Source organism: Centroberyx affinis, unplaced genomic scaffold (assembly GCF_046629955.1).
Source record: "Centroberyx affinis isolate AG114_WGS23_722 - 3 ecotype Tasmania unplaced genomic scaffold, CSIRO-AGI_Caff_v1 ptg000686l_1, whole genome shotgun sequence".
NCBI lineage: Eukaryota > Metazoa > Chordata > Actinopteri > Beryciformes > Berycidae > Centroberyx > Centroberyx affinis.
The window spans coordinates 20,911-82,261 of NW_027279307.1; the positions used below are offsets into that span (position 1 = coordinate 20,911).

Here is a 61,351-nt window from a genome sequence, read left to right on the forward strand (position 1 = left end):
AATGGCTGTACAGTATGTACTCAGTGACGGAAGGCAATCCTTTGAAACATTGCAATTCGATTTCACTGACCTTTGGAAAGGCTCAAGACAGCAGACAGAATGAAACAGAAGTGTTAAAACACCTTGAGCAGATAGCTTCACTAAAACATTCAAAATTATTATCAGGTTATAGCTGACCCTTGCTTTTATGTCTCAATGTATAATTATTTTGATTCCTGAAATGAGAAGAAACATAAACTTACTGTCATGTATAGGCTACAAATTGTTTTTATGTTATAGTGTTTTGACTTTGACCAATGTGACAACTTGCCCTGCTCTCCCCTACTCAATCTGCCAGATGGCGCAGCTCAGAGGGGGGTGGGTGAGGGTGGCAGCGTTTAATGGTTAATAAACTTTCAAACTTAAAATAAGCCAAGTTATCGGTTGCAATTTGAAGGGGGAAAGATTTATATCCAATCACAGTAAAAAAAGAAATAAATCAGACAGTGCACCGGCAGGTAGTGATGTTACTGCACTTGTGGTCTCGACTGGTCTTGAAATAAAATTCCGAGTCCTCTTTGTCCGAGACCGAGTCAAGACCGAGTAAAAATGCAGTCGAGTCCGAGACGAGACCGAGACCATCACAATGTGGTCTTAAGGCCGGTCTCGAGACCAAGACCGATCTCGAGTACTACAACACTACTGAATGATGTCCCACAAGGTTAAGATAAAGTGGGCTCTACTAGGTTCTGTATTAAGTGCTTTAGGGATTTTATTTGTTTTTCTCATAACTATTTGACATGGTTGAAGCCGACGTGTTGAAACATCGGCTTATTTGGCCTGAAGCAGGGAACGCTATGAACGTGTTTACATGTGGCAATGGGACTAGTAATGAGTGAGTGAATGCAGATTACAAGGAGCCGTGACTGTTGCTGGTGCCACTGGTGTGCGGACATTTGCTCCTCGGTCATCGCTTCCCCTTTACCCTCTCCTCTTGTCTCCCCCTCTCCCTCTTATCCCTCTCATTCTCTCCGTATATTCACCTCTAAATCCTTCCGCTTCATCTCTGCGTAGAAGAAGTCATTCTCCCTCTTCCCGCAACGCTCCATCCACTTCGTCTTGCCTCGTCTTTCATCTCACCCTACACAGTATCCCTACAGTATCCCTCCCTCCATCCCTCCTTGTCTGCAATGTAAGGAGCTGAGGTTTAGGAGGAGGGAAGGAGGGGAGGGAGAGGAGAGCCGTCTGGAATCCATTAGTCAGTTGAGGCATCAGCGTTTCACTGTGGGAACCTTATTGATTGCCCTCTATAATTATTCCACCTCCACTCCCTCCTTCTGGCTCTTGCTCCAATCGCTTTCTCTTGCTCTCTCTCCCTCTTTGCCTCCTTCCCTTGCTTTAGCCATCCTCATCCCTCTATTTCTATTGAACAAGTTTTTTTTTCTTTTTTTTTTCTTTTTCTTTTTCATACTCTGTTTGCCTAAAACCCTAACGAACTGAATTGACACGCTATCCGAGTGTTTATTTGATGCCATGTTAGTCATAATTCGGCACCAGCACGCAAAGCGGCTGCATCCTACACCAAGAGAAAGTCTCTCTCTCTCTCACTCACACACACACACACACACACACACACACACACACACACACACACATTTGCTAATTCTCTCACTTTTCCACACACACCCCTCCCTACAGCCACCTCCACGTGCCGCGTTCATGTACCTCCAGCGCTGCCTTGTGCCAGCTATGGGCTGTAAGCCGAGTGTTACTGTAGCGCCTTAATAGACGGATGTGATGAAAGGGAACCTGCAGGGAGACGGAGGAAAGAGGCAGCACTCGGGCCATTGATTTTTCTATTCTAGACCTCCCCTCTCTTTACTTTTCACTCTCTCTCCTCTCTCTGTCTCTCTCTCTCTTTTGCTCCCTCAGCGGCTCAGGCTCAGAAAGCTAACATTGTCTACAGGGGCTTTTATGAACGAGTATAGAGGGCATTTGTCGGCACTAGTTCAGCTTATTTGTGCATTGATAAAACAGATAAGTGAAATGATTTAAAAAACAGTGATAAAATACAAAGACAAAAAAAAAAAAGATAAATAATATCAGATTTTAAAAGTAAAAAAGAGATGAGATTAATGCTATTTTTCATGCTATGCTAGCCTGGTTCCAGACTCCTGAATCGCGTCCCGCCCACTTTTCAGATTTTCAGACAGTCTGGTGTTGCTCTAGTCAATGGCTTGTTCTTGTCAGAGAAACAGTCGAGCCAATCCTTTGTGGGTGGGACTAAAGTTTGAAACATTCCTGCAACGGTTTTTCATTGGCGTTTCAGCGGAATAGATTTGTTGGAATCAAACCCTTAACTAACATATTGTCTTATACTCACAATCAACCAACATTCTTGGTATAGTTGGCGGCCAGATATGTTAGTCATTAATGATTGGTATGGGGAAAATCACTCACCACCCCACCACTCCTATTTTATAAACTTGTGAGGCACATTTTTCATCTGTTTATTTCCTACTCTGCTGAGTATGCAGTGTTTGTATCTGTAAGCCATAAAGAGGATCCTTGAATAGTACAGGCGCTAAACTACTGCTTGTTATCACCTTGCACAAGTCAGTGCTATAACACTGACTTGTGCTTCCTTTACTGTGGTGTTGCTAAGAGGTTACTGTTTATTCTTGTATATGTGGTGTTGACTATAGCTTCATTGCTAAATGCGCAATGTATGTCATAAAGTTTTCAGCTGTGACTCAAGCATGGTTGATTGATTGGTCATGCTCTGCTAGCACTCTGCATTTTCCACGAAACCGGCGGTCCGGTTTAAGAGCAGACTTCATTTAATGGATGAAGGTATATGATGATCTCCCAGAGTGGATTTTAGTATGACTAATGGTAGGCTGAACTTCAGTTTAAGGATGAGAGGCTAAAAAGAGGTGTGGGCAATATGGGTACGAGATCTGGGGTACAATTTTCATAGATTTCATAGAAGTGAAATTGACCACCATGCATGCATCATCCTCCCAGTTTTGGGCTCATGACATGATGATGACATAGTGTTTTAATTTTTAAGGGGTTAAAAGAGCCCCCACAGTGACGGGTTTCAGAGCATTTCCCCTCCCTGTAGCTTTGCAAATAATCCAACAGTCAAGTAGGTTGACTCACAGAGAGCTCACAGCTTTCTCAGCTCCACATCGCAATTTGTGTCATTGCATCAGTGTCAATGGTTTTGACGATACCAGTCCTTGAATATAGACAATAAAAAATAATTTCATGTACCCTCAGAAAAAAATCGATCATTTAGGGTTAATCTCTCATAGACACCACTGGATTGGGATATAAATGTATAATCAGTGATGCCAGTAATGCCCTCTGCTTTCATTTAGCATTTTCATACATTTTCATTTCGTATATTTTTGTGTAGGCCTACATCATTGTAAATTTATATCAGAAGTTAAATTTGGCAGTCTCCTTATTAGGTAAGAGCAACACTCCCCATTGTTTATCTCTCCAGCACTATGATTTGTCAGTATGGCTGCAGAAATTGCTGCAGCACCTCATATCTCTCTTACAATGCAGACGTACTTACCCTGCTAAATCCCAGTGGTATCTAGTATTGAGAATACTGCATATCGTGAAATCTGCCTTTAGCTATTATGCACCATTGAACTGGAGAAAAAAGACATCAGGAAATTATCAAGTCAGATATGCTCGTTCTATTTTTACAATTCTGATCAGCAATAACACAAGTGAAGCAAGAAGATCTGTGTATTTGTTACACTCTTGATCGGTTTTCTATACTTTTTTATTAAGATGCTTTTGCTATTGTATAGTATTTGTTTTACAAATGTACCACCACTACACTCTTTGCAGAGCACAACTATAATTTATTAGATATGGGAAGGTATAGGTTATAAAGATGTCCTAGATAAATATGTATGTATAGCTATTCCCCTGACTGCTCTGTTGATAAATTGCTATAATCCTTCACCTTACTGTTGGTTTCTTGTGGTGTTGGCAATCTAGGAATTTTAGGTTCTTCTTCTGTTGCCCTGGATAACTGTGTAAATGAAATGCCTAAAATATTACTTATTATTCCTAAACAACCAAACAAGACCGTTACTGTTGATGCAGGACCTGTTTGTGACCTGCCAAAGGTGGGATTTAGGTTGAAATAAAATTCAATGTCTGTACACCTGCTTTAACCTGCCTGCTGCTGCTGTGATAACGCACAGATACACCTACACGTCCTGTCACTTGCCTCTTGTGTTAGCACATTACCACCACATGCTGTCAAGGCCACAGTGACAGGAGTGTGTGTGTGTGTATGTGTATGTGTGTGTGTGTGTGTGTGTGTGATGTTTACTCTGTGTTTTTGTGGTTGATAACCAGCCCACTCATGTTTTCTTTTTGCTTTTGTGTCTTTGCAGGAAGTTCGGGGAGCGCCCTCAGCCACAGCGCCTAACAAGGTGAGTATGCACACACACACAGACACACACGTGCACACAACATATCCTCCCCATAACACCTTTTTTATGTCTTGCCACCATGATACATGGTATACAGGGCATTATGTCGTCATGCTGGCATCTTTGTGTCAGCCTGCCTGCCTGTCTGTCAGCCTGTCTGTCTGTCTGTCTGTCTGTCTGTCTGTCTGTCTGTCTGTCTGTCTGTCTGTGTGTCTGTCTGTGTGTAGATACATCCTTGTAAAGACAATCACTCAAGAACAATACATAATAGAAGCTTCATACTTAGACATCTGGTACCCCCTGTAGAGATGATCTGATTAGATTTTGGAGTACCTTGCTGCATAAATTTGCATATTGATAAAGAAAAAATGATTTTCTTGAAACTACTATAACTTCTTAATGCTTCAAGATACAGAGTTCATATTAATACCACCCATGTGCCATGTGAAGACAAGTGTGTTTACTTAGAAATATTTGATAATTAATGTATTAATTAGGTGATTTGGAAGTGGGAAGCAAGTGCATTTAACTGTGGTGCGAAGAGCAGACAGGCCTTGTATCTGAGCACATCCTTTTGTTGCTTGTAGCGCTAAACAGATGCTTGTGGGTAGTGCCTGTCATGGCTCCTCTTACTGTGGGACCATTGACAACCTCTTTGAAGCACAGCAGTCTTCTGTTGAAATATTTTTAACTGCTAGGCCTCTGTACTCTGCGATTAAAAATAAGATCTCAGTGGTGCTGGAAACCTGCAACAGCATGCCCTTTTCCATTGTAAACCTGAAAGTAGCCAGTGCCCTAAAGAGAGGTTCCCAGTGGACAGGCAGACGTAAGCCGGTGTCTTAGAGCAAACGCCCTCTGTATTGTTACTGTGCTTTAAAAACGTACTGAATCTGCACAAAACGACTTGCTGTTCCTCTTTAGAGCAGAGAAACGATCCAAATAAGCAGGGATGCGATTTTTCAGCTCCTTCCAGGATTTCTGTTTTAAAGGTTTTTCTGTTGATGATCACATCCTTGATGGAGATAACTGACTTGTCTTGGTGTATAATGAAACTATGCTCTCCATGCACTCTATTATGCACTGTATTCTGCATAGTGTGGGCTAGTGGCATTGCAATCTTTTTGATGTTTTTTTTCCATTCCTCTTATGCATGTTCCAAGTCATTCGGAACAACATTTGGGTGAACATAGAAAGTTGATGGGCGTTGTGGCTTGCTTGTGGAGGTTTGTGCGTGTGCCTGTGTGTGTGTGTGTGTGTGTGAGATAGAGAGAGAGCGAGTGTGTGTGGGTGGTGGTGTGCGTGTGGTTGGAGTGGGGGGTATCTGTGTGTGTATGTGCGTACGCACTTGTTTGTGTGTTGGTCTTCCTCTTTGTCACAGGGCCTCAGTCCCCCCTCTCCGTGTGTGTGCATGACCACGGCTTTGCCTGTTGTGTTTGTGCGCGCACACGCGTTCGTCTTCGCGCGTGGCACTCAGCGGGGAAAATGAGGGGTTGCATATTGCCTGGAACAGCCAAGCATGGTTTTGGAAAAAGGGGCCCCAGCACCTTTTGATGTGTCCCCTTCTTCATTCATGTGCTGCCAGTCCGCTGGCTTGCACTGGCCCCTCCATTTGTCTGATGGTTTCGATGGCCAGAAATATGACAGGCGCAAAACACTTTTCACCCAGCAGCCGAAAGGCACAGAACAAAACTCCTTCAGTTTGTGTGTGTGTGTCTGTACGCCTGTGTGTCACGTTGTTCTTTGTGCTTGTCTCTGTGTATCTGCCTCGTTGTCTTCATGTCTGCATGTTCACTCACACCCACTTGCCCCCCCCACCTCCCACAGCAACGGCCCTATGGTTTTCTCTCTGGCAGCAGCAGAGGCAGCTAAAATCTGCAAGGTCCTGCAGGGGCTTTTAGGGCAGCTAAAGCTCCGGGTCCTGCAGGGCCGCCCTGTCAGGAAGGCTACTCGACTGGAAATACAATACATGACACACATACACAGGCAAATGAGCACACACGTACATGCACACAAATATACACACACGACAGATACACTTGCAAGCAGATACACATCTACATGCACACACACAGACAGACGGACGGACGCACATGCACACACAGGCTGGATAAGCTGCCTCCTCTGTTGCTTGGGAGAATAAGCCCTTGAAGAGGCGGCTCCCTCAACAGAGGAAGGGCCGGCTCTGCAGAATCCATCGGCTGAGATGGAGAGGCTCCATAGAAACTGCCTTTTAGTTATCTACTTCTTTGTAGAAAACTCTAAATGTCAGACTAAAATAAAACCTTGATGACTATTATTTTGGTCTGGAACATTTGCCTGTGTGCTGCCAATATGCAATTTGTTATGTTTTTTTTTTTTTACGTGAAAATACTGCATTGTGTGGAAAGTAGTTTGTGCTGAATTTATGACATGGTGACAAGAAATTCACATAGACAGAGACAATTTGCCATTAGTTTTCACTGTTGACAGTTGATCTTTTTAAGTAGTAAAATATAAACTAGATTTAATTTGATTGACAAATTTGTATTTGATTGATGAATGTGATTACTTCATGCCAACACCAAAACAAGAGAGACAACATCGCATTCTTTTAGACCACTTCCTCTTTCACAGGCTCACAAGGGCCTTCAGGAGGTTAGACACTGAGCAGGCACTTGTGTGTCGGCCTCCCCTCCCTAGAGCCGCAGATGGAGAGTTCATTTAAAAAGAGGTTGAGCAGCTAAAGTGGCTGATTGTTAATGTCTTAACCCAAGCCCTGCACCGCGGATGTGTGTAATCTACCTATTGTGATGCATAGGGGCGCAAACTAATTGCGGTCTGATCGTCGTAATTGAGCTATTTCACTCTGCACGTGTGTGTATTAGTGTGTCCCTTCCCTGTGTGTGTGTGTGTGTGTGTGTGTGTGTGTGTTCACAGGGGGTCTTGTGGTGGACTGCTCTGCTGTAGACGCTGTGACAGATGTACAGGACAGATGCCTGTCTGCTCTGCTGCATCTGTAGCCTGGCTTAACCTAGCCCCTCTACCCACACACACACACACACACACACACACACACACACACACACACACACACACACACACACACACACACACACACACACACACACACACACACACGACTGACCCCATGCTGCCTGTTGTTGAATGTCTGTCTTTTTAGAAATCTGTCTGGCGCTTTTTTATCTTTTTAAGCATTTCCTCCCTTGCTGTCTCTTTCATCTTTACCTCTATCTGTCTGTCTGTCTGTCTCTCTCTCTCTTTATCTTTGTCTCTCTCTCTCTCTCTCTCTCTCTCTCTCTCTCTCTCTCTCTCTCTCTGTCACTTTGTCTCTCTCTCTTTCTCTCACTCTCACTGTGCTTCCTCCCAAGAGTACCAAGAGAAAACAAGTTCTTTGCATTGTCCCATCTCTTAACAGGAGTTGACAAAAACTGACACATCACAGTTGTGTGTGTGATTAGCGCCAACAGTGTTTAGCTTAGCACTGGCTGAATTCTCCTGTCGGCAATGCCGTTACCAGAGAACCATGTATGCCGGTTTCACCTGGTGCTTCTGTCAGGCCAAATAACCACTTGAGTGACACCTAACGATCACATAAAAGCAAAAAAATACCCTTTAGCGGGATTTCTCTGTCTAAATACCACTAGGATGGTAGATCAAGTTTGTTTTCTGCCCTGGTTGCATAGCTGTATTGTCATTGCCAGTCTCTGGCCGCGTGTTGTGTGCTAGTTTTCATATTGCATGTGGATGTGGCTTTGTGCATGTGTCATCTTGTCTGCTTCAATGAAGGGTACATGCCCATATCTGTCACTTCCTGCCTCAAATCAGATGATTCAGGGCATTGATTCCCCATTTTTCACTATCTGTAATTTCCCACTACGTCTATTTTTAGTGTGTGTTTAAGTTATCTGTTTTTGTTAATATACAGGAGGCAGTGCCAGAGGTGTATGTGTGTGTATATGCACGCATTTTTTGTCATGTTTGTGTCATATTTGCATGCCGCTCTCACATAGGAAGCTCTGCAATGTCTCTCTCACTTCTCCTTAAAGCCTTCAGTTTTCAGGAAAAGGCCTAATCTCTATCTAGTGTGTGTGTGTGTGTGTCTGTGTGTCGGTATGTTTAAGAGATGAGTAACTACCCAGATGTCCTTGTTGTCCCCTAACCATTACCGATCCTTGGTAATGTCATGGAGTTTTATTCTATATGCTTTCTCCCTCTTTAGAGAGTTTCCTTTGGTTGCTGATGTGTTAACATTGTGTCGCAGCCTCATCTTCAAGGATATTCTATTGAGACCCAAGTCATACACAAGGGAACTTTTTTTGGGAGCGGTGCCCTTACCCTTGCCTCACCCATTGCTTAATCCCATAAGATCTTGTTGCCAAAAAACATTTGAATAGATTTTGGTCTTTGTGGCTCACTTTTTTGCTTACTCCTGGGAGCATTTTCTGTCTACATTGGCCAAAAACTTTCTGAGTTGCATCATGCACTTAATGACCTATTTATCCCCAGTCAGTAGCTACTCAAGCATCTGGCTATTAAAGCATACATGTTGTATGCTTGGCTGTAGAGCAACAAGACATTTTGGTTCTATGATGAATGGGCTGTTTATACTTCTATAAAATATGTTATATAGCTTTATTTTGACTGCATTTTATTTGCCTAAATTGTACTTATCAGCACCTAATACATTTGGCATGTCATTGCTATCAAATTCTGATTGAATCATTTTTCCTTTTATGGATAATGCTGTTAACATTTTTCCCTCCCGCTTCACTCATTTACTGTCAAAACAAGTCATCTGGGTAACCCCTTTATCAGCTACCCACTCGTCACCGCTGCAGATCCTTTTTCTTTTCACCTGTGCCACTTATCTTGTTGTGGTTACCACAAAAGATGACAAATCTGCTTGTTGGAAGATGTGACTGCTCCACATATGCTAGATTTTAAATTTGCCTCAGAAGTAGTTATTAATAATTAGTGCCTAACTAACTAGAGAGCCAAGTTGCACAAAATAAATCGCAAAATAAATTCAGTTTTCTGCCAACATAGCCATTTTACGTCGCTATGCTAATTCGTAACTGGAGAAAGAGAGGAGCCTGGGGCATCATGACAAATCCGAATTTCCCCGAATTAAAAATTTGCGTATGCTTGTCTGTTGCTATTGAAATTGAATAGAAAAATACTGTAATTTTCAAGAGTTCGTCATATGGAGGTTTCCCAAGCTGGAACACCGGCATCAACTACTGGCACAGAAATTGACTGCTAGGATTTCATTTGATTGCTGCCAACTTGTAGGCTGTGTTGGTTGTCTCTGGAGTTATTTTAGGCAGCTGTGAAAAGAGTATCAGGTCCTTAGAGGGTGAGGAAAAAGACAATACACAAAGAACCACCAGAGTGAGAGCTTCATCCCAAGGTGAAGCATTTCTCTCTTGATGGGAATGGCCTCTTCCCAACGCTAACCCATCCGCAATGGTTTCATGGTTTGATGAAAACAGTGTTGACTATAGACTAGGGCAGTCTCAGATAACCTATTTTATTGACCCTTTGATCCCTTTATTGATCCTAATGAATATTTCTTTGTTTAAAAGGAGTGTGTCTTGTCCTCTTTACGTCTCGCAGATTCTGGAGTGGTGGCAAATTAGGGAATTTCTCTAAAAAACAAAACAAAATAATGCTGCCACCACAAAACTTGAGATGGAATTCCATTCAAGTTTTTATGCAAGTCTCATTTCCTCCAGTGGTATCGGATACTTACACAATGCATACCAAGGCTCCCCGAAGCTGCTCTCACAGTTAATGGTGGCCCAATGTAATGTTCAGACATGGATCATTATTGATAATATAAAAAAACCCCCATATTTTTGGAGTACATCCAGCCTTTCCCTTCATCCAGTCTCCCCATTAGGTCTATAGGGAATGTTATTTGGGAGTGTCTTGCTTGAAATACCTTGGAAGGGACAGGAGTTAATGACGGAGATTAAAGGACTGAGCTTCTTGAAGGAGGGCGTACTTGACGGACAGTATGCAGGCAATATTTGGAGTTTGCAGGGCTGCATGGAAATGACAATATTATCAGAGTAGTGGTTTTCACTATGCATACAAACGGCTTAATCAGATTTCCTGCATCCTTGGAGTAAGGGCAGTAAAATTGTATGTGTGTAAATGGGATTGTGGCGATATCAGATTCATGTGAATATACAGATACAATAGACTTAGCTTATGTTTAAGGCCTAGCAGTCCAAGAAATGGGTGCAATGTATAAGACCTGTGTGTGTGTGTGTGCGTGCATGCTCTGTGTTGCCCTATCTGTGATGTCACCCTTCCTGCAAGGCTGGCGGGTCACAGGCGATGTCAGAGGTGTCCAGTGACATGCGCCCTGCAGGCATGACATCACCACGTTTGAACTGTGTGTTCCCCATGTAATTAGTCAGAGCTGCGGGCTCTAGGGTGTTCCTGGGGTCTGTGTGTGTGTGTGTGTGTGTGTGTGTGTGTGTGTTTGTGTGATACTGTGTGTAGCCTACACTTGAGCATCAGAGGAAGATTGTCATTCATTAGAAAGACACCATAGCTGCAATGACCATACAGCCCATTTCATTAAAACAAAGGAAAACAAATTATTTAAACACAATTTTGCAATAATTCAAACATTTTTCGAATCAAAGAGCAGCTTTGGAGCTCCCTCTTTCTGGGCCGATTTGTGTGTAGAATCTAATTTTCATCTAAATGGTATTCAAAGAATTGCGTAGCTTCAAACTCTTGGGTTCCTAGAATGGTATCTCCACTGTTTTTACCCTGCAGTTTATGGGCGATTGAATAATTTTGAAAATGTAGAATATACTGTAGAGTGTGTTTTAATTCTGTGGAGAGAATCAAATGGCAGGTTTTACTTAGAAAATCATTTTCTCCATCACACAGTGAAATGGGAAATGAAACGTTTGCCAGACGGATAAACCATAACCCTCCTTGGCCTTCCTCCTCCTCCTCTCAGACCCCCCTCTCCCTCAAACCCCCCCCCCCCCCCAATCTATCCCTCTCGTGTCTCGGGGGCCCCTTGCTTTCCATAACAAAGGCCAGTCTAACCCGAGCGTGCGGCCCACTATTGCGTGGCAAAGTGGAAAGCTCTCTGTGTGTGTGTGTGTGTGAGTGGGGAGCCCTCTGAGCACCCCGGCGTGTCAGGTGTCGCTGACATCTGTGCAAGTGGTGTGTGTGTGTGTGTGTGGGTGGGGTGGGGTGGGGTGTGTGGACGGGACAGGGTGTGCTATGTCCATACGTGTGATGCGTCTTTATTATGCATCCAGCCTGATCATTGACCCCCGCTGGTCTGCCCATCATAAGCCCTACTGGTCCCAAAAACATTTAAATTATTTTAGGTGTGTGTGTAAGGGAGTGAGGTGTGGGATGGCGGGAGGTTTTGGCTTAGTTGACAAAAGTAATTGGAGCACGGACCTTGCAACATTTTGACACGAGATGAAGATTCTTTGGTGGTGAGCTCAGCGCTTTTGGTGTTTTCTTTTTCCTTTCCTCTCTTTTATTCTCTCTCTCGCTCTCTCTCTCGCTCCCCCCTTCCCCCCATGTTCCTTCCCCTTGCTCCTCACTGTCCCTCTGAGCCGTTCATTAACGGTTCAACCCCCTCCCCCCCTTACCCCCCCTCCTCAAATGGACCCAGCTGGAGAGAACATAGCTTTTTGGCCAGCAGACCGTGCAGGCTCTGGGGCGTTCCAGGGGTCACTGCGAGTGTATGTACGTACTTGTGTGTGTGTGTGTGTGTGTGTGTGTGTGTGTGTGTGTGTGTGTGTGTGTGTGTGTATGTGTCTGTGTGCGTGCGTATTTCTGTATGTTCTCGGTCCATACTTCACACTTATGCCTGTGTATTTTCGCTCCATTGCCTTTTTAAAACCTGCTTGATGATCCTCAGTGATTCCCCGCCGACCCCAGAGTTTCCCCTCGCTCCAGCTTTAAGCCCCGACACACCCAATATCTCTTCACCTCATCTGCCGGCTCACGTAACGACCCGTTGTTAATGAACTTCTCTCCCTCTCTCTCCTCTCTGTCCTCCCCTGTCCCGCCGCTCTTTCTATCTCCCCTCTTTTCTTCTCCTTGTTCCCGCCGCAGAGAAGCGATGAGGAATTACCTGAAGGAGCGAGGCGACCAAACTGTCCTGATCCTGCATGCAAAAGTTGCACAGAAATCCTACGGCAATGAGAAAAGGTGGGTGAATTATAAACATCGTCTTCCTGGTACAGTTCCACTATCAGGGTTCCCCCTTGATAATCCTTGAAAGTTTGTGGATTTGAGAAAAATAAAATAAGGCCTGCATTTATATAGCAACAGTTTTAAAATAAACAATTTCACCATGATTTCTTGACTTGAAAATGAGGCCTCTATGATGACTAATTCTGACCAACGTCATGTCTTTCCCGAAAACATGCATCCTGAGACCATGAATTTCACCAAACCCCTTGAAAGCCCTTGAAACTCATTCAATGTCCTGAATTTGATGTCCAGTGAGTGTGGGAACCTTGCATTATATACGTTTGATAAACAGTTATGCGCACTGGCCCATCATTTAGTGATTTTAAACAGCTGTGTCCTGGTGCGAGCTAACATGGATGTCAAGCAAAAACAAAAATAACTTGGCCCTGTCCTTTTAGCCTTCTCCAACAGCTCCTTGTCTTCGCTCGTCCTTTGGTATGACAACACCAGGCTGCCTCTGTGATATTTCCAAGCAGTCGATACTTGAGTGTTCGAGACTTCAAGCTAACTATTTGCACATCTTTCAATACATCTTTCAATGCAACTCTTGAAGTTGTTAGCCGGTGGTCAGACTGATCTGTTGTGTCTGTCCCTCTCCGTTCATTTCATTTAATTTTCAATGAAAGCTGTCTGTTGTCCAGACAAGGCTGATGACTCGTCTGATGGTCAGAAAGTTCAAACCAGTTGAACTTTTTCTGGACGGACTGATTCCTCATCATCCATTTAGCCAATCAGAGATTTTCCTATGTTTGTTTTGGAAAAAATAGGGGCGAATACAGATACAACGGTACAACCAAAGCAAAGATAAACAGGAGGAAGCCTGCTGTAACATTGGGGTGACTGTAGGTGTTTTCCAAGTCAGTTTCTGCCTCTCCCACCATGTTGATGTTCCAATATAAACCAACGGACAGAAATCTATCCGTCAATAATTCTGTCTGTTTTCTGATGGATCAGTGTGGCTCCTGCCCCCGGAGCCACATGTACCCACGCTGACCCAGAATCAAATCATGCCAAACCTCTCCCCCTGTGCTGAGTCCTGAATCTGTGTCCCTCTCAGCATTCCCACTGTCTCGGTAAGCAGAGTGGACCGCCCACTCTTCTCTATCGAACGTATTTATAAACAGGTATGTCAGTCAAAGGGGATCAGGCCGAGGAGTAGAAAGAAGTAGGAGGGAATGAAAAACACACGCACACATTCCAGCGTGCCTCCATGCGGTGTGGGTATTTTGACCCTCCTGGCCTTCCATATCCACAGAGGTCAGAGGAGGAAATGAGCGGCGGCCTTCTCCACAGGGGCCACATTCAGGTGAAGGCCGCCGAGGGCCAGAAGGGCCAGAAGCAAAGGGAGCAGGGAGTTAAGAGCAATGGGAACGGGGGGGACTAAAGGTTTCGAGGGGTGGGGGGGGGTATGTCCGGGTGAAGGCCGTAGAGGATTCAGGTGTTGGGGGTTCAGGCGCAAGAGAGCAAAGGTACGGGTCTTTTTAAGGGCCTCCGAGGTTCACAGGACAACTTCAAGGACAGGCCAAACAAACACATGGGTTAACCTGTAGGGAGCGTGGGTAGTTGCTGGTTTACTGCTGCAAGTCTTAGGCAATGCATGCAGCAGATTCTCTACAATTCAAAGATGGGATGGTGGACCGTCTCTTCTCTTGCTCTCTTTCTATCTCTCTCTCTCTAACTCACTCAGTAAGTCACTCACTGACTCCCAACTTTCTCTTTCTATCTCTGTCTCCAACATTTTCCCTCCCTCTGTAGTGCTCTCTCCTGCTCTCTTGAACTCTACTCTTTCTTTCTCTGTCAAACTCTTTCTATAACTCTCTCCTCTAACTTTGTCTCTTTCTCTCTCTCAGGCTTTGTCCCTCCCTCTCTCACTCTCTCTCTTTAACACTCTCCTTCCCTCCGTCCTCCCCCCAGTTTTCTTGGCCGAGCTGCAGCCCCGCTTGCGATCTCATCAGGCCTATCTCCTGGTAAATCAGGCCAAGTCCGAGACACCTCAGAGAGAGAGGAGGGGAGGATGGAGGGAGAGAGAGGTTGAGATTGAGCTGAATTCCTCAGCTGATGTCGGCCGTCTCGTCCAGTTAAAGTGACACCAGTGAGGTCAAGGGCAGTGAGGGGAGCCAGCCAAATACTCTTGGGCTACGTGCACACAAACACATCCACACACACACACAAACCCTAGGATAACACACAACTACACTATGTTTTTTTTTCCTACTCCCAGTCACAGTCAAATAAAACAGAGCTTTACTTCTAAGGCCCATTTCCCCAAAACTATTATCTGCTCTCAAGTTCCCGGCTTTAGTGCTTCAGTCCTGTGTATGACACAATTGGACTGCAGTTCATCTGCTTCATCTCTTTTTATTCCCTGCGCTTAACATTTGGGTGAGATTCCAGGAAGCGGATGGATGTACCTCATGTGTAGTTGGATGCTTACAGTCACATCGCCATACACTGAATTCTTCCCAGTCAAGTCGGAGGAAATATAAAGTTCATAGCTACAGGTTCAGCTACAGAACAATGCACCTGCAGCTGGTAGGGAAGCAGTGTCTCGCTAAAGGACACTTAAAGCTCTATGTGATGACTTTTTTGTGGTAAAACATTCACTTTTAAGCACTATTAGTGCGGGAGGTCGCCTTTCCAAGCTCCAACGAAACCATCAGCGTAACATGAAGAGCGGATGCTTGCAGATACAGGGCTTGAACCCGAGCAGTCAGGTTGAAGGACGGTCTCTGTAACCAATATGCCAGCCTGCCGCATCACAGATGACAAGTGTTTGGGTGCGACTGCTTGTCAAGTCCCCGCGGGAATTCTCCTGTATCGCAGGCGGAATCGCTATCGTTTTCATTCACATTGTGCAGAGGGACTGAGCAAGACACGCAGTAGACGTTAGACTGCAGAAATCACTCCGCATGTATAAGGATTCTACCGCTATGTGCATGTCAGCAGTTTAACATCCTTTGGACAGACAAAACCATGTGGTGTGTGTCTGTGTGCACTCTGCCACCTGCGATTGCTTCTGTGTTTGTATTGTGATTAACTTTGTAGCGAGGGAGCATAATAAAAGAAGTGGGTGTGTAGACAGTTTCAATGTGCGCTCTCTCTCTCTCTCTCTCTCTCTCTCTCTCTCTCTCTCTCTCTCTCTCTCTCTCTCTCTCTCTCTCTCCCTCTTTCTAGCTGTCTCTATCTGTTCCCTTTTTATAGGAGGTGAAAGTAGACAAACACCCACAGAGACAGAGACTGGTGTTGCGAAATGGGTCACTTTCCCGTTCCACACTGACACACACAAAAGTTATTTGAAGTGTGCTAGTTCAGTAATGAGTTGATTTCACATCAACTTGCCCCCCCCCAACACGCACACACTCACACACACAAGTATACACTTGCGTTTTTGAAATGTGGGGGATTTCTTTCAAATTTGAATTTGATGGGTTGGGTTTTTTTCTTTTTCTTTCGCTTTTCGCTCGCTTGACAAGACACATTTTCCTGGCTGAGATGTGAGATGCAAGTGTCATATTTTTTCTTGGTTTATCAGGAATTCCTGCTATTTGTACAAGATCTAGAAAGTTGAAGTCTGAAAGTGAAACATAATTTCCACGTCTTGAAAAGTTTAGAAATTGCGCAATGAGATCTGTAAAAACAACTAAAAAATATGACCGTTCATTCTCTCTATATATATGACTACATGTTTGATCTAGTTGTGTCATTCCACGAGAAATTACAAGAATCAAGGATTGGAAAAGTATGGCATTTTGAATTGGAAAATATGAAGAAACCCTGTTTGTACCTTTTTATTTGTGATGCTGGTTTATATTTCTCCTGTTATGCACAAATTTTCCATGCTGAACCGATCACAGTAGCATCTGGTAAATTAAGCTTGACAGATTGGGAAACTGTTTAGTTAAATTGTAGACTGTTGATAGTTTGACTCTCTGCTTGTAGCTTGGTGCAGTTCTGCCCTCTAGTGGTGCAAACTAAAAGATGCACCCTGACCAGTATATGACCACCATCAGTATGGGGTATTACGGTTTTTTTGTTAGTGGTTTATGTCTGGACTGAATTGCATTGCAATCATATCCATCAGTTCTGTCCTTTAACATATACACTTTTCGGGAATATTTTTTCTCTGTCAATGTGTTTTTGTGTTTTTTCAAGTCAAATCAAACCTAAGTTCAACCTTGGGTCACCAAACATTCTCGTCACGTTTGCCAATCATGCAGCTTTTACTTTAACCTTAATTTAACAAGGCAAGTTGATTAAAAACATATTCATATTTACAGTAACAGGCTGAGATATTTGTTACAGAAGAAATGAGGGTTATACACACAAGAGTGTTTCATGTGGAAGCTGCCCAGTACAACCACAGTCTTGTACTGTTGGCCACTGTTTCTCCACTTTAGCAACTGGGAATTAAGTGCCTTGCTCGGTTGCACTTCACTGATAACTATTTAAGGAGGGGCTCATCCTTCAAGCCTGTGTCTCTTAACGAGTCATGTATGTTCACGTGTCCAGGTTCTTCTGCCCCCCTCCCTGTGTGTACCTGATGGGCAGCGGCTGGAAGAAAAAGAAGGAACAGATGGAGCGAGACGGCTGCTCAGAGCAGGAGTCGCAGCCCTGCGCCTTCATCGGCATCGGCAACAGCGACCAAGAGATGCAGCAGCTTAACTTAGAGGGAAAGGTACAACACACACACACACACACACACACACACACACACACACACACACACTTATCTCCACTCAAAGATATGCAGATACTCACTGGAAGTTACCATAGATACGAGCAATGCTAGAAGTCTCTCTTTATCCCTTTTACCATTGCAGAATTATTATTCCTACAATTTTTCTGTTCACAGCAGCAACAGACAAATATTTAAAAGTCAATGTCATTAACATCATGATAGGCTGACAAAGATACACGTTAGATGTTTAGATTTGATAAAAAGCCATTATTTGGATGGAAATCTGAGCTAGGTATGTGTGTGTATCCCACTAGTGTATTTTTTCCTGACTTGTATTCACTGTCTCTCTGTGTATCCATATCTTCAGTAAGATAATTTGTTCATTAACTGTCGTTCATTTGCATCAGAAAAATCCTATCCTAATGTTTCCCATCTCTTTCTCTGCTCTGCTCCACCTCTCACCTCCACCCCTCCACCACCAGAATTATTGCACAGCCAAAACCTTGTACATATCCGACTCCGACAAGAGAAAGCACTTCATGCTGTCTGTCAAGATGTTCTACGGCAACAGCGCTGACATCGGTGTCTTCCTCAGCAAGAGGATCAAAGTTATCTCCAAGCCCTCCAAAAAGAAGCAGTCCCTCAAGAATGCTGACTGTGAGTTGTACATGTTTGTGTGTGTGTGTGTGTGTGTGTGTGTGTGTGTGTACACTTTTGGTGGAGTCACCTGTGCCTAGGAGTCTGATATTGTGAGTTCTGCTGGTCTGTAAAAATAGTATGCAGCATGCAGATTGGTACTAAAGTCTCTAGTATTTCTCTATCAATAACTGTGAGGGTTATGAAAAATAAGTTTATTAGAACTAAAGTCAAAACACATGTTCTGTTTTAGTCCAATGATTGCAATCATTACATCAGTGTTGGCAACACATACTGCCTCAAAATACATTTAAAATGTATGTGTAACTGCCACATACTGTCAGTCGTTGTATCAAAAGCTCAGACATTAGATTTCAGCTCAGACAAAAATAGCTCAGACATAAAAATCACTATGTAGGCATAAACAAAGCCAGCAGTGGGGTAATGTTCTGTCAACAGTGAGCAACATGCTGAAGGTCACGAATTTGGCCTTTTAAAAAGTATACTAGTCATCCAACTACAGTTTGACAAGTGTTGTTAGTGCCAACAACTGCCACTAGAGGGCGATGTAGTCTGCTCAGTAGCTAGTAACCAGCTGGTGACTGTCATTTGAGCATGCTGAACACCTGTAGTGTACACAACACCTCGTCTGGTAAGATTTGTTTCATGGCTATTTTCTCACCCCTTATCACATTGTCAGCACAGTTGACCTTTAAACGGCATGTCATTTTTGGGTCACTGTGTAACTTGTCTGTGTGTGTGTGTGTCTGTATTCGTGTTTGTGTTCGTCTACAGTGTGTATTGCATCAGGGACCAAGGTGGCACTGTTCAACCGGTTGCGCTCCCAAACGGTCAGCACGCGCTACCTGCATGTGGAGGGGGGCAACTTCCACGCCAGCTCCCAGCAGTGGGGCGCCTTCTACATCCACCTGTGTAAGTCTCTACCCACTACAGCAGTTCTATATCTATACAAACACGTTTTAAATGGTTTACTTGGATCCACTAAATTACATTAGAAATTTATATTAGATTCAAAGTCAAATCAGAACAAACCAAGAGTCCAGTATCAATTTAATATCTTAAAGAAAACTTCAAATCTAGGACTCTTCAATGCAATATGGTTTTAATAGAAAATCAATCATTCCATACAAATTCAGAAAACAGAATTTAAATTCAGTTGTCTGGTGGAACAAATCTCATAAATTTCAATCTAAGTCATTTACATATATACAAGATCTTCGGTCAAGAATTTAGAAACGTTTTCAACTCATCAAAGTACAAGTCAAAGTCAAGTCCCTAGTCACCAGAACCCAAGTCAAGTCAAGTCTCAAGTCTTCTCTTCAGGCATCAAGTCTCAAGCAATTAAAATTGTGACTCGAGTCCAAGTCATGTGACTCAAGTACCCACCCTTCCTTAATGACATGTCGTTTGACTTGCAGAGCCTGAACTGAACCTGAACACACACTCACTCAGTCATTTAGACTGTACTTACACTCCCGTCTTCTCTCTCTGTTCATTGTTAAGTGTAATCAGCCAGTAGAGCAGTTGATTGATTATAGACAAAGGAAGTGATAGACTGATCGTGTGTCTAAGTCCAGTAACATATGAGGGTTTGAGTATCTGGAAAATGCAGAGCCTATGGGAGTTTGACAGTCGCTCTCTTTTTTCTGTGTGTCTCCAGTGGATGACGAGGAGTCGGAAGGAGAGGAGTTCACTGTGAGAGACGGTTACATCCACTACGGCCAGACGGTCAAGCTGGTGTGCTCCGTCACCGGCATGGCCCTGCCGAGACTGGTAACAGACGCAATGAAACTAGACTGGATTAGATTACATGAAACTTTAATGATGATGTGGGGCAATTGGGTTATCACAGCAGCAGGTAATAGAGTAAAACAAAGGAAAATAACATATAAATAAGCGTTATATAATGGGTGGTATTGAGCGTAACACAAGCAGCAGTTATCTTATTATCCTTGGTGCTTTGCTTTGTTGCTGGCTGTTTGTTTTGTTGGAACTTTATTTATCCAAGGAAGGATTTCCTGAGAGTGTTGCTCTTTATCAGCAACACCTTCCTAAATTCATACAGTTATGTGTATTCACACCTGGGAGCTGCCAAACTACTGAGCTTCATGCCCCCTTCCTCCCTCTCTCCTTCCGCCCTCATCCTCGTTTCCTTCCTTCCTTTCTTCTTCCCACCTTCCTTCCTTTCTAACTTTCTTCCGAATCACATGTGACTTCCCTGTTTTTCTGTCCTTCCTTCTCTTCGTCCTTACTTTGTTCTCTCTCCTTTTTCTTCCTTTCTTCTTCCCTTTTTTCTTTCCTTTTCCTTCTGTCCTCCCTTCTTTCAGCTTCCTCTCTTCCTCTTCTCTCCATTGCTCCATCCACCTTCCAGTCAGCTAATAATAGCTCTCTCTGTCTCTCTCTCTCTCTCTCTTTCTCAGATCATCCGTAAAGTGGACAAGCAGACAGCGCTGCTGGACGCAGACGACCCGGTCTCCCAGCTCCACAAGTGTGCCTTCTACCTGAAGGACACAGAACGCATGTACCTGTGCCTTTCCCAAGAAAGGATCATCCAGTTTCAAGTCAGTGCCTCAACTACAATCCTCAGCGTCTGCTCAATGTCCACTTGTAGTCTAACTGCAGGGACGCCAGGGTTGAGGTCAATTCACTCTCAGTTAAAGTTTATCCTATCCATTCTAGTAACAGATGGTTGAGAAGGATTACTTTAGCATATAAACAGGGATTTCTGTTTGCAGCTTGAGTGGACTGAATCAAAAGTGGATTTGAGTTCAACTGCACAGCACTGACATCTCGTTGGGTCACATTTATCGGGTGTCATACAATTGGAGTGCTGATGAGATTTGTTTTAACCTTGAGGTTAGTGGTGGGCAGCTGGCAACCCACAGGCTGCATTCAACCTGTGCAGCACTGAAAGGGATACTCCACCCACGGAAAAATACTTTGTTTTCCCTTATGAAATAAGAGTGGGTAGTCCACTCACCTTCAATATTTTTGTTTACTTAGACTGTTTCAAAGCAAAATGAGAGACAGAGTAGGTATGTGGTTTGATCCTAAGGCATCCGACTACACACATCATACACTAACATACACATTTTCCTTTGCAACGTCATAAACTTACTACAGTCTTGATTTGGCATAATTATTGGTGCTTATCTCTGCCCTCGATGTGTAACACTGCGTGCATTCCCTTCTTCCCCCTCCTTGCTAGGCCACTCCATGCCCAAAGGAACCAAACAAGGAGATGATCAACGACGGCGCCTCCTGGACAATCATCAGCACAGACAAGGCCGAATACACTTTCTACGAGGGCATGGGCCCTGTCCACGCGCCTGTCACCCCCGTGCCTGTGGTAGAGAGCTTACAGGTACGCACCGAAGAGACAAGCACGCAAGAATGGGATTTTTCACATTATTTCAGGCTTTTTTGGACACACAACCCCCCCCCATTCATTTCCAAAGGGAGATTTCAGTTTCTCTATTCCTTCCTGATCTAAATCCCTCGCTCATCAGCCCTCATTGTCTTTTGTTAAATTCCAGAAATTTTCTTTGCCACTACTAAGAAAAGGCCGCAATTATCAAGTGTCATAGCATAGGTTTTACCATTGTATATCAGTGAGGTAACTAGATTGTCTTTTTTGCGTGCAGCTAAATGGTGGTGGGGACGTGGCCATGCTGGAGCTGACAGGACAGAACTTCACTCCAAATCTGCGGGTCTGGTTCGGAGACGTCGAGGCTGAAACCATGTACAGGTGCGCCTTTGCTCCTTTTGCATTTTTCTTAGCGGCCATCTGTATAGGCTTTTACCTAAAAATATGACATATTGATACTGTGAAGTGTGATACAGCTGTTGGCATTACCAGTCTACCTGAAGGGATTTTTCCATTTTCTTGGGTAACACTGAAACACTGAGATCAAAGTCAGAACCAAATCACTGGGGCTGGTGTTTGTCCCTTTTTTCCTATTGACATTAAAAAGTATCATTACAACTAATTTTACAGATATATTAGTGATATAATCCTACGTTTTGCCTATCAAAAGTCATACAAAAGGATATGTTTTAAATTTAATGGATGTAGTGGAAGTATGAATAACTTGGTATTGTAATTCTAAGCTAAAGCTAAAATCATCCTGGCCTTAAAAATGCTCAAATAAGAATTATCTGTGAATGATTATCTGCTCATACTGTGAATGAATCACACATAAAATATACACCAATCTCCTCAGAGCTTTGGCAACAACCCCCCACCCAGATTCTGTCTGGGCCTTTTATCCACTGCTAAAAGCACTTGAGTCAATAAAAAAAATAAATAAATGGCCCCATCAGGTTGTGTAATAGTTGTCCACATCAAAACTGTGCAGTGGTTAATTAGATTTGAGTGAGCCACAAACTAATTTAATAGCTCAGGTACCGCGATGTTCAAAAGACTCATGAAAACAACCGCTGGTTTAAGTATTTCATGTTCCGTTTTATAGACAGATTAGGTTTCCTGTGTTTATCAGTACCGCCCAACTAGGATTAAGTCATAGACATGGTGAAAGACATGAAAGACCCCGATGACCACTGTCAGATAAACAGTGGGACCTCCCAGATGACACGCTGTACACAGTGTGGGACACCGCAAGGTTTTCAAATCCCACCAAGACAAACTGTGACTGAAATGTTTTGGCACGTGTCACCTGCAGATTTGTCCACATGTATGTGGTCTCCCATTGTCCTGAACTGACTGATAGACTGTGTCGGGACAACGCAGGTCTATCCGAGCTTTACATTACAAAAGCGTGCAATGGCATGTTTTCATTAGAGTTTTGCTCAAGTATAAAAATACACTTTTTTATGATAGATTCATGTTCTTGTTTGTGATCAGAGAAGTGTCCACAAATTAGTATTGGATTTATTTACATGATATATGTTTGCCCAAGTTGGATCCCTTTTAACTCCCCTGTTTGAGGTGGCAATAAAGAAAGATTTGTAGAAGTGTAGAGTTCACTTCTGAAAACGCATTAATTTTTGGAAAGAAATGTCAACTCTATCATTATCATTTATAAAATATAACAGATCTAGTTTTTAAAAGTGTTTCAATCAAACCTTTTCAATCAAGGACATCAAGTACCTGTTGAAAGTACTTTAACAACATCAAGGGGCTCTTCTCAAAGTACCATAATTTTTCATTTCATTTTGTGCCACTGTGTAAAATTAGGTGTCACTTTTTCAAATGGTGGATATATCATTATTAACAAAACTCTTTAAGTTGAGGACAAAAGTGACAAGTGTTTGTGCAACATTTCATATCAATGACCCTAAATTGTTTCACTGACAAAAGCAGAATATATAACTCAAACAGCTGTCCTTATATATGGTGTTTCTTTCCCCTCCACACCCTCCCCAAACACACACACACACACACACACACACGCTCACTCTGCAGGTGTGGGGAGAGCATGCTGTGCGTGGTGCCCGACATCTCGGCCTTCCGCGAGGGCTGGCGCTGGGTGCGGCAGCCCGTCCAGGTGCCCGTCACGCTGGTGAGGAACGACGGCATCATCTACTCCACCACACTGACCTTCACCTACACGCCGGAGCCCGGGCCGCGGCCGCACTGCAACGCCGCCGGGGCCATCCTGCGGGCCGGCAACGCCAGCCTGCTCAGCAGCAACAACAACAGCCAGGAGGCCGGCCCCGGCGTCTACGGCCCCAACAGCACCTCCAACGCCGGAGTCACGTCCTCCTCCACCGCCGCGGCTGTGGTCTCCTAACGCACGCAGTCGCCACACAATACAATACGCCTTGAGAGCAAAATATACCAGAAGGTATATAAAGACTATGGGAAAAAAAACAAAACAAAACAAAAACTGACTCTCTCTAAAGTGCTGCATATTAATTTTGGATTCAAAGAAGCTGAAATGGAAAAAAAAATGAAAATTGGTGGGACAGAGGAGCAAATGCAGGGGGAAATTTGAAGGAGGAGTGACATCACACGTTGTCAGCCGACGGGAATAAGAGAAAGTGCTCCTTGACACACGCACGCCCTCTGCTGTGGTTTCTTAAGGGACCTGCCTGTCCAGTTCTGGTGTTGGGAGTGAATGAGTTCCTGCCGGTTCAGAGCACCAGCACCTTTTTCACGGCTGCGAGAACGGAAACCACGACAACAATACATCCACCGTGTACAAAAATTGTGTTTAAAGAAAAAGTATATTTTTTGCGCCACCCTGCTTCCCCCCCACCCCACCCTCCCACCACTTGGTTTATTATTCCTTTTTGTTTTATTTTTTATTTTTTATTTTGCATTAGTTGTGGTATCTGAAAGGGGGCTGGATGTATTGTTGTTGGAGGGAGCGCGAGGATGCAGAGGGACACACATAAAACGTGACGATGATAACATAGTTTTTATGGACCAAGGATCTTGTATAAGCTTTAGTAAAGGTACATTTTCTCCATACCTTTTTTGTATTAAACATATAGTACACTTTTGTTACCAAATAGTTTCTATTCTTCCTCTGAGCTTGGACTTTTTTTCCCCTTGAGGTCCAGAATCCCAACCTGTATATTATTGCGACCTTACTACAAATGCCTGCTTTTTTCAGTCTTTGGATGGAACACTTCATTTCTTTTTCTTTTTTTTCTTTTTGTTTCTTTTGGATACTGTTGCTTCTTCTGTTGGGGAAAAAATCTGAAGTCTGGGTTGTTTTTATTTACATAACCGAAGGTTGTTGTTTTTTTTAATTGGGGAATAACCTCAGAGGGCCTATTTTTTATCATTGGTTTTTATGAAGTCTTTAAAAAGAAAAGCTTTAAGCAACGCCTCTGCCTTGCCTGCAATACTCTATGTGCGCTATGTCTCCTTTGGAAAGTATACACGTCAGTACATCTCACATGGAGCCATAGGAACGTTTGCAGAATACATCAAAAACTAGACTTCCACGGTTACGAAAATAGTCAGTTTGTCATGTTCACAACTATGTAATAAGCGTAGTCATTGACTTAAGAGGATAGCCTTAGTACTGTATATTATTACTGTGTACACAGTCAAAAGAATCACATATCTAATATCACATATCTGTTCTCAAAATCATGTTGCTCTATTGGTCACTTACCGTATCAAATGATGTAGTGAAACCTGTCATTATTCTCTCTAAACTGCGCCTAGCAAGGTGTCTTCCAGTGTGTGCTGTAGTTCTGGTGGCATTCAACTTCAACGGTGTTCCAAAAGCGCATCCGTGCGTTCAAGACAGACACTTCCAATTTGATGTGGCCTTACCGATAACTTTAGTTTCAAAAGTAGTTCACTTACTTACTTTTTTTGCAAAATATCTCCTGTTTACTCACTTTGGAAGAACCTGTGTGTGGCACAAAAAACAAAAAAACAAAAAAACAGCTATTGCCTCGCTTCTCATCACAGGAGCTCATGTCTATTTGACCTCATACCAGCCGTAAATCCATCGTCATGCCGCGGCTCCAAAACCACCTTGTCATACGAAGCAGCCTTCTGAAGGATCTCTTGGCCTTCATTTTGGTGTACAAGTACAATAACACCCCCGTCTTTTTATTATCTTGCGGTGCGTGGCGCCCTTCACTTTTGGTACAATGTCTGCGAGCGCTGTAAGCTCTTCTCAGCCTTCTTAGCCTTTTGAAATCTCCTGTGGTTTTCACTTTGCAGAAACAAGTGTGTGTACATTGTGAACTCACTGTCCGAGAGTAGTGGCACTTGTCTGTGTTCATGGCGATCGAGTCTCCTGTAGAAGTATAAAGGCCTTCTATATGTGTGTATTATTGAAGATGTGCATTTCCAAACATACAGCAATATTGTACAGGTCATTTCTTTTTGTGTCATCGTTTTGTCTGCCTGACCACTAGTTCACCAGCCAGCAAGTGTGTGTGTGTGTGTGCGCGTGTGTGTGTGTGTGCGCATGTGTGTTTTTAAGGTGTGTGACTGTCATGTCTCGCTATATAGTCGCTATAATGGAATATAGAGTCAGACTCGCTCCATTTCAAAGTGTGTTCCAACTGCTCATGTTGCTCTCAGACAAATTTACTTGAGATTCATTGGGTTCTGCTGTCTTCCACCACGATCCAAATGGACAAATACAAAGTGATTATTCTCTCCCGCTGTCTGATAATTGTGGACAAACATTCAAAGGCAATACTTTTGATCTTAGTATTACAGTACAACTGTATACGCTTCCGGGGAAACAACAACTACGACACTGTAACTTGAATGTCTGCATAATGAAGTATTTTTGACTTTTATCACAAACCCTTGAAATAGGCAAGGAACAAAAAGGATTCGCTTGCACCCCTTCAATGTAAAAAAAAAAGAAAAATTTAAGTTATGCCCCCATTTCGCCACCCCTCTCCCCCCTTCCTGTCCGTCATTATTGATGTTAAATGTTTTATATTGTAATATTGATATTTTTTAAATTATTGGTACAAAGTCTCCCCTTGTCTTATTCAGTGTCAAAAAAAAAAATAAGTGCATTATTGCCCATGCTGCCTAGTTTGGCCTGGGAGTGTATTTTTAAAAGGCCGCTCCCTGTCTGTCCTGGAACTGTTGTCAAAGAAACAGGTGCTATGGTGGGTGTTGTAGCATCGAAACCAATTTGCGCTTCTTCACGCTGAACGTGAACGTTGATCTTCTGTGATACGCTGCGGGTCAACCTGAACCCTTTACTCTGCAGGATGGAGGTCACCAAATCTTACTGTAGATTTTTAACTTGAGTGTTTTTCTATGTCTACTAGGGTGAGCTCTAAATCCTATATGAGTTTTAACATAGCCTCTATATTAGCATCACACACACACCCCCCCTACCCCCCCTACTCCTCCAGCTTGGAATATTTTTTGGTTTTGTTTACATGCTCAGTTGCCTCTCCAGGCTCCTCTTCATCACTCATGCCTGTGCGAGTCTGAACAGAGCGCCACATTTGCTCTAATAGAGAGGGAGATGTGAGTATTTAAAAAAAAAAAAAAAAGTGTCCCTTTGACAATCCGAGCTGGTTCACAGTTTACAGTATAGCGTTTTCTCTTAAACGTGTCTGGAGTTTTTAAGAGAAAGGGGAGGACATGCTTCTCCACGTTTCACTTCTAAAGGGGATGATCTGTTAAAGGGGTCGACAAATGTTACATGCCTTCTTAAACGCACGCTGTATTAACCTGGCAGCAAAGCTTTCAGAGAAATGAAAGAAAAAAAAACGCCATCTCATTAGCATTTGCGATGCTTTTACAAAATATCTGTACTTAACTGGTTTCTTTCTCTTTTTTGTGTGTGCGTCCGGTCATAATATTTGTTTTACTCTTCCAAAAGCAGCTGTTCTTGTGTTTGTTTGTTTTTTTTATAATGAGCTCTGAACAATGTATGTATCCTCTAATATGCCAAATGTCTTTTATAATGTAGTTTTCATGCACTGCTAAACAAAACAGGGCAGAGTGAGAGGCAGCTTTAAACAAATAAAAAGGAGTGTGGAGCCCTTCTCTGTCGCACTCAGCCTTACTTCTCCTTAAGACTATTTGGCTGTTTGCACTACAGAGCGCTAACCTTTCTTTTTCTCTCACACATTTCATCCTCACTCTTCCTTCATGTCTATGTATGTACGTTTGGAATTTTCTCACTTCCCCCCCCCCCCCCCTCCTGTACATGCAGCTTGTAATGCTTAGCTTCGCTACAGTCGGATCACTTTTTTGTTGTCATTTTCCCCTCTTCTTCACATGTCCTTTCACTATCTTTCACTCTCACTGTATCTGTGTATTATCCTAGTAATGGTAAGCAGAGGTGTCATTGTGGTAGTATACTCAGTGCTCAAAGGGTTGCTGATGGTAGAAACCTGTGCCGTTTGTAACATTTAGCAATAACGTCAAAACAAGGGGACGGTTTTTTGATAACATACGATAGTTTGTTTTTTGTACATATTGCAGCTCCAGATCATGCTCAAATCTGTATGTCATTAAAAGAAAAAAAACAAGAAAAAAACTTGCAATATTGGCATAAAAAATGAGAAATAAAAAAGTGATATAAAATCTCACTTTGTGTCCGTTTTTTAATTTGTGTCATTCAGAAGCATATGCAGGTAACTTGCAGCTTTTTTGCAGTTTACTCCAGTCGAGATCATTCTGGTTTAAGTTGAGTATAACTGGAACATGAAAGATCCAGATTTGTGACCTTCTCTCTTCAGTGAAGCATTGAAACCTACTACACAAATCTACTGGTTAGTGTATTTTTGAACATTTAGCTGAACCATTTTTGTGCCCCTCAGGTGACAGATCAGACGGGTGGTGCGTCAGGCTTCCACCAAGCCCAAATGGAGCTCTTATCCCTGGGAAGAAATCCCAGCGGAGTCCCCCTCTCTGGCTGGGAGCTAATGCCCTCTGTCATTTAGATCCACTCTTATTAAAGCCGTTAAAAGCACCAGGTTGCTCTGCCTAAGTCTTTATAGAAGCAGTTGCACATCGGACACTGAAGTAAAGGTCTTTATTTGGGCAACCAGATGTTGATTATTCATAGATGGGCTATGTGGATGGGCTGTGGGTGTATACATTACCATGAGAACACAATACTGTTTGTTAGTATAAGAGCATTTTCAGGACACTTCCAGCTGTATATGACAAACCAGCAAAACAACTGAGATTATGCAGCTTCTCCCTTCAACAGATGACTTTTGATGCGTGACAGGATAGCATAGTATGAGCTGAACGTCTGGGAACACACTGGCCCACAGGTTCAACTGACAGACTGTTGTCAAAGTAGTTACATTATCATACAGTAACACAAAAGATGAGTTTTCAATTTTGTTTCAAACATAAGTAACGATTTACGGAGCAATAGTAAGGTCATATAATTACATTGCAACAAGGAAACAAAATGAAAACAAATTGCTACATTAGCTGCTGTGTTTTACAATATGAATCAATGGAAAGCAGCTGAGACGGACAGGCAATGCTGGGAATTTGTTCTTTAAAGAGGGGAAGCAGGTGTCAAAAGTCCCACCGAGTGATAAGGCTTCTCCATTTCCCATAGCACACACAGTACAACCATGAAAGCATACACACTGGGTCAAGGGCGAGAACAGAAGTGTTTGCACTAGAGGATTGTTTTGAAGCTACTGAACAAGGTTAAGGTACAGTGTGATCGGCAGAGGCCGCTGAAGACGGATAATGAATGTCTATTTACAAACATGACTGAATTTGTCTGCCATGGCATCTTAAAGAAGTGAGGCATACCACCAGAAGCTTTTGCAAATAATCTGTAACGTTTGTCTTAACCTTCTTGGAGCACCAGATGGGTGGGGTTTACCACACCGGGATGATTCTTAAAATTGAAGCAAAGCTGAGGATCACACAAGTAATCTAAAGTATCTTTCATGTAGTCTAAACTTTCTGGCACTCATTGTGGAGTCCTATGTGGCAAACCCCACCCACCTGGTACTCCAGGGAGATTAAAACAACCGCTATGACTTGTGTGCAAGGACTATTTTAGTATCTGTACAAAGTTACAGATTGCCTATGCAGTGACCAGTGACTGTGGCAGAGGAACAACTACTAGAACGTGTCTAGAGAGAGAGTGAAGAATTATGAAGTGCATGGACAGATATTCTGCTCCATGAAGAAAAGGACAGTTCATCACTAAGTCAGACTTGAGATCTTACAAGGCTCTGAGTACTGATCAGGCATTTGACAGAGGCAGCTTGGATGCTGCAAGCTTCAGGAAGACAGCAGAAAGAGGCTACCAGAGGTGTGACCAAGTCAACTTTGCTTTGTCCCAAGTCAGTCTCAAGTCTTGAGGCACAAAAATTTGGTTGTCTGGTGGAATAAATCTCATAACTTTCAATCTAAGTCATTTACACAAACACAAGATCTTTTGTCAAGACTCTAGAAACCTTTTCAAGTCATCAAAGTACAAGTCAAAGTCAAGTCCCAAGTCAGCAGAACCCAAGTCAAGTCAAGTCTCAAGTCTTCTCTTCATGCATTAAGTCAAGTGTCAAGCAATTAAAATTATGACTCGCGTCTGACTCGAGTCCAAGTCATGTGACTCGAGTCCCCACCTCTGGAGGCTTCGTGAAATCTGTCTGTGCTGCAGGGCTGTGAAAGCACTGAATGTAGCTACACCACTTCTGCAGCACGGTCATTAACTATTGTACCAATGTCATGTCACACTCCAAGCTAAAGCAGCATATTTGGCCGTAACCTAGTCCTACAAGTGCTTCGAGGGCCTTACATACAAACAAGATGGTACAACACACCACAGCTCCTCTTGGAGTCTTTGCACTCTTACATACATCATCAATCCGGTTCAAGTCAACTCGCTCCAGGCCGACGTGCGGATGCCGCTGTACGTGAAGCGCGTGCTGCCTCCGCTCGGCTGGGCGTGGCCGTTCTGCTCGGTGCTCTTCGGTCGCGCTCTCACCGCGGGCCCCTCGCCTCTGGCCGTCCCGCTTCCGGCCGACCTGCCGAAGCCGCCGCCCGCGCCGCCGCCACCGTCGCAGCAGGTGAAGGTGGCCAGAATGCCCTGGCGGAAGCGCTTGTTCATGAAGCAGTAAATGATGGGGTTGACGCAGGCCGAGGTGTAGGACAGCAGGTGTATGAAGGAGATGGGCGCCCCCGTCAGGCGGTAGGCGGAGCGGCGGTCGAACGCCTGCCACGCGTTCACCACAAACACGGGAGTCCAGCATAGGAAGAAGAGGAAGACGATGACCAGGAGCATGCGGATGACGCGCTTCTTGGCCATCAGGTTGGCCGTGGAGTTGTTGCTGCTAACACGGCCCAGCCTGGCCTTGCTGCTGGAGTTGGAAATGCTACCTGTACTCAACGTAATGCTCTTCTTCTTGGATGGCTGGAGGTAGCAGCCATCGCTGTCACCTGGCTTGATGCTGCTGGTGCTGGGTTGCCTCTCTGTGAGGGGATGGACCATGAGAACACCATTAAAAATAAGCTAAGAATGGATGGATACAATTTTATCCACAGCATGCAAAAATACAGAAGAAAAGCCTTTATTATATGGGAAGATGGAGTCATGTGTGTCAGATAAGACCTATGAATGGTAGACCTTTCTAAAAGGTCAGGGCTGGGTTTCCGAAAAGGCAATTTAGTACGAAATCACCCACTTATACGTCAAGCAACACGGAAAATGTATCACTAGCCCAGTTGCTGTGTTTCCTGTTCATACCTCTGCTGGATTTCCTACTGGTCAGCTCAAACTTGATGCCCCGGTACAGCTCCAGAGAGATGAGACCGTAGGCCGTCATCATGACTATCCCAGGGATCAGGAAGAGCAGCAACAGCAGAGACACGTACCTGCAAGAGACAGGCCAAGCAATTCTTAGGAGTAAGTGAAAGGAAATGAGCATTCAGTGTATCTAATCTAATCTAAATCAATATTAGGTGTTTTAGTGTTATGGCTATGCGCTTTCCTACTAGTAGAGAAGATCACAAACACTAATTGAAGGTTTGATTGTTTTGTGTTCATTTCTAAGGGTCAGATCTGCTGGGATTAACAGAACTGTTGTGTGTCATCCCAGGTTTCCCCAAGTGGCCGTCTCTCCCCAGCTGCACCAGACATCAGAAAAATCAATAAGGGGCCATCTGAAATGGTGATTGGGCACTTTCTCTACCAGACAGTCTGAGCGAGACCCTGAGGGGACACCGGCCCAGCTCACCAGGACTGCTGGATGACATCATTGGGCCAGACCAGACGGCACATGTGCCCGGTGCTGTTGTTGAGGCGGGTGAAGGGCTTCAGGGTGCTGGAGATGGGGTAGGGCAGCATCAGGATGAAGGACGCCACCCAGGTGGCGGAGATGACCTTGACGGCGTGCGACTTGGTCTGCCACGTCCTGGAGGTCAGCGGGTTGCAGATGGCGCTGTAGCGCTCCAGGGAGATGGCCACCAGGTTGAAGGTGGACACACTGACTGACACACCTGCAGTCAGACACAAGACCAGGTCACTCATGTCTTAGACAACAGATAGAGTTACGTTCAAAACCGCTTGTAAAATACCTGATAAACACACTCCTGTGAGCACATAACTGTTCATTTGAAAATACTGAAACTATATTGCTTGACAGAAGAGTAACATTTCAATAATAATAATAATCATCATCATCATAATTATATTATTTATTCACTATTAGAAAACAAGGTACAGCCCCAGTGATAAAAGGTACAACTCTATATAATATAAATATAATATAAATATAAATATAAATATAAATATAAATATAAATATAAATATAAATATAAATATAAATATAAGTATATGAATAAATATATATTAATAATAATAATAATAATAATTAATCAGAACACCTCCTGTACTTTCCTCTTTCCTGTGAAGCACGGCCTCTCATGGCTTATTGCTTAGATTTGGTAATGAGAAATAGTTTATGAATTATGACACTTATGACAGCCATTATACATGAAGATGTGTTTGAAAATCTATGTATGTATGTATGTATCTAGTAAACATCCTATTAGGACAAGGAAAATATGGGTGGTATTGAGGGTTCCACTAGTCAACTTTTTTCAAATTTCTACACAATGACATACATACATCACACTTCTATCACTGTTCAGTGCAAAGAGAATCAATTCAGAAATGGAAAATATGGCTGGAGATAAAGGTGCATATCTGGGTATAAAACTCGAACAGTATGTCATTCTTGTGTTCAGAGCAACTCCAGACCGGTTTACATTGCAAATGTATAGGTCTGACTGTATTGATTTGACCACACCAGACCATAGAAATAACAGTAATTTCTTAATAATTGGGTGATCATGTTTGGCCTGCTTGGCCTTAAGTGGCCAAGCATGATTTGTGCTTCAGCTTTCTGCCAGATTAAGGGAACATGTTATCCCTCAGCCATGGGCTTTGTAACACTTACAGTGGTTGGCATCCTAGCCACATGTCACTTTATTGACTGTAATACTTGTGATGGCATGACACATTAATGATTTGTCACGGTGAATTTAACTGATGAGTCGAGACAGAGGACGTTCTGCACTGTGGGACCGTCACAAACCCGCTCTGCTACCAGCTCAGTGTTAACAAACTCAAACAAGAAGACCTATAAATACACCCAAACTATCGCAGTGTACGATCCTAGAGGAGAGACGCATAAACAGGTTATCCTACGTATAGACAAATGAGGTAATCACCCTGGATGACAGCGCTCTGATCTCACTGCACAGCTAAACGCACCGACAGGAAGCAGCGGGGATGAAAATTATGTTCCCAAAGAAACCATAATTGGATGAAACGACAAAATTAAATATCGATAAAAGTACGCCATCTGTCATTTTTTCTGGGCACCCTAGGGTTCCTGGACCCGACTTTGAGCACCAATCGTGTTTACGCTGTAATAGGCATTAACAGCCATTACATAGGCTGTATACAAAAAAAAAAAAAGGAAAACAGAAGGATATTCACACAGATTTCCAGACATAGAAAAGCTCTTAACCCAGCAGTCAATTTTCTGGACGGATGCTGCGGATATTTCTGTTGGGGGGGAGTGGGGTGCTTCAGGTAAATCTGAGACTTTTCAACAACAGACTGACTGTTTTCCTCTCATATACACTATGACCAGGATTTTTTATTTGTTTATTTTATAGCTCAAGCTCATTAAATCCCTGGAATCATTTAACCAGTTTACATTCCTGGAGACAGGAACAGGGATGCGAACGCTGCGCAGGACATGGCCTGAGATGACTTCGTTTGGCCTCGCTCCAACACATTAATACAATTACCAGTGCAATAAACAACATAAAATAATTATTCAGCCTGGAGATGCAGAGTTGAACTGTTACGTAAATCATTTTTCTGCAGGGAAAAGATGGTAAAAGTCTCTGGGGATATCTGAAATGACCTTGAATTAGTGGGCAACTGAGCATCAATGTTGAACTTTTACCCATTCAACTCAGCTGGGGTGGGAAAGTTATGATACGATAGGATACAATGCAATATGATGCGATACGATATGATACAATGCGATACGATATGATACCATACGATACTATACCATACAATACCATACGATACCATACCATATGATAAGATAGGACTTTATTGTCAGATTTCTCTGAAATTTGTTATTCATCATAGCAGCTCTGTTTTAAAAGAGAAATACACATCATACACAGGGTGAACACACAATCACATTGCACATAAAACCTTAGTTTACCCCCATATTGCACTGAGGGGTAACACAGGATACCTGCTATTCTGATGCTTATGTGTAGTTTGATCAAGTTTGGTTGTGGCTGGTAAGTTTGTCCACCCTACTGGTCACTTTTGCAGGTAATTTGGAGGCCCAGTTCTATTCTAAAGATGACTGTTAATATAATGAAAGAGGATTTTGGGATCTACTAGCCATTGTGGCCAGTGGACGAAAAAAGTCAAGTTTGCTGCCCAGAAGTCAAAAACCTGCAATTCTCTCCACTGACTCACCCATGAAGTACATGACCAGCTTGCACATGCCAGTGCCGAACACAAAGTCCCTCATGAGGTTGGGGATGAGGGTGAAGGGGATGCAGACCAGGGACACCATCAGGTCGCTGATGGCCAGGGACAGCAGGAACAGGTTGGTGACGGTCCTCATGCGCCGGTTCCTCACCAGCACGGCGATGATGAGGCTGTTGCCTAGGACACTGAGGAGGAAGATGAGGCTGTAGAGGAAGATCCGCACGGTCTGGTTGATGTCTGAGAGGAGGAAGAAGAAGAAGAAGAAGACACGCAGGACGACATCAGCAGTGAGAGGAGACACAGAGACAGACATACAGGAGGTGAGGTTAGGCCGGTTTGCCTAAATACCATTTTGACTGAAACAGTAAAACAGAGAGAAGACAGTCATCACTCATTTGGGAAACCTCACCCTACCAGTCAGAGAAACTCTCTTTCTTTCTCTCTCTCCCTCTCTTTCTTTCTCTTCCTCTCTCTCTCTGTCTCTTCCTTTCTCTCTCTCTTTCTTTCTTTCTTTCTCTTCCTCTCTCTCTTTCTTTCTCTCTCTTTCTTTTTCTTTCTCTGTCTCTCTTTCTTTCTTTCTCTTTCTCTCTCTCTCTCTCTCTCTCTCTCTCTCTCTCTCTCTCTCTCTCTCTCTCTCTCACACACACACACACACGCATACACACACACTCCATTCTACAAGGTACTTAGATTCATCTGCACCATACAACCAAAAATCACCATAACATTCCCAAAATATATACGTCTAATATAATATACAGTATGATTTAGTGGTATCGTTTTATCTCCTATGGTATCACTATAAAAAGCCTATAATATTCCTGCGGGAACTTATAGTTTTTCTGTCATATTTTTATAGTATCCTCCTAAATGCTATCATAGGATTACGAGAGTTTATAAACTTATAAGAAAATATCACTGTGCCGTTAAATTCTGTAGCATATGCCAATTAAGTGTAGCTATAATTTCAGTTCAGAACATTTGACATTGGCAAACAATAGTGTATAATGACGACATCTCTGTCTCTATGGACATAGCCTACGGCAAAATATAGTAGTCTATATAACACGCGTACTGCACACTGGCGCAAAAAATGCCCAAAGCCTCACTGCGTAAACTTGAATCAAATTGATACATTTGGAGTTAAAAGACAACAAATTTCAACATAAATCAGTATTTGTTTGCAGTCATGCAATTCAAGTTAGACTAATAACAAAACCTATACACTGGGTGACATTAGGCTTATTAAAAAGAATGGCTGTTGTTTTATGGCATCTGAATGAAACATGTAGAAACAAGCCCCCAGTGAATACCTTTCGGCTCGGGTGAGGAGTCCTGCTCACTCTTGCACTCCGAAATATTCTTGATCCCAAAGTTGCATAAAATCTTGTTTAAATCGGTCGAATTTATGAGCATGTCGTGTATTGTAAAAGTCTCCATTTCGCTGTCTCTCCTGCGCTGAATCTAAATCGCCACACGTGGAGAAATCAGGTGAAATCAGTGATAGAAACAGCACGGGTCATGCTCTTGCTGGAATAAAATGCTCCAAAGGATCAGCAGCAGCTTGTCCGACTGTATCTTTCCTCTCAGGCGAGGTGAGTATGAAGAAAGGAATGTCTTTAGACAATATTCTCTGTAGGTTTCCGTGCGCTCCCGGTCTGGTGCGGTGCGCTCCGGTGCGCTCCTGCTGTGGCAGCCGATCAGTATTTGAATATAGTGAGAGGAACACGCGGACGGGTCGCATTCTTGAGTGTTCAGCCCGCCCTTCCAGTCTGTGCAAGAACAGTCAGTAGCACCTTGTAATTTTTTTAAATAACACCCAGTCGTAATAATACGACTATAGACTATAGTCATACGGTACACGGCGTCTATAGAGTTCAGGATTGCAGTAATGTTACTTTTCCCAAAGTATAACAGATTCAATTACAGTAATGTATCACAGGTCCCAAACAAACTAAAGTTGTCACCCCCTCTACGCTAAATACCACCAGATTTAAGTTGAATTATCCAAAAACGATATCTCACCCCCCATCCACGGATTGTTTTTTTTAGTTTTTTTAACTATAGCCTCATATATTGAACTAGAAGAGAAACGGTAGAACAGTTGACTTTCTCTGGGTGGAACTATCCCCGCCACTTTGATTTTATCGAGCAAAAGGATGACAAAAACACTGACATCAGTCGTTTGGTTTCTCTGATCATTCACAGGAGAGATAACTGAGATTTTTGAAGATAGGGCAGGTAATTGCAAACAACAATTTTGGGGTGTAACGGGTAGCCTACTAATGTATTAAATAGTGTAACGAATTAACCGGGCTGTCAGAGAGTTATACTACCGGTAGTGTTATATTGTCACCAAAGTGTCTCTACTGCATTGCATCTATCCCCATGTTGTCTGTGCTGCGTTTCAAGGCATGGTGTCGCCTGCTGTGGCATTTCATGGGAGCATGTCAGCAGCAATATCGAGGTTCATTGCCTCACACTGTAATTGTTCTGATGGGAGAGAGATTGGCTGTCATTACAGCACAGAACACGCCAAATTCAATATTTTGCAGTCTGTCACATGTTCAGGATCGGTATTGACAAGTTTCAGTCGCCAGAGGCAGAGCCAAGAACACTATCATTATAATCTCGTTTGAACCCATTAAAACACTTTGGGGCGAAACACATTCACATGACGTAATACTGGTAAAATCTTTTTTTTTTTTTTTTTACTATACCTATTGTAATTTATGACACCAACAAATGAAACATGATTCATTAAACACAACAGATGAGTAGCCTATTATGACAAAATAATGATATTTAGCTTCTCATTATGGCACTATTATTACACGAGGCATTTCCATTTAACATTATGACATCACAAAATAAACCGTATAACCCACAGAGTAGCCTAGACTGTAACGCAACAAGAATCCTTATGGCATCACTGTGACATCACTAAGAAACCAATTTTGGTGTAACATGAAAAGACAGAATATAATTTTGACAACACAAAGACCCTAGTTTGCCTTTACATCATAATACATGCAGGCTGGCATGAGGAAAATAAATCAACGTGGATAACATAATGGGCTATAAGGAGCAAATGCATGAATAAAAATGTTGTTGTTAGCCATACATGTTGACATAATTGCCCGTTCACAATACTCAGAATAATGGCTGTTTATCATGACCTTAATGACGGTGATGTGCTATGGGCAATCTTTTGCCCAATGTACTGTAGATACATGAGGCAACTGAAATTGGCAATTTATCTTTTAGGAGGAATGCAGATTTCCAAATGGACAAAACTGCACCACAATTAGAATATAAAAATAAACAATAAAACACTAAAAAACGAATAAAAGCAATTAAAGCAATACCATGAAATGTAAACAATTGTGGGTTTCTATAAGTGTATATTGGTGCCATGTTATGTAGACTGTATTAGTTGAAATTTTAGATTGAGTTAGATAGAGTATGGATTACTAATATGTATGGATTATGTAACAATTGTTGCATTTACTTACATTTGTTACATACAAATGTTAGCAGCAATCACGACTGCTTAGTTAGAAATGTGGGCTATTTATAAATGTAGGTAAAAAAAACCCAACGTAATAAATATGAAGTTATCAATATATATGCAGTGTGAAATAGTGGAATCATTATGGAAACATATGCAGAACAGTGGGGGAGATATAGGTGAAACCTCACCTTTGCTATAATTGAATTGAAACTAGCAGTCGACGGTACAGAGAAACAACATTAGTCATAATTTCCAGTTACAAATGCCATTTATTTCCAAGCCGTGGAGGAAACAGAATGATGATTACGAGCAATTTACATTCAGAAAAAGAAATGTACGATTCCTCTCTATAACATTGACTCCAGTTTATTGTCGGGGCAGAGACCCTAAAAGCTAGGAACCAATGTCGCAGGTTCATGTTTCCTGTACACACTCACACACACACGGTCCCCAGTTGCTAAGTAACCTCTGCAGGGGGGCCGGCTGCCGCATCGCCAGGTGCTCGATGGATACAGAAAGTGAAGCTGTGCCGTTGTAGTCCAGACAAAACGAGCTTTGGCAGGATGGACGAGGGCACGGAGTTATCACTGACTATCGCCCAGATCGTCCAGCGGCTGAAAGGAAGCCACTTGCACTCTCAGATAGAGAGGCAGGCCAAAGTGAGTAGCTTAGCATTAGCTAGCGATGCGGGGCAGCAGGCTAACCGAGCTCAGTCAGCTGTTAACGTTATCCCGGGACAACTGACCATTTGGCTTTGTGCTTCTAGTTTAAACAAAAGCGTACAAGCCAGATACAATATGTCTAACTTTTGTTTTTTTCAAATGTTATTTAGGAATGTTTGCACCAGCCCGACATAAAACTGGAGTCTCTTAAAGAGGACGTGCGCAATTTTCTTAAAACATCAGGTGGGCGCATGAATGTCATCATCAGTCCTGCATATATGTACCATCATAGCTTACTATTCTGCCATTTATATGGTAATACAATTAAAAAAAGCAACTACAAATCCATTGTTATTACTAGTTATTATAATGCATTTTATTATGTTTTACAGGCTGGGAAAGAAAGCTACAGAATGCAGTGTATAGAGAACTGCATGTGTAAGTTATCTTTAATCGTTGTGGCGTAATGGTATTTGTGTTAGGCCTCACAACACACATATGCACACACAGGCAGCTGTTATGTTTCAATACTGACTCCCTATGAATTCCAGGAGACAGTGGATGATTGGTTATTCATTAGTAGTCCAGCACACACAAGCATTGTGTTGTTGTTGCATCTAATTTGCAGTGCAAATCACTCTCTCACTTCAATTACAGTGCTTGGCAAAGTTGACAAATCTCCCTAATTGGAATGACAGGTGATTAGATTGTTAGATACTGAGGAAGAATCAATTTAGTTTACCCACCAAGTCTAGACCAATCAACGAAAAGCATGAAGATGCTTGCTGCTGCATGCATCCTCTGCATCCTTATGCATGTGCACTGGAAAACATTTTCAATATCACAATATCGTGTCAGTACCCCCCGCCAGAAACCCTGTAGGTTTGCTGTGATTGCCAAATTGAATTCTGGTGTTGAGTATAGACACTTCTCCGCCCACTGGAAGTGACACATGCTGTCTCCTGAACAGCAGCAAGTGAGCACTCCTTCTGTATTCTTTGGTATAAAGTGATGGCAGACTGGCCGGGTTTGTAAACATGGCGTGCTGTATGCAGTTTACTGCCATCCGGTCACATGATTTCTGGGTGTTGAAGCTGAAAAATGTTCAAACAGTTAAGAGTAGTCAAACAGGTAGAGCCACCAACTTGCAAAGCTGCCTGGTGCAGCTTTAAGAATTTGTTATACTTGACGTTGTCCTCTGAGACACACAGACATGTCTGTGTTTCATCAGAGCGGTCGTAACAGGTTCAGCTGGTCGCTCTGCCCCTGGAGCAGTTCACCGTCCAGGTTAAGTGTCTCAGTCAAAGCCACTTTGACAAGAACCATCACTTGTGATTGAGTTTGTGACCGCTCTGTTATTCATTTGACCTGTTTCGTTCCTTCAGGTATTAAAAGATATATGACATGGTTTTTTTTTTACTTACACCTCTCAGTGTTATTTGATTCTTCTTTTATCTTATGTTGTGACAAAGAACACTGCAATTCAGGCTTTCTAGGGGATATTTTTGTATTTATTTTATTAAACCTTTATTTAACCAGGTGAGTCCCATTGAGATTACAAGATCTCTTTTTCGAGGGAGCCCTGGCCAAGATAGCAGCAATACAAAGTTTCAAACAACATACAAGCAAACATTAAAAGCGCGTAAAAAACAAAACATACACACATGCAACTCGCAGAATCATATGCCTAAAAGACAGACAGGAGGAAACAGGTCTAGCTAAGGAAGCAAGTGCAAGTTCCAAATGAATTTGCCTCCAAACCCTTCACTACATTTTTGAATGCCCTAATCGGGATCAGCATATCAAGCTGCAAATCTGTCTGCAAGTGGTTCCAGGCTGCAGGGGCGGAGAACATAAAGGCCCGTTTGCCAAATTCAGTGCGAACCTTAGGTACGGACAGTAAGAGGGTGTCATTAGAGCGCAAAATATTACACAGCAATCTACCTTAACCCCATGTCATCCTGACTTGTGCCCATTTTTTTTGTTTGAATCTCTATTAGAATCAATAGGCAAATAGTTTTTTAAAGTGTTTGTTCCTCAACTGTAGTTGTATTGTCTTTAAGGCTAACATACCCTCTTTACTTTCCTCAGATTGAAACATAGGACGCCTAGTGTTTTTCTTTCTAAGGGTGACATATAACTTTGATTAATGCTTCCTTCTTTTGGCCATTAGTCAGCCCTGTGTGCTCTTATAGGTGTTTAGGTTGGGCTGAATGTTGTGTAGCACACGGAGACCTTGAGTCATTTAATATGTCTTGAGCATGGTAGGTGGGCAAAAGGCAAGTGCTGCATCTGGTGCAGACGAGTCCTGACTCATCTGAGCTCTGACTGCTTTTTATTTTTTTAAGAAATGTATGATTTTATTAGGCTCATTGCCAGCATTTCTCCTTTGTTTTATTCTCTAGTCCGATAGCCTAATTCTGTCAAGCAGTTTTATGGAGTTCTGGTTTAAAATCTGGCACTTTGTCTTACTTTCTATTCCATCTCATATGAACTGTCTTGTAGTGCCTTCAGTGCCTCAAAGCTGTCAGTCTCTGTAACATTTTAATGCATTTACTTGATCAACCCGCCACCTATCTACCCCCCTCACCCCCTGCCCCCACTCTTGTGTTTGCTTGGTTTAGCCAACTGCCCCCCAGCCATCCTGCGGCTCCTGCAGAGCATCTCAAAGAGCCGCTGGCCTACATGCGCAAGGCACAGGTCAGTCTGTCTCTTCCCATCTCCATCACTCTCTCTTGTTCTTCTTCTACCTCTGTGACTCTTGTCTTTTTTGCTAGCCTGCTGAATTCAGAGATGTGGCCCACTTAGGTATTTGTAACACGGTATCTGAAGCCCAGTGTGTGTGTGTGTGTGTGTGTGTGTTCTCTTATACAGGCCAACTGGGAGAAGCGTATCCTCAAAAGCCTGAACAGCATGTGTACAGAGCTGGGAGTCCCTCTGGCTCGCATGGTACCTAACATGTTTTCAGTCTAGGCTAAGCGTAATTACAATAGCACTCAAGCTCTCGGGGAGCATCTTTTGTAGTGTAACAGCCTTCATCACATTGCCCTTTTCACCATGTTGTGGTATTTCTAGAGCATTTTTCACATTGTACTTTTTGTTCTTTTTGTGCTGACTGAGTTCTGAGCTGTAGAGTAAAGAGTATGCTGTTTGAAATCCTGTATATCAGTGCAATTACTTGGTTTATTTGCAGACATGAATTTCTTTGTGACCCAAGAAGCACATTTTGGATGTGTCATGTTTGATACTGGTTCCATGCATTGTAGTTGTTGACATGCCGTTTTTCTGCCTGCTCCACAGAGGCCTGCAGCGGAGCAGAAGGAGCTCACCAACAAATGGAACGAGATGGGCACCGACGAACCAGGTCTCCAGACATTATCCAGGGGTTGTTGTGCCCACACAAATCTGCCTCGATGAATGTTTGGCATCAGTCTGGCACTGGTGTATTTTTACATTAGCATAATAAGTCTGTCAACTAGATCTACTGCTTAATGTTTTTTTTAACCTTTATTTATTCAGGGAAGGTTTACTTAAGTGCATGCTCTTTTTCAGCAGCATCCTGTTTCACATGCTTCCAGTTAGAGCAGTGGGTCAGGACCTATTATTATTTCAGTATTATTTTTGTGTAATGTTGGTATACACTACCAGTCAAAAGTTTGGACACAGATTTTTCTTTATTTTTACTATTATTCACATTTTAGAATAATAGCAAAGACATCAAAACTATGGAATAACACAAATGGAATTATGCAGTGACCAAAACAGAGTTAAAAAACTATCTTATATTTTAGATTATTTAAAGTAGCCGCCCTTTGCCTTGATGGAAAGGCATTTAAGCAGAAGCCTTTAGATCAAAATGGCTTTAAGATGATGAAAAACATAGAACATTCAATCAGGTGTGTCCAAACTTTTGACTGATAGTGTATATTAACATGAGATGCCAGAAGAGGCATCTCTTACCACTGCTATTAAGTCTTCAGTGATGGTTTATAGACTCGAAATTGGCAAACCAACCCACATTCACTCTTCAGACCTGTTCATGTACAAAGCACATGGTGTAACCTTGTGTCCTAGCAGTGCTATCTGAGCGCAGTGGGGTATGATAACATTTAGGATTGTGTGCCGTCGCTGGGCTGTAAACACTCGGGACTGTGAATATAGAAGCTATCCAGACTCCTTGGACTGAGCTGTGATAACGAGCGGAACTGAATCCCCCCCCCCCTCCACCCCCACCGTCCGTCCGTCCGTCTGTCTGTCCGTCCGTCCAAACCTTAATGTGCCCTCGTTCTGCAGCTGACAAAGCACTTGACTTTACTGCCGCGCTGCGTGGACACAGCTGGAAGTCCCACTTAAAGCCGGCTCAGTGTGCGTTAGCTGTCCTGTGCCGTTCCATTACTTTTGTAGACAACGCCAGGCCTGGCTGCGCAAACTGAAGTGTGGCGTCACAGTCTGGTGCTGAGGTATACTCAGGTTCAAGCTGTTGAAGTGAAGTTTATGGTTGGATACGTTTGTGTCGTCTAGATCGTATGCGGTTAAACCTTTTCTGAAACCACGCATATGTAAACATTGTGTATACGCTTCACTTGGAGAACTGTCATCCGTAAGTGATGCTATCAATGTGTTTTTTTTTAAGATACACTGATGTGTTTGTATTCCCTCTGCAGATTTAAGTCGTTTCAGGCCCGTCTATGCCCCCAAAGACTTTCTGGAAGTAAGCGGACTCCCTGCCCATCAGAGTATTCAAAAAAGTTCATTTGTGGTAAAGCAGAAGTCGTATGCAGAAGTCGTAATGCTAGAATGACATCTAGTGTTCCTAAAACTACATTTCCCACGCCCTTCTAGGTGTTAATCAGCCTGCGGAACCCCAACCATGACAGCAGCGAGGAGGTCAGCGCCAGGAGCCACTGGGGCCTCATCCAGGTTCCCCTCAATGTCAGGGACGTCCCACAGATGGTAGGGACCCATGGGTGGGTCTGGTTGGATGTGTGTGTGTGTGTGTGTGTGCCTGCAGGTGTTGCGTCCATTATTGAAACTGGATACAATGCATATAGCAGTATCTTCTATTCTATTTAGCTGCTCTAGGACATTGAAATGTCCAATAATGATGTAGATGATGAATCTCATTTGAACTCTGCTTATAGTGTTCTGTGTTTTTTTTTCAACCTGCAGAGAGAGGCCTACTCAGAGCTGAGCCTGACCTCTGGGCAGTTGGGCATTGATGACCACACTCACGTCCATCCAGGTAATCACAAAAACATTCAGTTACACTCCGCCATTACCCCTCTTAATCAATAAGCCAGCTGATTGGTTTTACTTGACCAAGACTTTTTATGTACATTGTGTCATCATGGTGGCGTCTGTGTGTAGACGTATATAGAACAATACATACAAACTTCATACTTACACCACAGGTTCCCCCTATACAGTAGATGATCTGATTAGATTTCGGAGCACCTTGCTGCATACATTTGCCTATTAATGAGGACAAACTGATTTTCTTGATACCACTATAATTCCTCCATGCTTTAAGATACTGAGTTCATGTCAAGACAAGTATGTTGACGCAGAACTATTTGCTTATTAATGCAATACTTAGCTTAATTAATGACCTCATTAGCCTAACTGGTTATGCTTAATTTATCATGGTGATTATAGTGGGACATTAGGCAGCGCAAGTGCCTTTTGTTTAAGCTTATTAGTGAGTATTAATGAGATTTTAAAAACATATTCAGCATGAGTTATTTTCTGGAAATGATAAGTACAACCGTGAAGGGACTGGAGAGGAGCAAAGGGCTTCCAGAAAGGCAAAACACTAGAAAAATTAGGGGAGGGGAACCACTTCTAATGCAAAAAAGAGCCCGTGTACAAAGGAGAACAAAGGCCATGGATCAGTTAATCATATCATATCATATATCATATATCATATATCATATATCATATCATATCATATACATGCACACTTTAGTCAATGCATTTTGAGTGAATACACTTTGTATTAGAAGTTGTTCTCTTCCCCACATTTTTCTGGAAATTACAAGCATATCTCTTGCATCAAATCTGTATTGGTTTTCTCTGATAAACACTAAATCTAACTAAATAAACATTCTAATCTAACTAAATAAACTAAATAAAAGGTCAGTTTGCAAGATCGCTCTTATTTGCATGGGGAGAATTAAGTTATTACTTATTTATATACTATATAATATACAATTAGAATTGGAATTATTTCAGATAATTTTTTGGGTGTGGATAGGCATAAATTACACATTTTGCTTTTCAAAGAATAACAATTTGGATCGCTCCAACAATAACCATTTAGCTCCTGTCCTATATCTTACCAAAAAGGATTTCTGCCTAGCAGTGATTCATCAGTAGCACCCAGATAAAGAGTCGTTTACCTCATGAACGCTGGGATCAAATGGTGTAAACCACACTAGCTTTGGGTTTCTCCTATCAGCCTGTGTCCCTCTCCCAAGCCACATGGCTGTCTGGGATCTCTCAAACAATATCTCTGTATGTCCAGATCCTGACAGTGTTACGGTCTGGGGTTCAGGTTTTAAATAGCGTTGTATCCACTGGCTCTGTGTTTGTAAATCCGAGTGATAATGTTAGAGGAGTTTTTTAAAGCAGAGCCACTTCCCGCTCACTACTGATGCATCTCTTTTGTTCACTCTCTCCTATCGCTGTGCAGACTTGTTTGAAAGCGAGTACGTCCAAATCGGGAAGAAAGGTAAGGCAGATAAGGTGTTCGGTTCCTCGGTTTTAAATTGTTTTTATGTTAAAAATGCCTTTCTGTCCCTTTGGTTTAGCTTTGTCCCCATGCCGAGGCCAAGGTATTTATCTCCACAAATGTGTGTTACATGTTGGTATTTGAATCTGCTGCCACTCTCCCTTCCAGTTTCTTTATAGGCACTCACCGTTCTTTCATAACACAAGAGAAAGTTACATCATAACTTATGTATTGGCAAATATTTGAAATAGTAGATAGCAAATAATTACCAAATAGCATTTGCATCTATTATAAATCATATAGACTTTGCACCTACATGTGTGTGAGTGTTTCCTTCCCTTCTTCACACATTCCCCCTCTCTCTCCTCTTTCCCCCCTAACTTAGAAAATCCCTAACAGCTCCTGCCATTGTTAATCCTCTCCTTCGCCCTTTCAAGTGGTGTTGCCCCCTCAGCGTTTGGCCTAATAGGCGAGAGGGACACTTTAACTCTTAACTCATTGCTGCGCTATGAACCCAGTGTAAACACTAATGCTCTCATGGACACCAATCGGACATGAATCGACGGGAGTCTTAAAAACACAGCCAATATTTTATATACACAGCCTCGAGGCCCATGTCCACTATTTCACCCTTGGTTGCTGTGTGTTGGCTCCCTAGCTGCCAGGGGGATTGTAGGCCAAGTGTTAAGTGCACTCAAATAGCGAAATAAAGAAGAGAGGAGGGTGTGAGTTTATGTTATGGCTGGCCAACACCTTGAGTCAAGGATCGAGTGTGTTTGGCTACTGTCACAGCGAATGGAGGGAGATTGAGGACAGGATGGAGACGCTGGAGCGTGTGTTGTATTAGTGGTTTCTGGGGAGGTTATGTAATAATCACAGTTATGGGAGTGTCTGTGTTATGTATTTTTTGTTTATACATTTTCAGAGGGATGTAGTGAGATTGTGATCCTGTTTCTGAAACACCGCTGTGCTTGTGTGTATCCTTAAGCAACGCAGTGAAACTCAAACACAGGGACGCTGCTCTGCGGTTGACCATGGCCTGCGCTCTAACCTTTCAGATGAATCAGTTTTCTGAATTTGTTTTTCATGTTTTCTAATGCTCTGCAAGATTTGCCGAACTGTTTTTGCATGCATCAAGGTACCTGTTAAATAGAATAGATGTTGATGGATTTTCTCTCTTCCCGAGTTGTCTTGCAATGAACGAACTTCTCAGTTTTAATGCCAAACTTTGTGCTTGATGTCGCGCCATCAATTAAGACACACAGGTGTTCATTTTCCCAGCGGATTGAGTCTCTGTACTATGCTGTACTCTCCTGTTTGTACATGATGCGTCATTCTGGCAACGAATCTCGGGGCTTCACATTCATTCTTGTCAGCCAAGTCACCATCATGCATCATGCATCTTTGGTTGGCAATTCAAATTCCAGGATCTTATCTGTCCTCTATTATTGCGTTATTCCATTTTGGAATTGTCCTACAGCCATTGGATATTACATCAAACGCAACACAAGAACGCACAAGAACACTGTTGAGAAAGACACTCTGTCTCTCTTTTGCTGTCTTTCTCTGTCTCATTCACTTTTTTTCTGTCTCTATGAATCTAAATCTGTCTCCCTTATGTCTTACTTTTTGTCTCTCTCTCATTCTCTCTCTTTTTTCTGTCTCTCTATGAATCTAAATCTGTGTCCCTTGTGTCTTACTCTTTGTCTCTCTCTCTCTCATTCTCTCTCTTTTTCTGTCTCTCTATGAATCTAAATCTGTCTCCCTTGTGTCTTACTCTTTGTCTCTCTCTCTCTCTCTGTCTCCCACCAGTGATGCTTGAGCAGGACAGTGCAGCAGCGCAGCAGTACAGCAGGCAGGGCTGCCCCACGGGGCTCCGGGCCGACCTGTGGGCCCTCATCCTCAACTCCACTAACCAGCCCCAGGTAGCACACACACACACACACACACACAGTCGAGTTGCACCCGAGTGGCGGCTGTCAGCTGTCAGTGTTTGTTATAAAGTGGCCATGCACTCACAGCTGCAATGATTCCCAAACTCCATGTTTTCTACTAGTTGAACTCTTCAACTGCTGCTATTTCCTCAGTTAATGATTGGGCTTTTGAAGGCCTCTTGTGTATTTGTGTCAATGGAGCTTCCTAACTCACCATTCAACCCACTCTGCATGTTGGTATATATACACACTACCAGACCTACCAGACACTCCTGGTTGGATGTACTATGTTTGTCATTCTCTTAAAGCCATTTTGATCTAAAGGCTTATGCTTAAATGCTTGAAATTAGTTTCTTAGACAAATATAAATAGTGAAGTTGATGCCTATGTATGAATTTCTTTCCAAAGCCTTTGCCTTTCCATCAAGGTAAAGGGCGGCTACTTTAAAGAATCTGAAATATAGATGTAAAGATAGTTTTGATTTGTTTAACACTGTTTTGGTCACTGCATAATTTCATTTGTGTTATTTCATAGTTTTTTGTCTTTACTATTATTCTAAAATGTGGAAAATAGTAGATATAAAGAAAAATGTTTGTGTCCGAACTTTTGACTGGTAGTGTATATAGTATATATAGGCAGTGGCACACACACATACATTCAAGTTCAAATACAAGTTCCCCTATTGTCATCTCACCTGCATAAATCTACATATCTAGATATACAGAGACTGTACACAGTGACATGAAATATTGTTTTTCCGGGCCCAAGGTGCTGTGTACTGCAGATGTAGTGCAAATCAACAAGACAATTAAAAAACAGTAACAAAGAGAAGAAGAATAGACAATAGATAAAAGTAATAAATAATAACAAAATAGAGTAAAAACAATAAAACAATACTGCACAGAGACATAGTCAGGTAGTTATTAATGCTTACTCCTTACTAGTGAGGAAGTGCTTGGTGCATACATATTTAGGAATATTTCTGAATTTATTATAGTCATTATTCCTAATTATGTCATATCACCTCCATTGCTTTCCAATATAAAGAAGTTGCTTTTTCAGAAGGAACCCGACTGACCTCAGTTACAAGCTCTACATCAGCTGTATATCTGCCTCTCTGCTGTTTATGCCAGCTCACTGTGGCTTGTCCCGGGTGTACAAGCGCTAACGTAATCAAACGGTGGCGATTTAGCACAGTTAGCTCAAACAGAGCGGCTGCGCTCCCTGTGTGGCAAAGCGCTGTGTAAACGCCGCAGTCCAAGGACCCCCCTACTCCCCCTCCACGGCCAACCTGATAAAACAATACAGGCAATGGGAAGATTGATATCCGAGGGAGAGTTACAGAGACCCGGCGGAGGTCTGGAGAGTGTTAGCATGGCCCCAGACTGCACTGGGGCAAACACATTTAACAGAGTCAGCTAGCTGTGTGCACACCGCCTCAGCTTTGACTAATGCAAAGCTGCATGACTTGCATCTTATTAACTGCTTAGTCTTTTAACTGTTTTTAAGAGACCTGACATAACATGCTGTCTCCATTCACCAAACACAAGTATTCTTAGGCACTGGGTCCTGGCAAGTGATGATATTTGTTCCTATTTGTTGACCTGTTTGGTTAAATATACAAATAAAATATAAATATACATAAAATAAATTATTTCGGCCATATATCGAAATATCCCTCCAACCTTGATATTAATTTGGTTACAGCTCATCAAGCTCTCATTGACGCTTACAAACGTTTTGTTGGACAATAACCAAGTGTGGGTGTTGTTGCATTGTTGTCAATGTAACCTAACCGGTTAATTGTTATGATTTTCATTGTTCATTGTGCGTAATAAAGATTTTAATTATAATTTTCTTGCCTCATATTAGGTAGCTTTCATTTTCCACATATATAACCGTAGTGAACTGATGTGACCCTCATATCCGCTCGATACCAGGAGTGATATATAATGAACTTCAAATCGTTTTAGCAGAACACTTTTTTTTATCTCTCCCACTGATGCTGTCCAGATTACTGGAAGCCTCCCTTATGTTGGGAATAAGTCTCAAAGCCCTATACCTCTGCTCTCTAAATGACCATCTCTGCTTCTCTGCTCCTCACATCCGTTGGTCATTGCCATGGTGCTTCACATCTGTCACCGAGGTTTTTATTCCTCCGTCCACCCTGTTGCCTGTTCTTTGGTTCTTTTACGATACCTTGTCTCGAAGCGGAGACACATTTGAGTTTAACCACGTTGTCGGAAACGCGAGAATACCCATCTGTTAACCTCAGTCGAATCCTGCTATTCTGCTTCCTGCCAGTGAAAAGATACATAAACTTGATTTAACAATATCCATAAGGTTCTTTATGGATTTATAAATAATAAATGAGGTAAAACATTTCTTCTTGCTTCACATATTTTTTGGAAAACTGACTTAATACGTTTTTGTTCAGATTCTAGCAGTATAGAAATTTACACCAGCTCCTTATGCAAACTTTTGAGTCAACATTGAACAACTTAAGACCATAATCACACATACGGTATGCCTGATATGGTCTTTACACAAAATATTGCACACACAAAAAATATTGGATTTACTAAATAAACGTGCTACAAATTGTTGTCTCTTTTTTATGCAAATTCAGTGTATTCCTCACATCTTTGCTGTAGGTGAATGTCGACAATACCTTGCTTTTAGTGACTGTTGGTCTCTGCCTTTTTCAGGATGTGATGCATTATGAACAGCTGAAGGCCGGGGTCATACAACACGACCTGCTGGTGGACAACCTGATCTACAAGGTATGCTCCTCTACATTGTCAGTGTTCATGTTTGTGAAACTGCATAGCCAGGACAGGAAATTAACAACAAGCATCAAAAACATTGGAGAGTTTGTCTACCAGCTACTGGGTCAGGTCATCAGTCATTGTTCAGACGCCCTATTCTATTCTAATAGTCATATTTGGCTGGTAAAATCATAAAAAAGGCTGATGAATTTTGGAATCCATCCACCACTGTGGCCATTGGACAAAAAACACAAGTTTCACATTATCTCTGTTCATACATTTACTTTTTGTTTTTTATCCTTGTGAAATGCAATTCCCAAGCTGTTCAGTTTTGATGAACAGCTTGATGATGAAGTTTGATGATGAAGTTTCATCACTATAACAAATGCCCTGTCCACCAGGATGTGAAGCTCACAGCCAGTAACGACGACTACTACTTTGTGTTTGAAGACTTCCTCTATCAGGTGAGCTCTCTCTCACTCCAGCTCTCCTCCTCTCATCCCTTCCCATCCCGGTACTCTCGTTCAAATGCACCCATTTTCACAAAGGGTTCACAAGGGAGGTGTGATCCTCCTGACCTTAAATAATCTAATTTCTCAAAATCATTTTTATAGGTTTCACATGGGTGACAGCTTTTTACCGTCACTTTTGAAAATGATAACAGGATTATTAAAGATGTCAGCATTTCAGTGTCCTTTTATGCAGGCAGCCCTTTGTGTCTTTTAAGTTGATGTTTCCTGCTTTTATAAGCAGTGAAGAAGTAAATACAACTGTTGACCGTTCCAAATGAATCCAGACCGCTATTCTTATTCTTATTCATACCGTATTCATACCACAAGATAAGAGTGTTAGCATGGGTGAAGGTTTCTTATCTTCATACTTGGAATTGTTGGAATGTCTCAAACAATTAAACTTCTGTCAGTTCCCTGTCATGTAAGGACAGTTGTGATAGCAGTCCTGTTTATCTCCGCGAACATTTTCCCAGGCAGCAGCAGAGAAAGGTGCGTCTCCAGCCGGCCTGTTATTCTTAGCTGCTCCAGTAGTCACAGCTCTGTGACTACTCCCTGTCTTCAACTGGTAGATAACTTCAATAAACTTGGCAAGCGGTTTATTTAGCAGCAGCTCACATCATGTCATCCTCCAGGTGGTTAACTGATGGATACGCAGGTGTGGCGAGAGTAAAGCCCCAGCATCACTGTCGATATTGACTGATGGTGAACTCGCTAGGCAGTAAAAGAATTCACAAATTGAGGACTGGGGCTGCGTTCACAAAAGTGCTGGTAAGATAGATCTTAAGAGGTTACCTAAGAGGACATTTCGGAAGTTAACTTAAGAAGGCTCTGAGAAGAAGTGCACTTCCCCAATATGTTCTTGGTATCAGTTTCATCTCTTCCGAACGTTTCTTACTTAGGAACTTCTCAAATGGGGCCTACCTAGCAACTGTAAAATAAACAAGCATAAAAGGAGGATTTTCCTCCCCCTTCCTTCCTCCTATCAAACAATTTGAAACAAGGTGGAATTATTTAGTGTTTACCAAAATAACTAACTTTAAATATAGTATAGCTCAGACATTGGTTACTGCCTTAATAAACCGAGGTAAATAAAACTATTAATACTTTGAAATACCTACTTAATTGTCTAAAATGTGCAGTTAAATTAATGAATTTAGAGGCTTAACTTTTCACTACAACAATTTTAAGTGGAAGGTTCTCTTCATTAAGAAAAAAATGTAAGAACAAACTTGAGAACTTTGCTTTCAAGAATCCTATTTATTCATATATTTCTTAGGAAGCAAAATCAGAACAGCAACAGAAAGTTCAGAAAATACTTAACTATTTTGATGAATATCAACTTTTCTTCTTAAGACTGAAAAATAGAACTTATAATTAACTTATAATTAATAAATAACTAATACAGTTTTGTGAATGTGGAATCAATATTCCTATATGGAGGAAAGCTTTGTCATGTTATTGAAAGATTTTTTTCCCTTTAACCTCATCTCAGATTTACACTGGGTGAGAATACTCCCAGTGCGAACACACATAATACATAAAAATCGTTGGGTTCCAATGTTATGCTTTATTAGCTCATGTTCTAGCTAAATTCATCAATCCAAATTAGCACCTATGGATCTAACATTAGGTAAGTAACCGTAAATATAGCCACAAAAACCAGAACCATTCACAATCTTGGAAGACTCATCATTCACTCACATATTGTGCTCTGGTTTGTGGTTTCAGCAACATCAAATCACTGCTAAACGTTTTTTTCCTGCGAGTTAAAGTATTCCTGAGGGATTGTTTATGTGTGTCATATCACAGGTTCAGTCGCCCAAATAAGGGATTCCATGAATCCACACCCTCCCTAGTCTCATTTACAGCTAAGCACTCTTCAGCTCCCTCTCCAAAAACAGCGGTTATATCCTGTTAATTGCCTTTCTGGCCTTTCAAACCTTGGTGAATGGGTAAAAAGACTCTCAACTGTGACATCAGGGGAAAATAAAGGCTGTTCAAATCCACTTTCTTAAGGCTGTAACCTCAAATAGAGACTGAAGGATTGCGGTGGTGAGATTTCCAAAGACGAACAAAAAAACAATTTAGCTCTTTCTATCTTTGCCTGAGGAGAACCAGTATACAGCCCAACACAAACAGACAAATAATACTTCAGGCCCACCCACTTCTGGAATTAATCAACAAACAGTCCTTATGGTCAGACAGGAGGCAGCGTGAGCGTACCGCTGCCGTCCTCGTCCGCTGTGATTGTCAGTAATCTCCTGTCAATGAGGTCGTCCCAATTGCTGCGGGTCTCATTTTTGCCCTGATAGGTAATTTCCTCCCGCTGTAATTCAGCGTAAGTGGCCCAGCGAAAATGAAATCCGTTCTCTAAAAAGACACAGCAATTGGACTGTAATGGAAAGCCGCCGCCCCCCCCCCCCCCTCTCCCCCACTCATACGGTCATTTGGTGAAAGGAGCAGCCACTTGAGGCCCCGCTACTGTCTGCTGTACTGCAGCCTGAGACGCTGGCTCCAGGTGTGCTGCTCTAATAGAGTCCCTACCCAAGAGGAGCCAAGGCCACTCTGCAACATCACTGCCCACCAACCAAATAAAAGTCTATTAGCAGACATCCCTGTTGTCGGGCAAGGGTAATATTGTGTATATCCATTCGTGTATGTGTGTGTGTGTGTGTGTGTGAGAGAGAGGGAGAGTATAGGATTTGGGGAGGAGTCTACATGTTTGTGTGTTCGTAACTGTAATTGCATATCTGCGGTCCGCTATCTGTGTGTGTGCTTATATGTGTCTGTCTTCATATGTATTTTGTGTGTTTTATGAGCAGAATATAAAGAGAGAGAGCGGGGGAGAGAGGGGGAGAATGATGGAGAGAGACAGAGAGAGAGAGGTAGTTCTGTGCTGAAAGTAAATCTATGATTGAATTCTCACATTAAAGTGCCACTTCAGTAAAAATGTGCGTTTTCTTAAAATGTGGCATGTTCAAACACTGGTATTAACTAGTACTGATGGGTGAGTTTTGGTTATAGTTACAGGGAAGGGTAAGGTGTTGAGTAGTATATTAAAGGTATTTCATACCAGTATGTGCATTTGTGTGTGTGTGTGTGTGTGTGTGTGAGAGAGAGAGAGAGAACATAGGTTTCCTTCCTGTCATGCCAATAAATCATATTTGAATTGAATTGAATTTAGAAAGAGAGGGAGAGAGAGATTGTAGGTAGGAACATTTCAACAGTTACATTTCCTTACATCATGTGAACCTGTGTGTGTGTGTGTGTGTGTGTGTGTGTGTGTGTGTGTGTGTGTCTGCGTGTTAAATACTGAATCTGTGTGTCTGCAGGTGTTGCTGTGCTTCTCTCGAGACACGGCCGTTTTGGAGCACTTCAGCTACAACAGCGCCACTCCTCCCAAATCCTACATCCAGGGTGAGACGCTGTGCCCTTCACCAAGGACACACACATCGACACACACACACACACACACACACACACACACAGTGTGTTATAAATCTTGGTTATCAACGTCTGTGTGTCTGCCCCACAGGAAAAGTGGGAGTTGAGGAGTGTGCTGTGGTTTATCCTCCCAACGGTGAGCCTGCATCTTAACATTCACATCATATTACACACTGCCTGCCTGCTGATATTCAGGGGGCCATTTGAGGGGCAGTGAAATGGAACAAGAACATCTCAGCTTGTAAACGCAAATTATCAAAGACATCCCACTAAAATCTCTCTTAGCAATAGAGTTTAGTGAAAGTATGAAGGGGGAAGCAAGGTTTACCTGCTCAACACTCCCCTTGTTCAATTTCAGCAAGTTGTTAAATGATAATGCCACAAAAAACTCAAATTTTCTCATTGATGCAAATATATTTTGGTCCATTTGTTGATCATCCTGAAAAGGTTTTCTTTTGCTCTGGGATTATAGAATGTATTCCTCAGAGGGAAAGCAATGCCACATACATGGTGTACCATTTATCATAAAATCTGACTCAAAAACGTGTGTGGAGGTCTGATATTTTTACAGGAGTCTAACAATATGTATAGCTTAACTACTTTCATAACGGAATACATGCTGAGAATGCTTGTGTGAAGATGAAGGTGCACTGACTTGGAAATCTCGTTTGAATAGGTGTCATCCCCTTTCATGGGTTTTCAATGTATGGTGAGTATGTTTTGTACCTTGTAACCTTCAGTATTCACAGTACGCATGCATAAGGGAAATTGTATGAGTGGGATATAAAGGTGTGTGTGTGTGTGTGTGTGTGTGTGTGTGTGCGTGTGCGTGTGTGTGTGTGTGCACATGCCTGTGCCTGTCCCCCCAGTGGCCCCTCTGTGTTTCCTGTACAATGAGCCATCAAAGCTGTACAGTGTATTCAGGGAGATGTACATCCGTTACTTCTTCAGACTGCACTCCATCTCCTCCTCTCTCTCGGTAAGCACACGCCTTGAGGAATGTGTGTGTGTGTGTGTGTGTGTGTGTGTGTGTGTGTGTATATACTGTATATATCTGTGTGTGCGTATGTGCTAAATGCCCAGATTTTATTAGGTTTCTAAGTCATTATCATTAGGAATATTCTCTTTGTGTGTTGTTTTATGGGATTGGATGTTATGGTGTCTGGTGGGCATGTGAACGTCTGTGTGTTCATTTGCATATGTGTGTCTGTACGTGTATGTGTGTACTTTACATGCATGCGTATGTTGCTCCTGCAGGGTATAGTGTCTTTGTGCCTGCAGTTTGAGCGGCTGCTCCAGGCCCACCTCCCCCAGCTCTTCTACCACCTCCGACAGATTGGGGCACAGCCGTGAGTAGCCTGCATGCCGCTTCATCACCAACCCTTTGTCCCATAGTTGACCGCCATGGGGCCATTATGGCTGTCAACTGTGGGACCACATCTGTCCATAGAGACGTCAAGGTTAGAAGGATCGATTCATGTAAATATTGTGAATCTGGAGATACTATTGAGGCTCACAACTGATTCAGTTAGTATGCATTCAGTATCATTGGAAGGATACTCTTCCCTCCCCTTTCATTTGATCAGCAGGACTGAGCAACTGCAAGCAGGTTAACACAGGGTTTCTTTCTTGAGAAAGATCATGAGAAAATCTGAATGACTGAAATGTCGCCCATACAGTCAACTGTAAAAAATGCAGGTGGTAGGTGTGTATGGGAACCTTCTTTTTCTACAACAAACTGTTAGATGGATAGCAGACAACAGGGTGTCAGGTAAACTGAAATCAGGTCCCAACATGTTAGGGAGATGTTTTGTGAGACTAATTTCCATTGCTATGGAAATCTGACTTTGATCTTGAACACTTTGTTTTTCAGTGGGACTGTGTCTGTCTTTAATGGTAAATCCTGAGAGAATACTGTATATTGCCATGGAGTAAATTCAGTGTACTTATCTTGGTTGAAGGCCTTTACACACTATCACTAATAATAAAACCCTATGGGTTTAGTTTCGAGAAAATACACATTCCTTATTTCATACATCTGTTAAACAGTTAACATTTTCTGTCTGTTTCAGTTTTTTGTAAGTTTTGTAAGATTATATAATATTTACACACACACACACACACACGCACACACACACACCCATACACACACACACCCACAGACACACACAACATATTTTAGGAGGTAATGCCATCTTGTGGTGGATTACTGAAAACACAGTCTCTTCTATATGAAACCAGGTGTATTTATGGAGACTGAAAAGTGCTCAAGTAAACAAACAGCCTCTTTCTATAGGTGGGCGTTTCCACAAAATGAAACCATCAATAAGCAGCATTGTATGAGACATTAATCTCACACTGAAGACACAGAACACTGGGCTCATATGGTGATCAGCAGCAAAAAGCAGGTTTTCTATATGTGGAATAGTGGCTGTTATTTTATCAATATGACCAAAACTACTGTTACTCTAATATTAATTCTTATTTTTGTGTAGATATTGCCTGCTTTATTTACATTTACTAAAATTTAAGATGGTATGGTACAAAGTGTAATAATACAGTATAATATAGTTCAGTACGCAGTTTCTGTAACAGGATGATAGTCGCAGCCTTATGTTCCACAGGGAATGAAGAGGATTAAGTAAGTAAGTATAGTTCAGTACAGTATATATGTTGTATAACACAAGATGCAACAGCTAAACATGGTTTTTACCAATAACTATATACTAATTAGTTACCAGTAATATATACCAATAGGCCTTTATAAATTACAGGGGAATGCCACCCACTTTAAGAATTCACATATGTTATTTCTGTTCCTCAGGAGTTCAGCCAGTGTTTGTGAACTTGCACCACTCTTCCCTAAAGCTACAAATCGGAGAGAAAACCCTTGAATTTCACTGGGATGTAAAATCAGGAGCTGCTCCATTGACAATGAATGGGGCAGTGACTTTGTGAAGCCATAAGATGTGTTGTCGAGTTCATATTTAAGAAATGTATGCATCTTATAAATTCTCACGGTCAGTTCTTTGGAGAGTATTTTTGCTTACTGAAGATCTCCAGCTCTAGAAGCCTTGTTTAATGTGTTGACTCTACTAACAAACTTGATGATTTTGTCCCCAGGTTGCGTATAGCCTTCAAGTGGATGGTGCGGGCCTTTTCTGGCTATCTGTCCACTGACCAGCTCCTCCTGCTCTGGGACCGAATCCTGGGCTACGACTCGCTGGAGATAGTTGCAGGTAGGCCGATACTGCACTCTCACTCAGCTAGAAACTCTGCTGTAATGGCCTTAATATTTCATGTGACACTGTTGTGATCTGACAGACCTCTTTCCTCTCATTTTCTCATTTTCTTCATCTCTCTCCCATATCCTGTCCCTCTTTCTCTCCCTCTCTCCCCTGCTCTCCACATCAATCATATCCCCCTCTTTCTCCTCTCCCTCACTGTATCAATCATATCCTCCTCTCTCTTTCCTATCTCTCTCTTCCTTACCTTTCCCTTCCTAATTTAAATCTCTCTTACCTCCGCCCTCTCTGTCCTATCCTTCTCTCTCCCCTTATACCATCCTCCTCCTCACTCCTCTCCTTCACGTATCCTGTCCTCCTGTATTCTCTGTTGTCTCCCTCTTCCTTTCCCCCCTCCCACCACACACACACACACACAAACACACACAAACACACACACACACACACACCTCCCCCAGTCCTAGCAGCTGCTGTCTTCGCCTTCCGTGCCGAGAACCTGATGGAGGTGACGTCACTGGCCTCAGCTGAGGTAAGTTTGTTTCACACTGGACTTGTGCATGTCTGTGTGTGTGTGTGTGTGTGTGTGTGTGTGTGTGTGTGTGTGAAACTCTGGTTCCATTCCTCCCCTGTTCCCCCACATAGCCCTGGAAGGCTGTAAATAGCCGTTGATGACCAGCCAGTACCAGTAACCCAGTCTTCTGCATGCACATGTCTGAAAAAACGCTGGCTGGACACTTAAGAATCCTTACCCCCTTACCCAGGACTGTGTGCCCCCCTCTTCCCCAACACCTCCCTCTAGACTCCCAAACACCACCACCTCCAGACACTGCTTCACTGAAAAAGAACAGGGCTGTTAGTATATAAAGCCCATCATGTGTCTGTTTGCTTAACATGGACCAACCATACGACACATGATTAAAAACCATTTTATTGCGCAGAATCATGTCAATAACATTGAAAGATGCATGCAAACTTGGCACAACAAATCGCTTTTACTGAGAGAACATGCTACAGCAGGTTCTGCACTGTCATTCATGTGGCATTATTACAGTAACTGGTAATGTAATTCTTGTGCATGCCTTGGACACATGAGACTCGTGTCATGTATTGTATAGCGCACCAGCTCCCATACTGTGGTCCAGCTATCATATGACTGCGAGCGAGAGTAAGCCATATGATGACCTGCGACTCTCTCTCCCCTTCTCCTCTTCCCTGACTCTCTCCTTCCCTCCCTCTGAGGGGGTTAATCCACGATGTGACGCATGGGGCGTCAGGCTGACCTGATGGTCTAAGATGCTGGCCGGCACTATTTGCTTGCTCATTTACCACCTGGCCCAGCGGAGAGAAGATATCATAACACGGTGCTCCTTATCTTATTTTTAGAGCCCCGAGCCCAGCGTTGAAATATTAGACCCCCTCTCTATACATGATAGGGTCCCTAAATTTAATCTCCACCAATCCCAAAAGGCCAGGGTGGGGAACAGCATATTCCTATGTGTGGACTGTCGTTTCCCAAGGATCCTGCATCATCAATATGCATGCGGTTCACTGTGGTTCTTTTTTTAAACCCTGAAATATGTTTCTTGGAGGTGGAGGGGGTGGGGAGGGTGTGGGTGGGGGGGACTTTATAGTCCTTCTCAAGTGCTTTAGGGCTTGGTGGGCAAAGGCAAGGTTGCTTGGTTGGTGGGGGGTGGGGGTGCGGGGTGTGAACGTTGACGACAAAATAGGTTTGTGATTTGCGTTTTGTTTGACAACCACACCGCAGGCCGTCCTCGCCGACCTCTCAACTCTGAAGGTCATGCCGCTCATCCAGATCTTCCTGTTTGCCACGGCCATCTGAGGCCCCTGGTGTCTGTGTGGGTATGTGTGTACGTGAGTGCAGATACGTACGATACGTGCGACTCGGGGGATAAAGAGACACCACAAAAATGCCACTTTGCCACGCTATACCCATGCCAACACCATCCATCATCTACCAAGAAATGTCAGTCAGCCTAATATGTGGAATAACCAAGGAATACCATATACACTACATGCATTCCATACTGCATCAATTAGTCTTGCAGGAGGTCAAGCAAAAAGCCAAATCCCCCTCAGCACACATGCTCCATAAATAGTGTATACCCTGTATCATGTTATTAGATATTACACAGTATGTAAGTATAGCCGCAGACGAGCGAGGCTAAGCTAGCCTCCCTAAGCCATATGCCCTGCAAGTAAGATGATATGCACCAATGCTTGGATCAGCTGAGAAGCTCATTAGATGAGTTGCATGAAGCAGTAATTGTATTGTGATAGCAGCGTGCGAGAGAACAACATTAATGTCTTTGAGCTTGGCTAATGAAGTGTTAATTAGATCTTGCAATTCATTCTGCTCTGTAGCTGGTGCTTGTTATAACGCTATTAGATAATGCTATTGCTGATGAATGAGAAGATTGGAAGCGCTGTCCTGCACCAGCGCGTTGAGAGAAATAGTCAAAAGCCACAAGCTGAATTAATCTGTAACTACTGTACTGATACATTTTTAAAGCTGCTGTATTTGTACATAAATGAAATATTAGGAAACAGCTCATGACTGCATTCTTCTGGGAAGAATTAGCTCCATTCCCAGTATTTATTTTGTTACTTTATGAACATTTATTTTATGTATTGTGCTTTATATTTAATTTATGCAGCCCTGATTTATTATTGCAATCCATATTTTGTACAATGTATTTGCATTATAATGTGTGACCTTTGATTGGAATGCATTCAAATGCAGTTTTGTCTTTTTAATTTTAATGTATTGTTTGCCAATCAATGCCAATATCAGTCTTTTGTCCAGCAAATGGTCATTACACCCTCAAATAACACAACTGAGTTTTGAACTGAAATAAACAGTTTTGTCTCTTCAACATTTATTCATTACCTGACAGTCATTTTTTCTTCCAGCACACAGTATCAAACCAAGACTCTTGGACATTGAATCTGTTTTGCAGCTTTATTTGATCTTACTGCAGTAAGTGTTTGATCATGCATGCCCATTAAGAGAATATCACTCCACTTATGTGATAGGATAAATATTTGGACAGGGCGTACTGTACTCTGGCAGCTCACCACAGGCGTCGAACCTGAGCAGGCAGAATGGGTAACTGACAGGTAGCAGCATTGAGGCACTTGATAGTCGGCCCCCGCAGCCTTCCTCAAGCATCTGCTGTATTCCTGCCTCGTTGTTGGCTGCCTTCCTCCCCGCTGCCCCCTCTGTGGGCTCGTATCGAATTATGCTGCTCTTCTCTTTCGTCCCTCGCTCTCTCTCTCTCTCTTTCTCTCTCCCTCTCTCATGATGGTTCCCGCTACATCTGCCACCTGTTTACCAGGACTCCCACGGCTGACTCTTTTATCAGTCATGCACCTCCTTTGGCCTCCCAAGCAGTCTGTACCTCCTGAAGCCACCATTACCTACTGTATAGTTCACCCAAACACCAGTCCCTCCTGGTGGCTGATGTGTTGCATTGCAGGGTGATGTGCCTTCTGTCCATCATCAGTCTGAGGCTGGCCATCGCTGAAAGATTTCTTGTAGATAGCAGTATCGGGTAGCCATCTACTTCTGTGCCCCCTTACAGTGTATTAGGACAGCGGCACATTGTTTGATGTTTTGGCTCTGTGCTGTCATTACTTGGGATATAAAATGACACAACAACTATGAGGTTAAATGTTTGACGGACCCGTCTAACTTGAGCGGATTTCCAACCTATCAAAAAATTTTATCCCATAAAAAGAACTACAGCCCTTTTTATCTATGGTCCACCCACTCCAGGGTGCCAGATTACAATTATATGCAATTAAATAGACAGTGTTCATGTGTTGTTTTTAAGCCAATAGAAATATAAATGATGTTGACTTTTTAGGTGTTTTACTTTTTTAGATTAGTTATACTACAAATACACGCTGATAAAATCACTTTTTGAGAGATATAGCTGATAAAAGGAAAATTGGAAAAGGTTTTAAGAAAAGCGTCAGAAGAAATCCTCAGAATAATATTTGAGAAGCAATATGAGAAAATGTATGGCTGTACCTCTAGTGCAAGCAAA

General features: G+C 42.5%; 3 protein-coding genes across 6 annotated transcripts; 2 read left to right on the forward strand and 1 right to left on the reverse strand.

The window, feature by feature from the left end:
• The first annotated feature begins 4,398 nt into the window (after nucleotides 1–4,398).
• On the forward strand, nucleotides 4,399–28,012 carry rbpjb (recombination signal binding protein for immunoglobulin kappa J region b). 2 transcript variants are annotated; one of them, XM_071519310.1, is made up of 10 exons: nucleotides 4,399–4,448; nucleotides 12,558–12,653; nucleotides 17,208–17,373; nucleotides 17,859–18,033; nucleotides 18,808–18,945; nucleotides 19,694–19,806; nucleotides 20,454–20,594; nucleotides 21,242–21,397; nucleotides 21,678–21,781; nucleotides 23,459–28,012. In XM_071519310.1, exons 2-10 carry the CDS (start codon nucleotides 12,565–12,567, stop codon nucleotides 23,784–23,786), a joined length of 1,410 nt encoding a protein of 469 aa, XP_071375411.1. In that variant the 5' UTR covers nucleotides 4,399–4,448; nucleotides 12,558–12,564; the 3' UTR covers nucleotides 23,787–28,012. The 2 variants fall into 2 exon arrangements, with proteins under 2 accessions (XP_071375411.1, XP_071375412.1); XM_071519311.1 differs by lacking the exon at nucleotides 21,242–21,397 and having other exon boundaries at nucleotides 4,402–4,448.
• Nucleotides 28,013–28,476: 464 nt separating this feature from the next.
• cckar (cholecystokinin A receptor) lies at nucleotides 28,477–36,039 on the reverse strand. The gene is made up of 5 exons (XM_071519318.1): nucleotides 35,786–36,039; nucleotides 34,458–34,709; nucleotides 31,672–31,933; nucleotides 31,182–31,309; nucleotides 28,477–30,907 (listed from the first exon to the last, which is right to left on the reverse strand). Exons 1-5 carry the CDS (start codon nucleotides 35,910–35,912, stop codon nucleotides 30,309–30,311), a joined length of 1,368 nt encoding a protein of 455 aa, XP_071375419.1. The 5' UTR covers nucleotides 35,913–36,039; the 3' UTR covers nucleotides 28,477–30,308.
• On the forward strand, nucleotides 35,948–60,142 carry tbc1d19 (TBC1 domain family, member 19). Of its 3 annotated transcripts, XM_071519315.1 has the most exons (21): nucleotides 38,493–38,645; nucleotides 38,819–38,891; nucleotides 39,041–39,086; nucleotides 41,273–41,348; nucleotides 41,523–41,597; nucleotides 41,949–42,012; nucleotides 43,313–43,359; nucleotides 43,491–43,601; nucleotides 43,818–43,890; nucleotides 45,340–45,378; nucleotides 47,191–47,303; nucleotides 50,021–50,095; nucleotides 50,482–50,544; nucleotides 53,925–54,009; nucleotides 54,128–54,172; nucleotides 54,713–54,745; nucleotides 54,906–55,015; nucleotides 55,294–55,385; nucleotides 57,160–57,275; nucleotides 57,740–57,810; nucleotides 59,047–60,142. In XM_071519315.1, the coding sequence occupies exons 1-21, from the start codon at nucleotides 38,550–38,552 to the stop codon at nucleotides 59,119–59,121; spliced, it is 1,578 nt and encodes a 525-aa protein (XP_071375416.1). In that variant the 5' UTR covers nucleotides 38,493–38,549; the 3' UTR covers nucleotides 59,122–60,142. The 3 variants fall into 3 exon arrangements, with proteins under 3 accessions (XP_071375418.1, XP_071375416.1, XP_071375417.1); XM_071519317.1 differs by lacking the exons at nucleotides 38,493–38,645; nucleotides 38,819–38,891; nucleotides 39,041–39,086 and adding an exon at nucleotides 35,948–36,067; XM_071519316.1 differs by lacking the exons at nucleotides 38,819–38,891; nucleotides 39,041–39,086; nucleotides 41,273–41,348.
• Nucleotides 60,143–61,351: the final 1,209 nt, after the last annotated feature.

Coding starts and splice junctions, on each gene's coding strand:
- tbc1d19 (XM_071519315.1), top strand. CDS start 38,550: ATGGACGAGGGCACGGAGTTATCACTGACTATCGCCCAGATCGTCCAG. Junction 38,892..39,040: donor CAATTTTCTTAAAACATCAG/GTGGGCGCATGA, acceptor TATGTTTTACAG/GCTGGGAAAGAAAGCTACAG. Junction 39,087..41,272: donor GTGTATAGAGAACTGCATGT/GTAAGTTATCTT, acceptor TGCTTGGTTTAG/CCAACTGCCCCCCAGCCATC.
- rbpjb (XM_071519310.1), top strand. CDS start 12,565: ATGAGGAATTACCTGAAGGAGCGAGGCGACCAAACTGTCCTGATCCTG. Junction 20,595..21,241: donor AAAGGATCATCCAGTTTCAA/GTCAGTGCCTCA, acceptor CCTCCTTGCTAG/GCCACTCCATGCCCAAAGGA. Junction 21,398..21,677: donor CTGTGGTAGAGAGCTTACAG/GTACGCACCGAA, acceptor TTTTGCGTGCAG/CTAAATGGTGGTGGGGACGT.
- cckar (XM_071519318.1), bottom strand. CDS start 35,912: ATGGAGACTTTTACAATACACGACATGCTCATAAATTCGACCGATTTA. Junction 34,710..35,785: donor CTCCTCACCCGAGCCGAAAG/GTATTCACTGGG, acceptor TCCTCCTCTCAG/ACATCAACCAGACCGTGCGG. Junction 31,310..31,671: donor GATGTCATCCAGCAGTCCTG/GTGAGCTGGGCC, acceptor TGTCTCTTGCAG/GTACGTGTCTCTGCTGTTGC.